Source organism: Sphaerodactylus townsendi, linkage group LG02, assembly GCF_021028975.2.
Source record: "Sphaerodactylus townsendi isolate TG3544 linkage group LG02, MPM_Stown_v2.3, whole genome shotgun sequence".
In the NCBI taxonomy this organism is placed as follows: Eukaryota; Metazoa; Chordata; class Lepidosauria; order Squamata; family Sphaerodactylidae; genus Sphaerodactylus; species Sphaerodactylus townsendi.
The window spans coordinates 174815670-174876617 of NC_059426.1; the positions used below are offsets into that span (position 1 = coordinate 174815670).

The window sequence follows — 60948 nt, forward strand, 5'->3', positions numbered from 1 at the left end:
GGGGGGGGGTGGGGGGGGGGGGGGGTGGGGGGGGGGGGGGGTGGGGGGGGGGGGGGGTGGGGGGGGGGGGGGGTGGGGGGGGGGGGGGGTGGGGGGGGGGGGGGGTGGGGGGGGGGGGGGGTGGGGGGGGGGGGGGGTGGGGGGGGGGGGGGGTGGGGGGGGGGGGGGGTGGGGGGGGGGGGGGGTGGGGGGGGGGGGGGGTGGGGGGGGGGGGGGGTGGGGGGGGGGGGGGGTGGGGGGGGGGGGGGGTGGGGGGGGGGGGGGGTGGGGGGGGGGGGGGGTGGGGGGGGGGGGGGGTGGGGGGGGGGGGGGGTGGGGGGGGGGGGGGGTGGGGGGGGGGGGGGGTGGGGGGGGGGGGGGGTGGGGGGGGGGGGGGGTGGGGGGGGGGGGGGGTGGGGGGGGGGGGGGGTGGGGGGGGGGGGGGGTGGGGGGGGGGGGGGGTGGGGGGGGGGGGGGGTGGGGGGGGGGGGGGGTGGGGGGGGGGGGGGGTGGGGGGGGGGGGGGGTGGGGGGGGGGGGGGGTGGGGGGGGGGGGGGGTGGGGGGGGGGGGGGGTGGGGGGGGGGGGGGGTGGGGGGGGGGGGGGGTGGGGGGGGGGGGGGGTGGGGGGGGGGGGGGGTGGGGGGGGGGGGGGGTGGGGGGGGGGGGGGGTGGGGGGGGGGGGGGGTGGGGGGGGGGGGGGGTGGGGGGGGGGGGGGGTGGGGGGGGGGGGGGGTGGGGGGGGGGGGGGGTGGGGGGGGGGGGGGGTGGGGGGGGGGGGGGGTGGGGGGGGGGGGGGGTGGGGGGGGGGGGGGGTGGGGGGGGGGGGGGGTGGGGGGGGGGGGGGGTGGGGGGGGGGGGGGGTGGGGGGGGGGGGGGGTGGGGGGGGGGGGGGGTGGGGGGGGGGGGGGGTGGGGGGGGGGGGGGGTGGGGGGGGGGGGGGGTGGGGGGGGGGGGGGGTGGGGGGGGGGGGGGGTGGGGGGGGGGGGGGGTGGGGGGGGGGGGGGGTGGGGGGGGGGGGGGGTGGGGGGGGGGGGGGGTGGGGGGGGGGGGGGGTGGGGGGGGGGGGGGGTGGGGGGGGGGGGGGGTGGGGGGGGGGGGGGGTGGGGGGGGGGGGGGGTGGGGGGGGGGGGGGGTGGGGGGGGGGGGGGGTGGGGGGGGGGGGGGGTGGGGGGGGGGGGGGGTGGGGGGGGGGGGGGGTGGGGGGGGGGGGGGGTGGGGGGGGGGGGGGGTGGGGGGGGGGGGGGGTGGGGGGGGGGGGGGGTGGGGGGGGGGGGGGGTGGGGGGGGGGGGGGGTGGGGGGGGGGGGGGGTGGGGGGGGGGGGGGGTGGGGGGGGGGGGGGGTGGGGGGGGGGGGGGGTGGGGGGGGGGGGGGGTGGGGGGGGGGGGGGGTGGGGGGGGGGGGGGGTGGGGGGGGGGGGGGGTGGGGGGGGGGGGGGGTGGGGGGGGGGGGGGGTGGGGGGGGGGGGGGGTGGGGGGGGGGGGGGGTGGGGGGGGGGGGGGGTGGGGGGGGGGGGGGGTGGGGGGGGGGGGGGGTGGGGGGGGGGGGGGGTGGGGGGGGGGGGGGGTGGGGGGGGGGGGGGGTGGGGGGGGGGGGGGGTGGGGGGGGGGGGGGGTGGGGGGGGGGGGGGGTGGGGGGGGGGGGGGGTGGGGGGGGGGGGGGGTGGGGGGGGGGGGGGGTGGGGGGGGGGGGGGGTGGGGGGGGGGGGGGGTGGGGGGGGGGGGGGGTGGGGGGGGGGGGGGGTGGGGGGGGGGGGGGGTGGGGGGGGGGGGGGGTGGGGGGGGGGGGGGGTGGGGGGGGGGGGGGGTGGGGGGGGGGGGGGGTGGGGGGGGGGGGGGGTGGGGGGGGGGGGGGGTGGGGGGGGGGGGGGGTGGGGGGGGGGGGGGGTGGGGGGGGGGGGGGGTGGGGGGGGGGGGGGGTGGGGGGGGGGGGGGGTGGGGGGGGGGGGGGGTGGGGGGGGGGGGGGGTGGGGGGGGGGGGGGGTGGGGGGGGGGGGGGGTGGGGGGGGGGGGGGGTGGGGGGGGGGGGGGGTGGGGGGGGGGGGGGGTGGGGGGGGGGGGGGGTGGGGGGGGGGGGGGGTGGGGGGGGGGGGGGGTGGGGGGGGGGGGGGGTGGGGGGGGGGGGGGGTGGGGGGGGGGGGGGGTGGGGGGGGGGGGGGGTGGGGGGGGGGGGGGGTGGGGGGGGGGGGGGGTGGGGGGGGGGGGGGGTGGGGGGGGGGGGGGGTGGGGGGGGGGGGGGGTGGGGGGGGGGGGGGGTGGGGGGGGGGGGGGGTGGGGGGGGGGGGGGGTGGGGGGGGGGGGGGGTGGGGGGGGGGGGGGGTGGGGGGGGGGGGGGGTGGGGGGGGGGGGGGGTGGGGGGGGGGGGGGGTGGGGGGGGGGGGGGGTGGGGGGGGGGGGGGGTGGGGGGGGGGGGGGGTGGGGGGGGGGGGGGGTGGGGGGGGGGGGGGGTGGGGGGGGGGGGGGGTGGGGGGGGGGGGGGGTGGGGGGGGGGGGGGGTGGGGGGGGGGGGGGGTGGGGGGGGGGGGGGGTGGGGGGGGGGGGGGGTGGGGGGGGGGGGGGGTGGGGGGGGGGGGGGGTGGGGGGGGGGGGGGGTGGGGGGGGGGGGGGGTGGGGGGGGGGGGGGGTGGGGGGGGGGGGGGGTGGGGGGGGGGGGGGGTGGGGGGGGGGGGGGGTGGGGGGGGGGGGGGGTGGGGGGGGGGGGGGGTGGGGGGGGGGGGGGGTGGGGGGGGGGGGGGGTGGGGGGGGGGGGGGGTGGGGGGGGGGGGGGGTGGGGGGGGGGGGGGGTGGGGGGGGGGGGGGGTGGGGGGGGGGGGGGGTGGGGGGGGGGGGGGGTGGGGGGGGGGGGGGGTGGGGGGGGGGGGGGGTGGGGGGGGGGGGGGGTGGGGGGGGGGGGGGGTGGGGGGGGGGGGGGGTGGGGGGGGGGGGGGGTGGGGGGGGGGGGGGGTGGGGGGGGGGGGGGGTGGGGGGGGGGGGGGGTGGGGGGGGGGGGGGGTGGGGGGGGGGGGGGGTGGGGGGGGGGGGGGGTGGGGGGGGGGGGGGGTGGGGGGGGGGGGGGGTGGGGGGGGGGGGGGGTGGGGGGGGGGGGGGGTGGGGGGGGGGGGGGGTGGGGGGGGGGGGGGGTGGGGGGGGGGGGGGGTGGGGGGGGGGGGGGGTGGGGGGGGGGGGGGGTGGGGGGGGGGGGGGGTGGGGGGGGGGGGGGGTGGGGGGGGGGGGGGGTGGGGGGGGGGGGGGGTGGGGGGGGGGGGGGGTGGGGGGGGGGGGGGGTGGGGGGGGGGGGGGGTGGGGGGGGGGGGGGGTGGGGGGGGGGGGGGGTGGGGGGGGGGGGGGGTGGGGGGGGGGGGGGGTGGGGGGGGGGGGGGGTGGGGGGGGGGGGGGGTGGGGGGGGGGGGGGGTGGGGGGGGGGGGGGGTGGGGGGGGGGGGGGGTGGGGGGGGGGGGGGGTGGGGGGGGGGGGGGGTGGGGGGGGGGGGGGGTGGGGGGGGGGGGGGGTGGGGGGGGGGGGGGGTGGGGGGGGGGGGGGGTGGGGGGGGGGGGGGGTGGGGGGGGGGGGGGGTGGGGGGGGGGGGGGGTGGGGGGGGGGGGGGGTGGGGGGGGGGGGGGGTGGGGGGGGGGGGGGGTGGGGGGGGGGGGGGGTGGGGGGGGGGGGGGGTGGGGGGGGGGGGGGGTGGGGGGGGGGGGGGGTGGGGGGGGGGGGGGGTGGGGGGGGGGGGGGGTGGGGGGGGGGGGGGGTGGGGGGGGGGGGGGGTGGGGGGGGGGGGGGGTGGGGGGGGGGGGGGGTGGGGGGGGGGGGGGGTGGGGGGGGGGGGGGGTGGGGGGGGGGGGGGGTGGGGGGGGGGGGGGGTGGGGGGGGGGGGGGGTGGGGGGGGGGGGGGGTGGGGGGGGGGGGGGGTGGGGGGGGGGGGGGGTGGGGGGGGGGGGGGGTGGGGGGGGGGGGGGGTGGGGGGGGGGGGGGGTGGGGGGGGGGGGGGGTGGGGGGGGGGGGGGGTGGGGGGGGGGGGGGGTGGGGGGGGGGGGGGGTGGGGGGGGGGGGGGGTGGGGGGGGGGGGGGGTGGGGGGGGGGGGGGGTGGGGGGGGGGGGGGGTGGGGGGGGGGGGGGGTGGGGGGGGGGGGGGGTGGGGGGGGGGGGGGGTGGGGGGGGGGGGGGGTGGGGGGGGGGGGGGGTGGGGGGGGGGGGGGGTGGGGGGGGGGGGGGGTGGGGGGGGGGGGGGGTGGGGGGGGGGGGGGGTGGGGGGGGGGGGGGGTGGGGGGGGGGGGGGGTGGGGGGGGGGGGGGGTGGGGGGGGGGGGGGGTGGGGGGGGGGGGGGGTGGGGGGGGGGGGGGGTGGGGGGGGGGGGGGGTGGGGGGGGGGGGGGGTGGGGGGGGGGGGGGGTGGGGGGGGGGGGGGGTGGGGGGGGGGGGGGGTGGGGGGGGGGGGGGGTGGGGGGGGGGGGGGGTGGGGGGGGGGGGGGGTGGGGGGGGGGGGGGGTGGGGGGGGGGGGGGGTGGGGGGGGGGGGGGGTGGGGGGGGGGGGGGGTGGGGGGGGGGGGGGGTGGGGGGGGGGGGGGGTGGGGGGGGGGGGGGGTGGGGGGGGGGGGGGGTGGGGGGGGGGGGGGGTGGGGGGGGGGGGGGGTGGGGGGGGGGGGGGGTGGGGGGGGGGGGGGGTGGGGGGGGGGGGGGGTGGGGGGGGGGGGGGGTGGGGGGGGGGGGGGGTGGGGGGGGGGGGGGGTGGGGGGGGGGGGGGGTGGGGGGGGGGGGGGGTGGGGGGGGGGGGGGGTGGGGGGGGGGGGGGGTGGGGGGGGGGGGGGGTGGGGGGGGGGGGGGGTGGGGGGGGGGGGGGGTGGGGGGGGGGGGGGGTGGGGGGGGGGGGGGGTGGGGGGGGGGGGGGGTGGGGGGGGGGGGGGGTGGGGGGGGGGGGGGGTGGGGGGGGGGGGGGGTGGGGGGGGGGGGGGGTGGGGGGGGGGGGGGGTGGGGGGGGGGGGGGGTGGGGGGGGGGGGGGGTGGGGGGGGGGGGGGGTGGGGGGGGGGGGGGGTGGGGGGGGGGGGGGGTGGGGGGGGGGGGGGGTGGGGGGGGGGGGGGGTGGGGGGGGGGGGGGGTGGGGGGGGGGGGGGGTGGGGGGGGGGGGGGGTGGGGGGGGGGGGGGGTGGGGGGGGGGGGGGGTGGGGGGGGGGGGGGGTGGGGGGGGGGGGGGGTGGGGGGGGGGGGGGGTGGGGGGGGGGGGGGGTGGGGGGGGGGGGGGGTGGGGGGGGGGGGGGGTGGGGGGGGGGGGGGGTGGGGGGGGGGGGGGGTGGGGGGGGGGGGGGGTGGGGGGGGGGGGGGGTGGGGGGGGGGGGGGGTGGGGGGGGGGGGGGGTGGGGGGGGGGGGGGGTGGGGGGGGGGGGGGGTGGGGGGGGGGGGGGGTGGGGGGGGGGGGGGGTGGGGGGGGGGGGGGGTGGGGGGGGGGGGGGGTGGGGGGGGGGGGGGGTGGGGGGGGGGGGGGGTGGGGGGGGGGGGGGGTGGGGGGGGGGGGGGGTGGGGGGGGGGGGGGGTGGGGGGGGGGGGGGGTGGGGGGGGGGGGGGGTGGGGGGGGGGGGGGGTGGGGGGGGGGGGGGGTGGGGGGGGGGGGGGGTGGGGGGGGGGGGGGGTGGGGGGGGGGGGGGGTGGGGGGGGGGGGGGGTGGGGGGGGGGGGGGGTGGGGGGGGGGGGGGGTGGGGGGGGGGGGGGGTGGGGGGGGGGGGGGGTGGGGGGGGGGGGGGGTGGGGGGGGGGGGGGGTGGGGGGGGGGGGGGGTGGGGGGGGGGGGGGGTGGGGGGGGGGGGGGGTGGGGGGGGGGGGGGGTGGGGGGGGGGGGGGGTGGGGGGGGGGGGGGGTGGGGGGGGGGGGGGGTGGGGGGGGGGGGGGGTGGGGGGGGGGGGGGGTGGGGGGGGGGGGGGGTGGGGGGGGGGGGGGGTGGGGGGGGGGGGGGGTGGGGGGGGGGGGGGGTGGGGGGGGGGGGGGGTGGGGGGGGGGGGGGGTGGGGGGGGGGGGGGGTGGGGGGGGGGGGGGGTGGGGGGGGGGGGGGGTGGGGGGGGGGGGGGGTGGGGGGGGGGGGGGGTGGGGGGGGGGGGGGGTGGGGGGGGGGGGGGGTGGGGGGGGGGGGGGGTGGGGGGGGGGGGGGGTGGGGGGGGGGGGGGGTGGGGGGGGGGGGGGGTGGGGGGGGGGGGGGGTGGGGGGGGGGGGGGGTGGGGGGGGGGGGGGGTGGGGGGGGGGGGGGGTGGGGGGGGGGGGGGGTGGGGGGGGGGGGGGGTGGGGGGGGGGGGGGGTGGGGGGGGGGGGGGGTGGGGGGGGGGGGGGGTGGGGGGGGGGGGGGGTGGGGGGGGGGGGGGGTGGGGGGGGGGGGGGGTGGGGGGGGGGGGGGGTGGGGGGGGGGGGGGGTGGGGGGGGGGGGGGGTGGGGGGGGGGGGGGGTGGGGGGGGGGGGGGGTGGGGGGGGGGGGGGGTGGGGGGGGGGGGGGGTGGGGGGGGGGGGGGGTGGGGGGGGGGGGGGGTGGGGGGGGGGGGGGGTGGGGGGGGGGGGGGGTGGGGGGGGGGGGGGGTGGGGGGGGGGGGGGGTGGGGGGGGGGGGGGGTGGGGGGGGGGGGGGGTGGGGGGGGGGGGGGGTGGGGGGGGGGGGGGGTGGGGGGGGGGGGGGGTGGGGGGGGGGGGGGGTGGGGGGGGGGGGGGGTGGGGGGGGGGGGGGGTGGGGGGGGGGGGGGGTGGGGGGGGGGGGGGGTGGGGGGGGGGGGGGGTGGGGGGGGGGGGGGGTGGGGGGGGGGGGGGGTGGGGGGGGGGGGGGGTGGGGGGGGGGGGGGGTGGGGGGGGGGGGGGGTGGGGGGGGGGGGGGGTGGGGGGGGGGGGGGGTGGGGGGGGGGGGGGGTGGGGGGGGGGGGGGGTGGGGGGGGGGGGGGGTGGGGGGGGGGGGGGGTGGGGGGGGGGGGGGGTGGGGGGGGGGGGGGGTGGGGGGGGGGGGGGGTGGGGGGGGGGGGGGGTGGGGGGGGGGGGGGGTGGGGGGGGGGGGGGGTGGGGGGGGGGGGGGGTGGGGGGGGGGGGGGGTGGGGGGGGGGGGGGGTGGGGGGGGGGGGGGGTGGGGGGGGGGGGGGGTGGGGGGGGGGGGGGGTGGGGGGGGGGGGGGGTGGGGGGGGGGGGGGGTGGGGGGGGGGGGGGGTGGGGGGGGGGGGGGGTGGGGGGGGGGGGGGGTGGGGGGGGGGGGGGGTGGGGGGGGGGGGGGGTGGGGGGGGGGGGGGGTGGGGGGGGGGGGGGGTGGGGGGGGGGGGGGGTGGGGGGGGGGGGGGGTGGGGGGGGGGGGGGGTGGGGGGGGGGGGGGGTGGGGGGGGGGGGGGGTGGGGGGGGGGGGGGGTGGGGGGGGGGGGGGGTGGGGGGGGGGGGGGGTGGGGGGGGGGGGGGGTGGGGGGGGGGGGGGGTGGGGGGGGGGGGGGGTGGGGGGGGGGGGGGGTGGGGGGGGGGGGGGGTGGGGGGGGGGGGGGGTGGGGGGGGGGGGGGGTGGGGGGGGGGGGGGGTGGGGGGGGGGGGGGGTGGGGGGGGGGGGGGGTGGGGGGGGGGGGGGGTGGGGGGGGGGGGGGGTGGGGGGGGGGGGGGGTGGGGGGGGGGGGGGGTGGGGGGGGGGGGGGGTGGGGGGGGGGGGGGGTGGGGGGGGGGGGGGGTGGGGGGGGGGGGGGGTGGGGGGGGGGGGGGGTGGGGGGGGGGGGGGGTGGGGGGGGGGGGGGGTGGGGGGGGGGGGGGGTGGGGGGGGGGGGGGGTGGGGGGGGGGGGGGGTGGGGGGGGGGGGGGGTGGGGGGGGGGGGGGGTGGGGGGGGGGGGGGGTGGGGGGGGGGGGGGGTGGGGGGGGGGGGGGGTGGGGGGGGGGGGGGGTGGGGGGGGGGGGGGGTGGGGGGGGGGGGGGGTGGGGGGGGGGGGGGGTGGGGGGGGGGGGGGGTGGGGGGGGGGGGGGGTGGGGGGGGGGGGGGGTGGGGGGGGGGGGGGGTGGGGGGGGGGGGGGGTGGGGGGGGGGGGGGGTGGGGGGGGGGGGGGGTGGGGGGGGGGGGGGGTGGGGGGGGGGGGGGGTGGGGGGGGGGGGGGGTGGGGGGGGGGGGGGGTGGGGGGGGGGGGGGGTGGGGGGGGGGGGGGGTGGGGGGGGGGGGGGGTGGGGGGGGGGGGGGGTGGGGGGGGGGGGGGGTGGGGGGGGGGGGGGGTGGGGGGGGGGGGGGGTGGGGGGGGGGGGGGGTGGGGGGGGGGGGGGGTGGGGGGGGGGGGGGGTGGGGGGGGGGGGGGGTGGGGGGGGGGGGGGGTGGGGGGGGGGGGGGGTGGGGGGGGGGGGGGGTGGGGGGGGGGGGGGGTGGGGGGGGGGGGGGGTGGGGGGGGGGGGGGGTGGGGGGGGGGGGGGGTGGGGGGGGGGGGGGGTGGGGGGGGGGGGGGGTGGGGGGGGGGGGGGGTGGGGGGGGGGGGGGGTGGGGGGGGGGGGGGGTGGGGGGGGGGGGGGGTGGGGGGGGGGGGGGGTGGGGGGGGGGGGGGGTGGGGGGGGGGGGGGGTGGGGGGGGGGGGGGGTGGGGGGGGGGGGGGGTGGGGGGGGGGGGGGGTGGGGGGGGGGGGGGGTGGGGGGGGGGGGGGGTGGGGGGGGGGGGGGGTGGGGGGGGGGGGGGGTGGGGGGGGGGGGGGGTGGGGGGGGGGGGGGGTGGGGGGGGGGGGGGGTGGGGGGGGGGGGGGGTGGGGGGGGGGGGGGGTGGGGGGGGGGGGGGGTGGGGGGGGGGGGGGGTGGGGGGGGGGGGGGGTGGGGGGGGGGGGGGGTGGGGGGGGGGGGGGGTGGGGGGGGGGGGGGGTGGGGGGGGGGGGGGGTGGGGGGGGGGGGGGGTGGGGGGGGGGGGGGGTGGGGGGGGGGGGGGGTGGGGGGGGGGGGGGGTGGGGGGGGGGGGGGGTGGGGGGGGGGGGGGGTGGGGGGGGGGGGGGGTGGGGGGGGGGGGGGGTGGGGGGGGGGGGGGGTGGGGGGGGGGGGGGGTGGGGGGGGGGGGGGGTGGGGGGGGGGGGGGGTGGGGGGGGGGGGGGGTGGGGGGGGGGGGGGGTGGGGGGGGGGGGGGGTGGGGGGGGGGGGGGGTGGGGGGGGGGGGGGGTGGGGGGGGGGGGGGGTGGGGGGGGGGGGGGGTGGGGGGGGGGGGGGGTGGGGGGGGGGGGGGGTGGGGGGGAGTCCATAACATCTGGAGTGCCAAAGGTTCGCCACCATGGGCCTAAGGCCTACTTCTAAGTGAACACACTGCTACACACACAAAAATATGAGAGGTGGCTTCATAATATACAATATAGGCTAACACTAGGGAAGTGAGGGCCCTGTGAGCCTGCAAGACAGCCCTGTTCACCCAGGTGTTTCCATCTGGCCAGGCGGGTTGATTGTACGAATCCCCACATTGTCTTGGGCTCTCGAGGGTACGGTGGGAGGGGGGGGAGTCCACCACCATCTGTTTCATTATGACTACTGAGTCTGTATTATGAATGGTTGTTCTGTTTTGTTGATTGCTGGTTGTACGCCACCCTGAGCCCTTCGGGGGAGGGCGGGTTACAAATCTAAATAAATAAATTCCGGTTTCAAGCACAAGCATAAACCTCGGTTGCCCAGTTCAGAGGCCGTGGGTTACGGAAGCTTGTGCCCTGCCTGTGCAAAGCTGAACCGTGGTGTGGTGTTACGGGTGAGCCAAGCTGCTCACACCTAATACTGGTGGGGGATGTTCAGATTAGCTCATCTTGTTTGTGTGAAACCACAGCCTGTTCTGGATTCGGATTCTGCCACTTGGATTGATACCCATCCCAAATTTGTTTGTTTGTTTTAAAATATATTTTTATTGATATTTTGGAATTATTACAGATTTATATTGCGGGCATTGTTATGTTATGTATTAATTGCTGCATTTTAATTTATATTATTTAGAGATTAACTTATATTTGATTTTATGTTTATCTGTGTTTGAATGTCATGTTGTTCACCGCCCAGAGCCCTTCGGGGGTTGGGCGGTATATAAGTTGGAAAAATAAATAAATAAATAAATAAATATTGTACATCTTATATTTCATCCTCCATATCCTTTCCCCCGTCTTTTTTCCCCTTCCCCCTCTTCTTCTCTTCTCTTAGATGTGCAGCAGCAGGTCCATTCTTTTCAATCTTCTTGTCCATTTTTCTTCTGTGATTCCAATTTTGTTTAACCAGTCTTGGAATTCCATCCAGATCCACTTCATATCTTTTTGTTTTTCTTGCCGTATTTGGTTTCTTGACATTATGTCAAAAATTTCTAATTGTATTTGCTCCCATATATATTCCAACCATTTCTGCATTGTCCAGTCATCCCAAATTTGTGGGCCTCAAACTGTTCCTTGTATTTCAGGCGCTGTTCCTGAAGACATCATCGAAGACATAAAAGGTGTGAAAACTTCTTTTCTCGTCTGAGCTTGGCCGCAATAGTTCTGGGCCGTACTTGTGATACTGTTCAAGGTTATGCTTCGTTGTTGTTGTTTTCTCAATTTTTTTACCTGAACTGCATCCTTAGCTGTTCTGTGATGCGGAGTGACGTTTTTGCTCTCAGTGTGAAAAACCGGTCTCAGCCCTTGCACGTGGCCCTACGTCAGAGGAAGCCAGTGACTGTTTTCAAACTTTTGTCCCAGAAGAAGAGTTTGGATTTATATCCCCCCTTTCTCTCCTGCAGGAGACTCAAAGGGGCTGACAATCTTCCTTGCCCTTCCCCCCCTCACAACAAACACCCTGTGAGGTAGGTGAGGCTGAGAGAGCTCCGAGAAGCTGTGACTAGCCCAAGGTCACCCAGCTGGCGTGTGTGGGAGTGCACAGGCTAATCTGAATTCCCAGATAAGCCTCCACAGCTCAGGCGGCAGAGGAATCAAGCCCGGTCCCTCCAGATTAGATACACGAGCTCTTAACCTCCTACGCCACTGCTGCTATACTGCCTATACTGTGATCATGGATTTGTGCCTGGGGTGTTAGGAACTTTACGAAAATAGATATGTATATATTTTAGTAAGCCAGCCATGGCACACAGCAGGTCAACAGGGGGACAGTGTTTGTAAAGCAGTTTGCCGGTCCAGAGATCTCTGCATGTGCTGGAGGATCCACTTTAATGGCAAGATATAGAACAGTTTTGATCAGGGTTCTCCAACAGGGCGCCCCTGGGCGCCATGGCACCTGCTGGTACTTGCTCTGGTGGCTGCTGAACTGTTCAGAATGTGGTTGGGACCACTGGGCACAAGTTAAAAGGGTAAAGTTTCCCCTTCAGTCGTGTCCGACCCTGGGGTACCACTGCGAGCAGTGATTTCATGGGCAAGCCGTTTTTGTGGGGTAGTTTGCCATTGCTTTCCCCGGCTATTCTTTACCCCCTAGCTATGTGCTTTGTACTCATTTACCGACCAAGGAATGGATGGATGGCTGAGTTGACCATGAGCCAGCTGCCAGGATATCTGACCCACAGGGGGCTCGAACTCCTGACCGTGTTGAGTGGCAGTTCAAGCACTTAACCGCTACGCCACGTGGCTCCTGGGGCACTAGTACTGGTGGGCATTCGTCCATTCTGCTTAGATGCATTTGGCTTGAGGATTTTTTGAAGTTACACTTTTGGGCTAGATGCCTTGTTGCCTTCTGTCTATAATTGTGGCTGAAGAAGACTAAGGTCAAAAATGCTGAACTTACCTGGCTTAGCACTACTGGTTGATGTTTGCCGCTTATCTCCCAACGCGAAATCCACCTGAACATCTGGCAGTTGGAGTGCTTCCAACTTTTGATATTTGTTCATGCTTTATGAACAAATAGCAGCAGTGGCGCAGTGGTTAAGAGCAGGTGCATTCTAATCTGGAGGAACCGGGTTTGATTCCCTGCTCTGCCACTTGAGCTGTGGAGGCTTATCTGGGGAATTCAGCCTGTGCACTCCCACAAACGCCAGCTGGGTGACCTTGGGCTAGTCACAGCTTCTCGGAGCTCTCTCAGCCCCACCCACCTCACAGGGTGTTTGTTGTGGGGGGGGGGAAGGGCAAGGAGATTGTCAGCCCCTTTGAGTCTCCTGCAGGAGAGAAAGGGGGGATATAAATCCAACTCTTCTTCTTCTCCTTCTGCAGCAGCCATTTGGGGGTGACTCTCTCCACCCCCTCTCAAAAATCTGAGGATGCCTGCAGACTCAAGAAGGTTTGGTATCCCTGGTTTAGATCCTCAAGGGAAATGTGAATATGTATATGAATCAGCTTGGAACAAATAGGGATCTCCAGCACCCGAAGCTAAACAACTGCACAGAACTAGAGAGCTGGGGAAACTTCGGGTGCCGAAGGGGTGGACGGATGAATGATGACCGATAACCGAAATCTTTTCTCTCTGTCTTGCGAAGTTCGCACCTGCTTTGTAAGCGACCTCCAGCGGGGGCTGAAAATCCAGGCGGCCAAGTTCAACATGGACGGCAACGCTGAGGTAGGCGAGGGCTCTCCAGCATCTCCGGTTTCTTTTTCAATGTTGGGAAGGACTTCATCCCTCCGTTCTGCAGGGTCCGATCTTTTTGCCTTCTGACCGGGTCTTGTTTCGTCTTAGCGTCCAACTCCGCCGCCGGATGTCGACTACCCGCTGGACGGAGAGAAGATCTTGCACGTGAACGGAGCCATCAGGTGAGAAAAATTAACGTCGCTTTTCCCTTTGTTTCAAAGGGGCCCTCAAGAATCTTGGAACAATGTATTGCCGAAGAATAACATGTTAAAGAAGAAGAAGAGTTTGGATTTATATCCCCCCTTTCTCTCCTGCAGGAGACTCAAAGGGGCTTACAATCTCCTCGCCCTTCCCCCCTCACAACAAACACCCTGTGAGGTGGGTGGGGCTGAGAGAGCTCCGAGAAGCTGTGACTAGCCCAAGGTCACCCAGCTGGCGTGTGTGGGAGTGCACAGGCTAATCTGAATTCCCCAGATCAGCCTCCACAGCTCAGGCAGCAGAGCTGGGAATCAAACCCGGTTCCTCCAGATTAGATACACGAGCTCTTAACCTCCTACGCCACTGCGTAGACACTGGCCTTTTTCGTCTCGGGCTTTTACACCACTACTCTTTTTTGCTGTTGCTCAATGTAGTTTGTTATTAGGAGTGTGGGCTACTAGGAGCAGTTAGCTCTCTTTGTGTTTTGTTTGTTAGTTAGTTTCCCCTTGTATATGGTTAGGGAATGTAGTTAGTTTCCTCCTTCTGTATTGTTAGGAGTGTAGGTTAGATGGGTGTAGCCAACTCTTCTCTGTAGTAAATAGGCAGTATTATTAGGTTGTCTTTCTTGCACCAGTTATAGTTTAATGTGGAGTAGTCTTAGTTTTATTTGTTAAGGTTTTAGTTTCACTGTTAAAGCTATGGAGTTAGTGTATTGATACACTGGAGACGTATGGTTTTGAATGTATTGATATATTGCTACTTGATATTGTTTCTGTATTCACATTTTGATATATTGATTGACTGTTAATATTGTTATGTATTGTTGTTAATATATTGATTTGCTGTTAATGTATTTGATATAGTTTGGATCTAGTTCAGGGGTCTGCAACCTGCGGTTCTCCAGATGTTCATGGACTACAAATCCCATCAGCCCCTGCCAGCATGGCCCTGATCTAGTTTGATGTATATTGTTATGTATTAACATAATGCTACTGTTATTGTTATTAGCACATTATTAGGTTTGTCGTGTTTAAGTCGCCATCTGTAATTTGATTCTATTTTTAGTTTTTATGTATTTTATTAGTAATATTGTCATAATGTATCTTGTTTAACTATGTCATTAACCACCCTGAGCCCTTCGGGTATAGGGCAGGGTATAAATTGAAACTGGAATGAAAAGAAAATGAAATACATTGTGGCATGAACCTTCGCTTCCCAAAGTCCTCTTCGTCAAACAATGAGCTTTCCAATCAGAACGCTGCCCTGTTTTCTCCGTGTGGGTTTCCTCAGCCCTCCTTTTGTTCTTTGCCAACAGAGATTCTGTGGTCGAAATACTCTTCGAACAGGACAACGAAGAGCAGTCGGTGGCCACTTTGATATTGGACGCGCTCCTACAGGTAAGGTGTTCTGGACACGTGAGCTTCTTGCTCATTGGGCTGGAGAGACTCGTTCGTTAATTCATACGTATATTTTTCATAATTCTTTAAAATTAAATAGATCGTTTCATTGCTGCGTCTTGAAAAATGAAGATTACAATTACAGTCAGTCAGTAGCTTACGATGAAGCAATAATTAATCAGTTTATCAATAATTTATCAATAACTTATCAAAACTCGAAATATAGCATCATGAGCCATCAAAGCAATTCAAATTAGCATAAGCATAAGCATTTATTGTCGTTGTGCACGCACAACGAAATTTACAGCAGCATTCCTCGATGCACACAATTTCAGACTCATACCCCATCCTCACTTTCCCCTTCCTCCGCCCATCCCTACACAGCCCCAAACACATCAACACGAAGCCGCGGAGTTCAGCATCGCCCCAGCTCTAGAGTAGAAGCTGTCTCTAAGCCTCTTTGTCCTAGTTTTGATAGACCTGTATCGTCTGCCAGATGGTAACAGTTCAAAAAGAGAGTGTGCTGAATGAGACGGGTCTCTCAGAATATTTTGGGTTTTCTTTAGGCTTTGGGAATTCTAGAATTCTTCCAAGGAGGGGAGAGGGCAGCCGATCATCCTCTGTGCAGTAGTGATCACCCTTTGGAGCGCCTTCCTATCTGCCACTGTGCAACTGGAGAACCATACACAGATGCAGTAGGTGAAGACACTCTCTGTAGCACAGCGGTAAAAGGACACCAGGAGTTTTCCATTCAGTTATTGTTTCCTTAAAAGTCTCAGATAGTACAGTCTTTGCTGGGCCTTCTTAACCACCGCGGCAGTCTGTACACCCCAGGTCAAATTCATTTGCCACATACATAGACCTTCCCACCAAACCATCAACATGGTCAGTTTAGCCATGTTAAAAATATTCTCTCGTTTTGTCTTCCCGGTTTTCTGGATCAGGAAATCTCTCCTTTTTCCAAGTGAACGCAAAGTGTCCCATTTTCTCCAAGGGAACTGATCTCTGCGATCTGGAGATCGGCTGTAATTCCAGGAAATTCCCAGGTCCCCCCAGGTCCGGCATTCCTACGTCAAGTGACACGGTTTCCCTTCCCCGCTCCACACACGCACAGAGACACACACACATGTTCACTCAGTCTGTGGCAGACGTGCGTTCCAGTCTGGTCTCATTCGGCTTTCCTCCTTTTCTCTTTCCTCCAGTGCCCGATAGACACCAGGAAGCAGCTAGCGGAGAACCTGGTGGTGATCGGGGGCACGGCCATGCTGCCAGGGTTCCTGCACCGGTTGATGGCGGAGATCAGGCACCTGGTGGAGAAGCCCAAGTACAAGGAGACGCTGGCCACCAAAGCCTTCCGCGTGCACAGCCCGCCCGCCAAGCCCAACTGCGTGGCCTGGTTGGGAGGTAAGTCTGGAGTGGGTGTGTAACCTCTATCTGTGGGTTCTGTGGGGCAGAACTTGGAATGAGTTTGCAACAACAAATTTAAAAACAAACATAATGGTTTACTTTCTTAACATACAACATCAAACATCAACATTTAACATCACACGTCAAGGTCCTGTTCAGGTTGCATTTTCAAGCCCTTATATTTACAGTCTACTGACACTGCCAAGTCCAATTCTTCTTTGCAAGTGGGTTGGCTCCTGAAGACTCCAAGGGCTTGATGAACAGGATTCAACACGATGAAGGTTTCCAGGAGAACTCTCACCCATTACAACCACAAAAAGAAACCCTGAAACAATAAACTCCAACATTTACAACATAGCAAAAACAAACAACTACCTTCCCAGTAGTTCCCAACAATATTGCAGTTACCTTAACAAGGTGTTAAGGGCTTATACAAATCAAGGTCCGAGTCTGGTAGCCTTGTCTCCTCCAACTACATGAGGTCTGCTGCAGCCTCTTGCTGCTTTGAGTCTCCACCCCTTTCTGGGTCAACCCATTCGGAGCATTGGGGGGGGGATGACTCAGGGCTCCAGATGCTGTGCTCAGCCCCCCCCCCCCTCCAGTCATTTCTCCCATTGGAAATGTTCATCATCAGTCAGCGTGGTGTGGTAGTTAAGAGCAGGTGGATTCTAATCTGGAGAACCGGGTTTGATTCTCCACTCCTCCACCTGAGTGGGTTTCCGCACTCCTATACTCCTGCTGGTTGTGACCTTCGGCTAGTCCCCTCCGAACACTCTCAGCCCCACCTGCCTCACTCACAAGGTGTCTGTTGCGGGGAGAGGAAGGGAAAGGAGCTTGTGAGCCACTTTGAAGGAGAGTTTGTATTCTTTCTCTCCTGTAAGGACACTCAAATTCTCTCCAGTAAGGACACTCAAATTCCTTTTCTCTTCCTCTCCACACAACAGACACCTTGGAGGTAGGTGAGGCTGAGAGAGTTCTGAGAACTATGACTAGCCCAAGGTCAGCCAGCAGGCTTCATGTGTAGGAGTGGGAAAACAAATCCAGTTCACCAGCTAAGACTCCGCCACTCAGGTGGAGAAGTTGGGAATCAAACCTGGTTCTCCAGTTTCTACCTGCTCTTAACCTCTACAGCATGCTGAGCCTCCTTATGTTTGCGAAACATTCTTATAATAATAACATTTTTATTCCTTTTTTATATTCCTACACCTTTCTTGTGTTCCCAATTTTTCCAGCAGATTCTTTTAAATATATATTTATATTTAAATCTGTTCGATCTTTCTTATCGTCTGTCTTATCTTTCTTATCATCTGTGTCTGCAATAAAGACTGAGTGAGTGATATTAAATTGATTAAAGCATTTGATTAAAGCAGTCCGAAATTGCGATTTTATAATCTTGGGTCTTATGCATTTTGAGTTTCATACGAAAGACAGGCGGCGAATAAGTGTCTTAACTATTTAAGTACGTTTCAAGGGTAGAAGCATTTGAGAATCCGAGGGTGGAAGCATTTGAGAATCAGAGCTCCATTGGTCAGATACAAGGAAGAAGGAGCAAAAGAAGAAGAAGAAGAGTTTGGATTTATATCCCCCCTCTCTCTCCTGCAGGAGACTCAAAGGGGCTGACAATCTCCTTGCCCTTGCTCCCTCACAACAAACACCCTGTGAGGCATGTGGGGCTGAGAGAGCTCAGAAGAACTGTGACTAGCCCAAGGTCACCCAGCTGGCGTGTGTGGGAGTGTCCAGGCTAATCTGAATTCCCCAGATAAGCCTCCACAGCTCAGGCGGCAGAGCTGGGAATCAAACCCGGTTCCTCCAGATTAGATACACAAGCTCTTAACCTCCTATCAGATTCTTGAAAGCTTCTACCTTGGAAATCTTGGTGGTCTGTAAGGTGCTGATAGACCCCAGTCTTGCTCTTTTGCACAGCCACCCACCTGAAACCATCTTTTAGTTAACTTCCCCCGGCCCTGCTCTTTTCTCACCCTCTGGCCTCACCAGAGCTTTGTCCACGTCACACATACAAAACTCACATTCAGCAGGATTCCAGAACCGGAAGCAATAACCTATTTTTGGCTCTTGTGTGTGTCCAGGAGCAATCTTCGGAGCCCTCCAGGATATCCTCGGGAGCCGTTCAGTGTCGAAGGAGTACTACAGCCAGATGGGCCGCGTCCCCGACTGGTGTTGCCTCAACAACCCTCCCTTGGAAATGATCTTCGACGTCGGCAAGACCCCGCCTCCGTTGATGAAGAGAGCCTTTTCCACTGAGAAATAGGGGATCCGGTTGATACGGGACCCCCGCTCACTCGATGTTTCCCCATCCAGTTTTCTTTCCCGCTTCCCGGTGGCTGCGACGGAGCGGCAAGCGGAGAGTCCACCAAACTGCCGCCATACCTGGAGGTCGCCCCTTCTGTCCGGCAGAACCAGCCCCATTTATTTATAGATACAGGTTGCAAGATCTGTAAAGGTTGCCTGCCCCCTTCCCCACCCCCTCTTGTGCCCTTGACCCTTATGTATTATTTAAAGTCCTTCAGATACGGGGTAAGGGAGAACTCTTTTGGAACCTGAAACTGCACGCATCACTTCCTCTGCCGGATTCAACGCTGTGTTTATTTTGCATTAGTAGTAGCTGGAATATTAAAAGAAATCAGCAGGGTTATCCCGCTCTAACACTGCCTCTTATCTGTGTGTATGTGTGTGTGTTTATGTTTTCTGGAAATCTGTGGAAAGGCTTCGGTGCCTGCAGCTCATGCCGTGGAGGTGGAGCATTTCTTGTTGCTTGGGGGGGAATGCGCGTGGAGGGAGGGAGGTGTGTTGTGTAGATTAGAATCATATTTGGGAGAGGCCCCACAGACCATCTTGTCCAACTCTCTGCTCCATGCATGATCAGCCCAGAGCGGCATTTCCAACTCTGGTCTTCCAGATGTTCATGGGCAACAATTCCCATCAGCCCCTGCAAGTCTTTGGAATTTTAGTAAAGAGGCACCGTCTTTTTTTGCTTGCTCAGAGAAACCAAACCGCAAGTACATAACAGTGCCACATACCCTGTTTCCCCGAATATAAGACATCCCCAAAAAATAAGACATAGTAGAGGTTTTGCTGAAGTGCAAAATATAAGGCATCCCCCGAAAGTAAGACGTAACAAAGTTTTTGTTTGGAAGCATGCCCGACGAACAGAACACATAAAAATAAGACATCCCCTGAAAATAAGACATAGCGCATCTTTGGGAGCAAAAATTAATATAAGACACTGTCTTATATTCGGGGAAACACGGTATCTATGAGCCATTTGACACAAGGGCATTGGCAAAGAAAGGCCTTAGAATTATATCCCGACACCCTGCCCTGCATCTCTTCTTGCTTTGTAACACCTAGCGTGATTAAGAACTCTGCTGAGTCTGGAAGCTTACACATAATTTTGGGTCATTTCGTTTGGTCCTCGTAAAGGGTATCACATGGATTGTGCTTTATGTTTGCATTCTGATCTGGGACCAGCATGGCTGCATACTAGCATCATAACTAGTCTGGTTTTCTAGTTCAGGACCGGTCCCTCCAAGAACTCATTTGTTTCCTTCGACCGCCTCAAGAACACCTGGATCAAGGACCCCCAATTGGGTGGCTGCAAACGCCATGATGTTCCCACCAAGAATTTTAGAAAATGAGTTGGACTTGGAGATTTTCTTTCAGGATGAGCCTGACATCCATGGCTGTAGCTTAGGAGGCGGCAGGTGGCTGAACACTGTCACTGTGCTGTCCTTGAGATGCTCAACTCCCAAACATCTTTCTTTCCGTTGAGTTCTTCTCACATTCCATGGAAAACAGGGAGGGGGTTTTATGGGGGGGGACGGGACTCTGAGGAGATAAATGTAACTGTACTTCCATAGCCCGGCAGAACTGACTTTGCAAAAAACTTCTGATCAAGAATCTAGAGCAGGGGTAGGGAACCTGCGGCTCGAGAGCCGTGTGCGGCTCTTCTGCCCTTGCACTGTGGCTCCACAAGCCGAGCCGCCGGCCCCATCCTTGCCACGGGCCTCTGCAAAGGCAGCAGGGACAGCCGCCACTAACTGCCCAAAGTGAGCCCGGCTGGGCCGTGCCGCTGGCTTCCCCTCTCGCCCACACCCCCTGTTGGAGAGCGGGCGAGGCGCTTTCGGATATGGGGCGGCGGGCGCTGCCGAAAGCCGAATCGGCTTCATCCTTGCCCACCCTGCAGGCAGCAGGGCGGGCGCATCCATTCGCTTCCCAGAATGAGCGGAGTAAAAGGTAAAAAAAACCCTATATATATAGTGTTATCTTTATTTTAAATGTCAAAAATTATTTGCGGCTCCAAGTGTTTTCTTTTCCTGTGGAAAACGGGTCCAAATGGCTCTTTGAGTGTTAAAGGTTCCCTACCCCTGATCTAGAGTCTGATTATTGACTTCAGTCCAAGACTGAAGTCTTTTCCCACAACAGACACCTTGTGAGGCAGGTGGGGTTGAGGGAGGTCTGAGAAAACTGTGACTAGCCCAAGGTCACCCAGCAGGAGTGTAGGAGTGCGGAAACACAACTGGTTCACCTGATAAGCCTCAGCCACTCAGGTGGAGGAGTGGGGAATCAAACCCGGTTCTCCGGATTAGAATCCACCTGCTCTCAACCACTCCGCACACAGTTTATCTTTGCAACAGCTCGGGCAGGGGTCTGCAACCTGCGGCTCCGGAGCCGCACGTGGCTCTTTCGTCCTTGTACTGCGGCTCCCTCCTCCAGCCTCCGCCAAGGAGCCCACCGGCCATGGAGGCAGAGAAGCTCTCCCTCAAGGCTACGTTACCAAGCAGAGAAGACAGGCAGCAGCGGCCCCCACCCTACAATGGCAGGGGCCAATTCCTCCCGCCTGAACCCCGGTGGCAACGGCAATGGCGGCCGCTCTGCTCCGAGCTGTTCGCTCCCCCTCCCCCCAAAATCCGAACGGTGACTGACAGCTCAAGCCCCGCCTCCTATCCGCCTTCCTTGCCCTCCACTGGTCCCTAACGCACAAGGGCCCGCATGCTTTTTAGCCTCTCTGTCAGAAACACTGACGTAATTCTCGCGCCAATTCTATGGAAACCGACACACGGGGATGTGGGGCTTTCTGGGTAGCAAAGGCGTTCATTCACCTTTTTGCCGCTGTCTGGAAAGGGACTTTTTAAACTGGAAGTACAAGTACTGGAATGCACAGAGGAGATAGCAAGGAGAATTAGAAAATAGGAGCGGGGGAATAGAGGGAAAACATAAGAACATAAGAACTAGCCTGCTGGATCAGACCAGAGTCCATCTAGTCCAGCAATCTGCTACTCACAGTGGCCCACCAGGTGACTTTGGGAGCTCACATGCAAGATGTGAAAGCAATGGCCTTCTGCTGCTGCTGCTCCTGAGCACCTGGTCTGCTAAGGCATTTGCAATCTCAGATCAAGGAGGATCAAGATTGGTAGCCAGAGATCGACTTCTCCTCCATCAATCTGTCCAGGCCCCTTTTAAAGCTATCCAGGTGAGTGGCCATCACCCCCTCCTGTGGCAGCATATTCCAAACACCAACCACACGTGGCGTGAAGAAGTGTTTCCTTTTATTAGTCCTAATTCTTCCCCCCAGGATCAGACCAGAGTCTATCTAGTCCAGCTCTCTGCTACTTGCAGTGGCCCACTAGGTGCCTTTGGGAGCTCACATGCAGGAGGTGAAAGCAAGGGCCTTCTGCTGCTGTTGCTCCCGAGCACCTGGTCTGCTAAGGCATTTGCAACCTCAGATCAAAGAGGATCAAGACTGGTAGCCATAGATCGACTTCTCCTCCATCAATCTGCCCAAGCCCCTTTTAAAGCTATCCAGGTTAAGGACCATCACCCACCTCCCTGGTGGGCAGCATTATTCCCAAAACACCCAACCTTACCACATTGGCGTGGAAGAAGTGTTTCCTTTTATTGTAGTCCTAATTCTTCCCCCCCCCAGGATCAGACCAGAGTCTATCTAGTCCAGCTCTCTGCTACTTGCAGTGGCCCACTAGGTGCCTTTGGGAGCTCACATGCAGGAGGTGAAAGCAAGGGCCTTCTGCTGCTGTTGCTCCCGAGCACCTGGTCTGCTAAGGCATTTGCAACCTCAGATCAAAGAGGATCAAGACTGGTAGCCATAGATCGACTTCTCCTCCATCAATCTGCCCAAGCCCCTTTTAAAGCTATCCAGGTTAGCGGCCATCACCACCTCCTGTGGCAGCATATTCCAAACACCAACCACACGTTGCGTGAAGAAGTGTTTCCTTTTATTAGTCCTAATTCTTCCCCCCAGGATCAGACCAGAGTCTATCTAGTCCAGCACTCTGCTACTCGCAGTGGCCCACCGGGTGCCTTTGGGAGCTCACGTGCAGGAGGTGAAAGGAACGGCCTTCTGCTGCTGCTGCTGCTGCTCATAAGAACATAAGAACTAGCCTGCTGGATCAGACCAGAGTCCATCTAGTCCAGCTCTCTGCTACTTGCAGTGGCCCACCAGGTGCCTTTGGGAGCTCACGTGCAGGATGTGAAAGCAATGGCCTTCTGCTGCTGCTGCTGCTCCCGAGCACCTGGTCTGCTAAGGCATTTGCAACCTCAGATCAAAGAGGATCAAGATTGGTAGCCATAGATCGACTTCTCCTCCATCAATCTGTCCAAGCCCCTTTTAAAGCTATCCAGGTGAGTGGCCATCACCCCCTCCTGTGGCAGCATATTCCAAACACCAACCACACGTTGCGTGAAGAAGTGTTTCCTTTTATTAGTCCTAATTCTTCCCCCCAGGATCAGACCAGAGTCTATCTAGTCCAACACTCTGCTACTCGCAGTGGCCCACCGGGTGCCTTTGGGAGCTCACGTGCAGGAGGTGAAAGCAATGGCCTTCTGCTGCTGCTGCTGCTGCTCATAGAACATAGAGAAACTAGCCTGCTGGATCAGACCAGAGTTCATCCTAGACCAGCTTCTGCTACTTGCAGTGTGCCCACTAGTGCTCTTTTGGGAGCTCACATTTGCAGGAGAGGTGAAAGCAAGGGCCTTCTGCTGCTGCTGCTCCTGAGCACCTGGTCTGCCAAGCAGCATGGGTGCAACCCCTCAGATCAAAGAGGATCAAGACTAGTAGCCATAGATCGACTTCTCCTCCATCCAATCTGCCCAAGTTTCTCCCTTTTAAAGCCTATCCAGGTTAAGCGGCCACCTTCACTGCCTCCTGTGGCAGCATATTCCAAACACCAACCACACTGCTATGCGTGAAGAAGTGTTTCCCTTTTATTAGAGTCCTAATTCTTCCCCCCAGGATCCAGACCAGAGTCTATCTAGTCTCCAGCACTCACGCTACTCGCAGTGGCCTCCACGGGTGCCTTTAGGAGCTCACGATGCAGGAGGTGAAAGCAATGGCTCTTCTGCTGCTGCTGCTGCTCCTGAGCACCTGGACTGTTAAGGTATTTGCAACTCCTCAGATCAAGGAGGATCCAAGATTGGTAGCCATAGATCGACTTCCCCTCCATAAATCTGTCCAAGCCCCTTTTAAAGCTATCCAGGTTAGTGGCCATCACCCCCTCCTGTGGCAGTGCCATATCTCCAAACACCAACCACACGTTGCGTTGAGTTAGAAGTGTTTCCTTGTATTAGTCCTAATTCTTCCCCCAGGTGATCAGCACTGCAGCCCGTCTATCTAGTCCAACACTCCTGCTACTCTCGCAGTGGCTCCACCAGAGGTGCCCTTTGGGAGCTCACGTGCAGGAGGCAGGAAAGCAATGGCCTTCTTGCTGCTGCTGCTGCTCCCGGGAGTACCTGGTCTGCTAAGGCATTTGCAAAACCTCAGATCAAAGAGGACCTAAGATTGGCAGCCAGAGATCTAATTCTCCTCCATCAATCTGTCCAAGTCTCCTTTAAAGCTATCATCCAGGTGAGCGGCCATCACCCCTCTCCTGTGGCAGCATATTCCCAAACACCAACTACACGCTATGCGTGAAGTTAGTGTTTTTCCTTTTATTAGTCCTACTTCTTGCCCCCCCAGGATCAGCACTTAGAGTCTATCTAGTCCAAAGCACTCCCCTTGCTACTCGCAGTGGCCCACCGGGTGCCTTTTTTTGGAGCTCACGTGCAGGAGGTGAAAGGAACGGCCTTCTGCTGCTGCTGCTGCTCCCCGAAAGGCACCTGGTCTGCTAAGGCATTTGCAACCTCAGATCAAAGAGGATCAAGACTGGTAGCCATAGATCGACTTCTCCTCCATCAATCTGCCCAAGCCCCTTTTAAAGCTATCCAGGTTAGCGGCCATCACCACCTCCTGTGGCAGCATATTCCAAACACCAACCACACGTTGCGTGAAGAAGTGTTTCCTTTTATTAGTCCTAATTCTTCCCCCCAGGATCAGACCAGAGTCTATCTAGTCCAGCACTCTGCTACTCGCAGTGGCCCACCGGGTGCCTTTGGGAGCTCACGTGCAGGAGGTGAAAGCAAGGGCCTTCTGCTGCTGCTGCTGCTCCTGAGCACCTGGTCTGCTAAGGCATTTGCAATCTCAGATCAAGGAGGATCAAGATTGGTAGCCATAGACCGACTTCTCCTCCATAAATCTGTCCAAGCCCTTTTTAAAGCTATCCAGGTGAGTTGCCATCACCACCTCCTGTGGCAGCATATTCCAAACACCAACCACTCGTTGCTTGAATAAGTGTTTCCCTTTATTAGTCCTAATTCTTCCCCCCAGGATCAGACCAGAGTCTATCTCAGTCTCAGCACTCTTGCTACTCGCAGTGGCCCACCGGGTGCCTTTGGGAGCTCACGTGCAGGAGGTGAAAGCAATGGCCTTCTGCTGCTGCTGCTGCTCCTGAGCACCTGGACTGTTAAGGCATTTGCAACCTCAGATCAAAGAGGATCAAGATTGGTAGCCATAGATCGACTTCTCCTCCATCAATCTGTCCAAGCCCCTTTTAAAGCTATCCAGGTGAGTGGCCATCATCACCCCTCCTGTGGCAGCATATTCCAAACACCAACCTACCGCGTTAGCGTGAAGAAGTGTTTCCTTTTATTAGTCCTAATTCGCTTCCCCCCAGGACTCAGCGTAGAGTCTATCTAGTCCAACACTCTGCTGCTTCGTCAGTGGGCCCAAACGGGGAATTGCCTTTGGGAGCTCACGATGCAGGAGGTGAAAGCAATGGCCTTCTGCTGCTGCTGCTGCTCTGAGCACTGCCTGGTGCTGCTGTTAAGGCATTTGCAATCTCAGATCAAAGAGGATCAAGATTGGTAGCCATAGATCGACTTCTCCTCCATCAATCTGTCCAAGCCCCCCCTTTGTAAAGCTTCTTATCCAGGTGAGTGGCCATCACCCCTCCTCTGTGGCAGCATATTCCAAACCACTCAGCCTACACGCTATAGCGTGAAGAAGTGTTTCCTTTTATTAGTCCTAATTCTTCCCCCCAGGATCAGCATCCAGAGCTCTATCTGGGTCCAGCTCTCTGCTACTCGCAGTGGCCCACCGGGTGCCTTTGGGAGCTCACGTGCAGGAGGTGAAAGCAATGGCCTTCTGCTGCTGCTGCTGCTCCCGAGCACCTGGTCTGCTAAGGCATTTGCAATCTCAGATCAAGGAGGACTCAAGATTGGTAGCCATCAGCAGGACCGACTTCTCCTCCATCAATCTGTCCAAGCCCCTTTTAAGAAGCTATCCACAGGGTGAGTGGCCATCACCTCCTGTGGCAGTGCTATTATTCCAAACACTGGAACCACCACGTTAGCGTGAAGAAGTGTTTCCTTTTATTAGTCCTAATTCTTCCCTGGTGGGATCAGACCAGAGTCTATCTGGGTCTCCAGCTCTCTGCTACTCGCCAGTGGCCCACCGGGTGCCTTTGGGAGCTCTCACGTGCAGGAGGTGAAAGCAATGGCCTTCTGGGCGGGGCTGCTGCTGCTCCCGAGCACCTGCACTGGTCTGCTAAGGCATTTGCAATCTCAGATCAAGGAGGATCAAGATTGGTAGCCATAGACCGACTTTCTCCTCCATCCAATCTGTCCAAGCCCCTTTTAAAGCTATCCAGGTTAGTGGCCCATCACCCCTCCTGTGGCAGCATATTCTTAAACACCAACCACACGCTAAGTTAGCGTGAAGAAGTGTTTCCTTTTTATTAGTCCTACTTCTTCCCCAGGATCCAGACCAGAGTCCCATCCTAGTCCAGCACTCTGCTACTGCGCAGTGGCCTGTAGCCGGGTGCCTTTGGGAGCTCACGTGCAGGAGGGTGAAAGCAAAGAAGAAGGGACGCTTCTGCTGCTGCTGCTGCTCCTGAGCACCTTGGGTCTGCTAAGGCATTTGCAATCTCTCAGATCAAGGAGGATCATGATTGGTGCAAGCTTCATAGGACCGACTTCTCCTCCATCAATCTATCCAACCTGCCCCTTTTAAAGCTATCCAGGTTAGTGGTAAAATCCGCCCCCCTCCTGTGGCAGCATATTCCAAAGCACCAAATCCACACGTAATGCGTGGAAGAAGTGTTTTCCTTTTTATTAGTCCTAATTCTTCCCCCAAGGATCAGACCAAGGAGTCTATCCTTAGTCCAGCTCTCTGCTACTCGCAGTGTGCTCCACCGGGTGCCTTTGGGAGCTCACGTGCAGGAGGTGAAAGCAATGGCCTTCTGCGGCTGCTGCTGCTCCTGAGCACCTGGTCTGCTAAGGCATTTGCAATCTCAGATCAAGGAGGATCAAGATTGGTAGCCATAGACCGACTTCTCCTCCATCAATCTGTCCAAGCCCTTTTTAAAGCTATCCAGGTGAGTGGCCATCACCCCCTCCTGTGGCAGCATATTCCAAACACCAAACTTCACACGTTGCGTGAAGAAGTGTTTCCTTTTATTAGTCCTAATTCTTCCCCCCAGGATCAGACCAGAGTCCATCTAGTCCAGCACTCTGCTACTCGCAGTGGCCCACCGGGTGCCTTTGGGAGCTCACGTGTGGGAGGGTGAAAGCAAGGGCCTTCTGCTGCTGCTGCTGCTCCTGAGCAGAGGCGCACCTCCCATTGGGCAAAGTGGGCCTTCCCTGGGCGCCACCTTGTGGTGGGCTTAACAAAATTGCAGGTTTTGTGAGGATTTTGTATTTTCGAGTGCTTTTCCGTTTTTTGGCCCGTGGCAGGGGGTGGAGATTCTTTAGGCTAGCAGCACCAAAATTTCAGGATTTGCAGGAGACTCTCCTGATGATATCACCCAGGTTTCCAGTGAGGTTTGGTTGCCTTAGGGAGTCCAAAGTTATATGGGACTCCTCAAAGGGAAAGTGCCCCCATCCTCCATTGTTGTTTCCAATGGGAGCTAATAGGAGATGGGGCTACACCTTTCGAGGGTCCATAACTTTGGACCCCCTGAACCAGACTTCACCTCAAATCTGAGTCGGTGGTATGGCATCAGTAGGGTCTTCACGAAGATACTCTTGGCCAAATTCTGGTGCCGCTATCTTAACTAATTGCACCCCTGACAACAGGCACCCTCTAAATTTCCCCAGATTCTCTTTTTAAATTCTCTCCCTTCCCACCAATGCTTGTTTTCTTTTCTTTCTTTTATTCTCTCAGTTGCCTAATGGAAGGGTGGTTGTTGTTGTTGTTGTTGTTGTTATTAAATCTACCACCCTTATGCCGGCATGGGATTTAAAGGGAGAATCTTGAGGTCCCCAGTTTAAACACCATTTTAAAATTATGCTGTTTGTAGGGTGGATTCCAGCATCACTTGTTTAAACTAGGGAGCCCCAGATTCTCCTTTTAAATCCACCTTACAGAAGGAGGAATCTATAGGCCCCCAGTTTAAATAACATTGAAAGTGATGCTGTTTCCCCCAATTGGGGGGACTGGATACAACACCATAAAATGTTTTCATAGCAGTAATAAAACATTTTGAAAGCATTTTGAAAATGTTTTCCAAATATTATTTCAGCTGTGTGGCATGGCCCATTGCTGTATGTTCCAGATCTGTGAGTTGGGAGATGGGTTCTATGGAATGTGATGGTTGCACTTTGAAGCGACCTTGAAGTGGAAAAAATCATTGTTTGGTCATGGTGGGGGAGGGTGGCCACCCATGGGGGTGGGGCATCAAACTCAGGTTTTGCCCAGGGCTCAAGTTCGCCTAGGTACGCCCCTGCTCCTGAGCACCTGGTCTTGACTTCCCAGACACGAAAGAAAGACTCAGAGACGCAAATGGATACAGGTAAACGGTTTCGCTTTATTTTATGATGCTAACAGAGGCAGCCCTAATACACCAGCATGTTCTCACTTGGGCTTAACTACACAGGAAGTGGTTTCCCAGTCTGCCCCGGCTCCTGCGGACCCCACGGACCCAGGGCAGACCCGGAAAGGGTGTCCCGTGGTGTGTAAACTTAAGTCCTGAGAGTCGCTTCCAAGAAGAGGCTTAGTGCAGAGAGAAGGCGAAAAACCTGCGTCCACCGGGGCCAATCTGGGCACGCAGGGAAAAAATTCCTTCTCGGCTCCAATTCAGGCAACCAGCTCCAAGCCCTGCACTGCCAGAGTAAAGCCTGAGGTGGAGTGGGGCTGCTCTCCTTGAAGTCTGCACTTACCTCCTCTTCCTCTTGCTTCCAAGAAAGGCAGAGGCAGAGGAAGAGGAGAAAAGAAAGCCCATGCGTCCACACCGGGCGAACCTGGAGCAACACAAGGGAGAGAGCCAGTGTGATGTGAAGGTGGTTACGAGCAAGGTGGACTCAGAGGTGGGATCCAGCAGGAGTTCCCTGCAGGCCAGTTCCCTGGAGAGTGGGGTTACTAATTATTTTAAGCGTGTGACAAGAGGGGGGGTTATGAATTGGGTCTGCTTTTCCGTTAGAAATCCCATTGAAGGTCCGCCAAAATCGAGAAAAGTCCTGTTGTTTCCTATGTGTGGCTGGTTAGCGAAGGTAGAAAAACAGGATAATTCTCCCTGTTGGGCTGTTTTAAAAACAGGTTTTAGTAATTATGGTAAAGTTTCCTTGTTTAAGGAAAGTCTCCCTTCTTTTTGATTTCCTAGAAACAAGAATTAAGTATTTGAAAGTATTAAGTATTTGAGCAGGCAGTCAATTAGAGGAGAAGTCGTTGTTTCTGTGGACGATAGGACTTTGCTATAATGAGAGTTTTAAAATTATGGACAGAAAAGATACCTCAGCTGGAAATTAGGAACTTTCTTTTTTACAGTAAGAGTTTTTTTTACAGTAACAAGAGGAAATTTATTAATGCCCCGCGCCCCCTGGAAATGCCCGGCCACGCTTCCCCGTCGTTGCTCCAGCCCAGCCCCATTGGCCTTCACGCCACTGTTTGAATCCCACCCCCATGGGAACCTGTGCTACTAAAATTTTTCTGATCCCACCACTGGGTGGACTCTCTCTACATCTGGAAGGAACACGAGGTTGGATTCCCCGCTCTTTACCCAGAGTGATGGATTTCTTCTCTGGAGAACCAATTGGACTCACCCCCCCACTCGTGCATCTGGGGTCCTTGAAGTCTGCTTTCTTTGAAGTCTGCTCCGACCAGTGGGCCTATGTCTTTTCTCTGGATGGGGGAGGGGAAGATCCGGAATGGCTGAGAGAGGTGGGGACAGGAAAATTAGGGGAAAGTAAAAAGAAAGGGGAGACATGTGGGGAAGAGTGAGGGCAGGGGCGTTTGCCCTCCTGAGGGGAAGTCGCATCAGCCCCCTCGAAGAAGAGGGGCAGATTATGGGATGCCTCCCTACCCTCCGGTGCTTGGTGGTCAGGAGGCGAGATCTGGTGGCCTCTTGCCAAGAGCAAGGTAGTTTATATAGGCCCTGGGAGGGACAAAAGCAGCGGACCCATTGTGAGAGTCCAGGTCGAGGGGCGGGAGGAGCTTCATTGTGAGAGCTGGGCAAAGAGGGGAGGGGCAACCCTCTGGCCTCATTTGCATAGGCCAGCCCCCCCTTCCCTGACCTCACCATGGGGGGCAATTCCCTCTTGGCCCTCATTTGCACTGGCCAGGCCAATGCCCCCTCCCTGAACCTCACCATGGGGGGGCAAACCCCTTCCTGGCCTCATTTGCATAGGCCAGCCCCCTCCCTGACCTCACCATGGGGGGCAACCCTCTGGCCTCATTTTGGCATAGGCCAGCCCCCTCCCTGACCTCACCATGGGGGGCAAACCCTCTGGCCTCATTTGCATAGGCCAGCCCCCTCCCTGACCTCACCATGGGGGGCAAACCCTCTGGCCTCATTTGCAGATAGGCCAGCCCCTCCCTGCCTGTTGAGTGACCATATATGGTCAAAAAGGGGCGAAGAGAAACCTTGGGAGGGGTGGAGAGAAAGGAAGGGAGGTGATTGGTCCCCCCTGCCCGGAACGTCATCCCATGCTGATCCCAAATTGCGTCCCATCCCATTGCAGTGGGACTGAAGCGCCAACTGAGGTGTTCAGAGTGGACTCCAGCCTCATAAGCTTCAGAACACTCTCCCCCCCCCAAAAGGTGATTGTGCCCCCCTCTCATCATTAGGGGAGGCTTTTGGCAGAGACCCAAAGAAAAGGGAAAATATTGTTAAAAAGAAAAAAGGATTTGAGCAGTTTTGGGAGGGATTTCAAACACTCGCATCCCAAAAGTCCAGCACCATCAGATGAGCTGGCTTTTTGCAAGGGTTTCAGTGGTCAGTTAGAATGTCCATCAGCTGTTCGAGATCTTACTCTCATCTGTGAAGCTCACTCAGACTCGCTTGAGAAACACAGCAGGCTTATTAAGAGAGCAAGTCCCACTAATCAACTGAGTAAAAAGCAGGCACAGAATCAGGGTGTAAGTAATTGTAAAGCGAGTTGCTTTCTCTCAGCCTCCCCCTCAACCTGCGCGTCTCGAACAGCGGGGTAAGACTGCAGGTTTCCCTTCCATGTTTGATGTCCAAGATACCTCTATAAGGCAGAGTCAAAGCAAAGTTCAGTGAGTCTACATGGTGCCTTTGTAGCATAGCTATGTAAGCATCATCAGGATTGTCAAAGGCTTTCACGGCCGAATTCAGCTGGTTGTTGTGTGGAGTTTTCCGGGCTTATTGTGACCGTGGTCCTAAAGTAGAGCTCTTGTTCCTAACGTTTAAATACTTAACATCTGTGGCTGGCATCTTCAGAGGTGTATCACAGAGGGAAGTCTTTTAAGTCTGGGCACAGTGTGCAAAAGACTTCCCTCTGTGATACATCTCTGAAGATGCCAGTCACAGATACCGGCGAAACGTTAGGAACAAGATCTACCAGACCACGGCCACACAGCCTGGAATACCCACCACAACCATTATAGGATTGCTGTTCTCTGAGACAGAGTATGATAATTCTCATCATCATTAAGGACTGTATTCTAGTGCGGAAGCACACAATTTTCTCAACTCTATGGTCAGTTGAGGTGCAGCGGTTGAGAAAATTGTATGCTTCCGCACTAGAATACAGTCCTTAATGATGATGAGAATTATAATTCATTGATGAGAATTTTAATTATATGAGAATTATAATTCATTTCAGTGTGCTGCCTGTGCATTATTGAACTCTCAACAGAATGGCATCCTGACAACGCCCCAGCCATGGCCCCACACAGGCGCATGCCTGGGGCATCGTGCCCCCCTGTCCCATCGGTGCTACGCCACTGCTTCCACGGACAAACCTCTGCTTAGAACTGCACGGTGCATCTGTTACCTTCAGAAAGACAGGAACAGGCTTCTTTGATATGTGCCAAACAATGCAAAAATAAAACTGAAGATCTGTGAAGACACTTTGGTGACAGCAAAACCAACTCTGGTCAGAGATTATATATGACCAAAGATGACCACAGTGGTTTGTTATTAACATAAGAACATAAGAACTAGCCTGCTGGATCAGACCAGTCCAGCACTCTGCTACTCGCAGTGGCCCACCAGGTGCCTTTGGGAGCTCACAGGCAGGATGTGAAAGCAATGGCCTTTGCTGCTGCTGCTGCTCCCGAGCACCTGGTCTGCTAAGGCATTTGCAATCTCAGATCAAGGAGGATCAAGATCGGTAGCCATAAATCGACTTCTCCTCCATAAATCTGTCCAAGCCCCTTTTAAAGCTATCCAGGTTAGTGGCCATCACCACCTCCTGTGGCAGCAGATTCCAAACACCAATCACACGTTGCGTGAAGAAGTGTTTGCTTTTATTAGTCCTAATTCTTCCCCCCAGCATTTTCAATGAATGCCCCCTGGTTCTAGTATTGTGAGAAAGAGAGAAAAATTTCTCTCTGTCAACATTTTCTACCTCATGCATAATTTTATAGACTTCAATCATATCCCCCCTCAGATGTCTCCTCTCCAAACTAAAGAGTCCCAAACGCTGCAGCCTCTCCTCATAAGGAAGGTGCTCCAATCCTTCAATCATCCTTGTTGCCCTTCTCTGCACTTTTTCTATCTCTTCAATATCCTTTTTGAGGTGTGGCGACCAGAACTGAACACAGTACTCCAAGTGCGGTCGCACCACGGCTTTATATAAGGGTGTGACAATCCTTGCAGTTTTATTATCAACTCCTTTCCTAATGATCCCCAGCATAGAGTTTGCCTTTTTCACAGCTGCCATGCATTGAGTTGACATTCCCATGGAACTATCAACTAAGACGCCCAAATCCCTTTCCTGGTCTGTGACTGATAGCACTGACCCCTGTAGCGTGTATGTGAAGTTTGGATTTTTTGCCCCTATGTGCATCACTTTGCATTTTGCTACATTGAACTGCATTTGCCATTTCTTAGCCCACTCACCTAATTTATCAAGGTCCGCTTGGAGCTCTTCGCAATCCTTTGCGGTTCTCACCACCCTACATAATTTGGTATCATCTGCAAACTTGGCCACCATGCCAAAGCAAACCAAGTAGAGCTTATAGGAGGCATAGGAGGAGCCCGCGTCTGCGCCAAAAAGCCATGGTGGCGCATTTTCCCCCAACAGGCGAAGGTGGAGATTGAGGCGGAAGGGGGGGGGGGCTTTATGCCTGATAAGGGTTGGTCTGACCCCGGCCAAGAAGACTGGTGGAGCAGGCTTGGTCACGGCCAATTGCAAGGGACGGCGGAAGTGACAGCAGGTATGTAGTTGCCGCTACTGAGCCATCTGTTATAAAAGGGGTCCGTTTTGCACCGCCTGTTTCACGGGTCTGTAGCACTTCATGGATTTTATAAGCAACACACTATAATTGTTTATACAAAGTGTAAAGGAAATACACACACACACACACACACAGAGTCAGAGGTGGGATCCAGCAGGTTCTCACAGGTTCCCGAGAGTAGGTTACTAATTATTTGTGGGTGCCGAGAGGGGGTTACTAATGGGTGATTTTTCCACTTGATTTTTGCCTTAGTTACGCCCCTCCTCTCCGCAGTAGCACGCAGAACTTGAAGCAGTCTAGCGGGAGGTGCACCGGCGTGCATGGCAGCCTGCACCTGCGTGCATTCGTTTCCCGCCCAAGGACCGGCGCAGCAGCTGCGTCCTTGCCACAGCCCCACCCAGGAATGCCCCGCCCCTGGAATGCCCAGCCACGCCCCCGTCGTGCCCCGCCCAGCCCCATTGGCACTACGCCACAGTTTGAATCCCACCACCATGGGAACCTGTTACTAAAATTTTTGGATCCCACCACTGTTACAGTGTTATCTTCCTTTTAAATGTCAAAAAGTATTTGCGGCCCCAAGTGTTTTCTTTTCTGTGGAAAACGGGTCCAAATGGCTCTTTGGGTGTTAAAGGTTGCCGGCCCCTGAGCTAGGGAGAAACCTGGAGGCAAAAAAATGCCATTTCCCATTAACGGAAGCTTTACACATTTTCTTAACCAGCTGGTTTTATTAATTTCCAAGCCTTGAAAGTGTATCAGCTGCCCATTTCCACACACGAAGTGTTTTTTAAAGGAACAGGACGTTATTTCCCACTCCCCATTTTTGCCTGCTCTAGCAATCATATGAGGCAGGTTCTTCTGGTACAGGATCGGGAATTGGCCAAAGATCACCTAGCAAACCACATGGAGAAAAGGGATTTTAACACAGGCCTCCCTAATTCTATTCTGATGTCCTAATCACTGCACGGCATTGCCTTTCCACCCTAGGAGCAGCAGTGGCGTAGGAGGTTAAGAGCTCGTGTATCTAATCTGGAGGAACCGGGTTTGATTCCCAGCTCTGCCGCCTGAGCTGTGGAGACTTATCTGGGGAATTCAGATTAGCCTGGGCACTCCCCCACATGCCAGCTGGGTGACCTTGGGCTAGTCACAGCTTCTCGGAGCTCTCTCAGCCCCACCCACCTCACAGGGTGTTTGTTGTGAGGGGGGAAGGGCAAGGAGATTGTCAGCCCCTTTGAGTCTCCTGCAGGAGAGAAAGGGGGGATATAAATCCAAACTCTTCTTCTTCTTCTTCTTCTTTCTGCCTGGGACTGCCTGCCGTCAAAGCTCAGCTCCGAAAGGACAGAGGCGTTTGGTTTGCATCTCTCAAGACCTAATGGGGAAAAGGGTAGATCCAGTGGTGGGATCCAAAAATTTTAATAACAGGTTCCGATGGTGGTGGGATTCAAACAGTGGCGCCGGCGCACACACGCACCTCCAGTCCCTATCGGGCAGGGAGGTTGCTTTAGTAACCCCTTCTCGGCACTCAGAAAAAATTAGTAACCTTTTCTAGAGAAGTGGTGAGAACTGGTTGGATCCCACCTCTGGGTAGGTCCCACCTGTTGTGGATTGGGATCTTCAGAGCGAGGAAATCGCAGATCTGCACAAAGGGAAATTTTGGGAAACAGAAGAGTTTGGATTTATATCCCTCCTTTCTCTCCTGCTTCCCTTCCTCTCCCCACAACAGACACCTTGTGAGGTAGGTGGGCCTGAGAGAGTTCTGAGAGAATTGTGACTGGCCCAAGGTCACCCAGCAGGCTTCATGTGGAGGAGCAGGGACACAAACTCAGTTCACCTCCTGCTCAGATGGAGGAGAGGGGAATCAGACATAGTTCTCCAGATTATAGAGTCCACCTGAATCCATGAATGCCACATGTAGATTTCCCTTGGATAATCTTATCGGATTTGTTTCCCCACTCCTACTCATGAAGTCTGCTGGGTGATCTTGGGCTAGTCTTAGTTCCCTTAGAACTCTCTCAGCCTTAAGGTGTCTGTTGTGGGGAGAGGAAGGGAAAGGAGTTTGAAAGCCTCTTTGAGTCTCCTTGCAGGACAGAAAGGGAGGGGTAGAAGTCCAAATTCTTTTTCTATAGCGCTGGAGTTTGCCTTCTCACTCTCAGAAAGCTAGAGCAACATCAGGGAACCACCAAGTGACTCTAATTATGAGAAAGAAATGAAAGAAAAAAAACAAGAAAGAAAACAAGAAAACAAGAAAGAAAACAAGAAAACAAGAAAGAAAGAAAACAAGAAAGAAAGAAAACAAGAAAACAAGAAAGAAAACAAGAAAGAAAACAAGAAAGAAAACAAGAAAGAAAGAAAGAAAGAAAGAAAGAAAGAAAGAAAGAAAGAAAGAAAGAAAGAAAGAAAGAAAGAAAGAAAGAAAGAAAGAAGTAGGTAGGCTGGTACTGATTCTATGTTCTCAGATTCAGAAGGGCCTTCCTTCGAGTCAAACACATCCCTTGACCCAATTGTCTTCAGCTGGGAGAGATTCTGGTTCTTTCTTCAAGAGCAATTCCAACACCCCCCCTTCCATAATAAGCTCTAACCACTTGATTACCTGATTTGCCAAACCGGCGGTGGCCTTTGCAGGCTCCTTCATTCTGGCCTGCAGTAGCTATGGATGGGGATCTTTTCCTGGAAAACTACTTTGACCAATACACCAGCCAGGTAGAGTAAGGATACTGAATTGGGGCTAGCAGGACTTTTTTGGCCCCTTCCGCAAGTGCAGAATAAGGCACTTTCAATCCGCTTTCACAACTGTTTGCAAGTGGATTTTGCTATTCCACACAGCTGTAAAGTGCACTGAAAGTGGATTGAAAGTGCATTATTCTGCATGTGCGGAAGGGGCCTTTTTGAGTTCTTCCTTCCCTGCAGAGGTGGGATCCAGCAGGTTCTCACCAGTTCCCGAGAGTGGGTTACTAATTATTTGTGTGTGCCGAGAGGGGGTTACTCATTGGGTCCGCTTTTCCACCTCCATGCCCTCGCCTCCCCGAGAGGCATCCTGCCTTTGAACGTGGAGGTTCCATATAGCCATTGCGACTAATAATGACACTCCCTGAATTGGGTTAATCCCTTTCAGGTACTGCAATTCATGGATTCTCAGCCTTTCGTACCTTTTCTCTCACCAGTCTCTATCAAAGAACCTGTGTGTTTCACCACTGCTGTGTTCAGATTTGTGAGTTGGGGCATTTTCTATAATGTGATGATGATTTACAAATGACCTGGGGCAAAAAAAATTGGGGGGTTGGGGTGGGGTGGCTGCCCATGAGGGGGGCATCCAACTCAGGTTTTGCCCAGGGGTCAGGTTTGCCTGGGTACGCCTCTGCCCCCTTTGCTGAGGGGTGGGGGCTGGCGAGGGAACTTGTTACTAAAATTTTTGGATCCCACCATTGCTTCCCTGCCTTTAGCATTCCTAGGAAGCTCCTTAAAATCCCATCTACTATGTTTTATCCGAACCTGAATTGCCATTTACAGTAAGTGAATACTACAGGGTTGTTTATCAGCCTAAATTGTACAGGACAGACAGTATTGCGAGTGGTTAGAGAGATTGGCTAGAATCCCCCCCTTACACTACTGGGGTGATCCTGGGCAGTCACTTTCAGAGGGATCTACCTTGCAGGGCTGGTGTGAAGATAAAACAGAGGATGGGATGTATGCAAATATGAAGGTGTCAAAGAAACAGTATGATGAAAATATGGTAAATATTTATATACACTTGCTTTGCTGCATTCTGGATGCTCTAACATTTTCTATGATGCTTTCTTACAATAGTAATGAAGACTTTTTTGGAACAGCTTTTAACATCCAGATTTCACTAAGGAGAGCTTAGGGTTTATAGGTGCATTTTATTGTAGGCTTGATTTCTTAATGGTATGTTGTTGTTGTTGTTGTTGTTGTTTTAATAATGTTTTATTGTATCAATTGAATATTCCATTTTATATTAATACACTTCTTCATTCGTTTTCAAATAATACATTTTCCCCTTTTTCCCCTCCCCCCTGTATTTTCTTCCTAGTTTTATCAAACAAACAGCAGTAAGTTCATTCTTTGTAATCTCTTCTCCCATATCTCCTCATTGACTCCAGCTTCTTTCATCCAGTCAGCCTATATAGTCCATATCTTAAAATTTTCGCTGTTTAGCTTGCCACAGTTTATTTTTTGTTATTATATCGAAAATGTCCAGCATCACTTGTTCCCAGATGTATTCCAACCATTTCTGGATTGTCCATTTTTTCTTTTCTTTCCAGCCTAAAGCTATTGTTGCATCTGCTGCTTTGATCATTATTTTATACATATAGCTATATTTTTTATCTACCCTTCTATCCTCCATTACACCCATGAACATTAAATCATTATTTATCCCAATATTAATCTTCACCAGTTTCTCGATATATAACATTACGGTTGTCCAAAAATTTTTCACTTCTATACATTCCGTCCACATATGGCTATAATAGGCCTCCTGGTCTCCGCAGTGCCAGCGTTTAGTACTGATTCCTTTAATCATATATGCTAGTTGTTTTGGTGTTCTTAATGGTATGTTGTGATTTTATTGTATTGGGTTTTACGGTTAGTAGTTTCATTATTGTATATGTCATTGTATTATTTGTGGTGAGCCGCTTTCAATACGACTATAGGGAGGTGGGCTACAAATACTTTTAAGGAATAAAAAATAAATAGCTAGATTTGAGTCCAGGACGACCGCAGAGATTGTCAGCGTTTAGGTTTCCAAGAGTCAAAGCTCACCACACCAGATGCAAGTCAGGAAGGAAATATTTGTCCAAGAGCAACCTTGATCCACCGTGCAAAACAACTGTTCTGTATAATACCTTCTACCAGAGGTGGGATCCAGCAGGTTCTCACAGGTTCCCGAGAGTAGGTTACTAATGATTTGTGTGTGCCGAGAGGGGGTTACTAATGGGTGATTTTGCCACGTGATTTTTGCCTTAGTTACGCCCCTCCTCTCAGCAGTAGCGCGCAGAACTTGAAGCAGTCTAGCAGGAGGTGCACCGGCGTGCGTGGCAGCCTAGGCCTGCGTGCATTCGTTTCCCGCCCAAGGACCGGCACAGCGGCTGCGTCCTTGCCACAGCCCCGCCCAGCAAGGCTCCGCCCCCGGAATGCCCAGCCACGCCCACATCATGCCCCGCCCAACCCCACTGGTGCTACGCCACTGTTTGAATCCCACCACCGTAGGAACCTGTTACTAAAAATTTTTGATCCCACCACTGCCTTCTACTAATAGATGCTGTCTCTTGATTTCATTTTACATTCGCCTTGTGGAAAGTCTGAACTGTCACAGTATCAAATCCATTTGTTTTCATTTCCCATCATTTCCCAGCTATATAATGTTTCTTCGGAAAAGCCACTTCGGAGATTTTTTAAAAAACATGGTCTAGGTTGAAACTGATCCCATATTTTCAGAATGGCACACCTAATAAAATGGTTGGTTTTTTAAAAAAAATTGGCAAGAGGATAGTATCAGCGGGGATATCATTTTATAGAGCTGTCATTTCATTCCGAAGTATTGATCTCTGTCGCCCTGGGATCATTTACAAATCCAGATCTCCAGAACGCTCTGGAGATCATTATTGCTCCTTTGGTGTCTTTCTCCGGAAGGGTTGTGTTTAGGGCAGAAAATTCTTCTGGACATTGACAAAGACAACAGGGGCATTTCATTTCAGATTAGGAAAAGGGCAGAGGTGGGATCCAGCAGGTTCTCACCAGTTCCCGAGAGTGGGTTACTAATTATTTATGTGTGCCGAGAGGGGGTTACTAACTGGGTCTGCTTTTCCGTCAGAAATTCCATTCGGTCCAAAAATCATAAAGTCCTGCTGTTTCCTATGGGGCTGGTTAGCGAAGGTAGAAAACGGGATAATTCTCCCTGTTGGGCTGTTTTAAAAACATGTTTTAGAAATATGGTAAAGTTCCTTGTTTAAGGAAAGAATCCTTCTTTTGATTTCTAGAAACAAAATTAAGTATTTGAAAGTATTAAGTATTTGACAGGCAGTCAATCAGAGGAGAAGTAGTTGTTGTTTCTGTTGGCAGAAGACGATAGGACTTGCTATAATGAGTTTAAATTATGGACAGAAAGATACCAGCTGGAAATTAGGAACTTTTTTTTTACAGTAAGAGTTTTTTACAGTAACAGAGAAATTATGAATGCCCCGCCCCCGGAATGCCTGGCCACGCCCCCGGAATGCCCCACCCAGCCCCATTGGCGCTACGCCACTGTTTGAATCCCACCACCATGGGAACCTGATACTAAAATTTTTGGATCCCACCACTGGAAAAGGGACAGTCCTTTGCACCACATGGTTGTAATCCGAATCGGGTTCCTATCCACCAACTGGGAATCAAGTTCAAAGTACAGAACTCCCAGTAAACAGAACTTGGAGTGGGCTTGTAAACAATGTATGGTGCAGTTAGACGTGCAGTTTTCTAGGAATGGCGGCCGGAGAAAGCCAGTGTGTGGCATAGTGGTTAAGAGTAAGTGGACTCCAATCTGGAGAATTGACTTTAATACCCCACTCCTCCATTCGAGCAGTGAACCTTTATCTGGTGAACCGGATTTGTCTCCCCACTCTTACATTCCTCCTGGATGACCTCGGAAAGCAGTGGCGTAGGAGGTTAAGACCTCGTGGATCTAATCTGGAGGAACCGGGTTTGATTCCCAGCTCTGCCGCCTGAGCTGTGGAGGCTTATCTGGGGAATTCAGATTAGCCTGTACACTCCCACACACGCCAGCTGGGTGACCTTGGGCTAGTCACAGCTTCTCGGAGCTCTCTCAGCCCCACCTACCTCACAGAGTGTTTGTTGTGAGGGGGGAAGGGCAAGGAGATTGTCAGCCCCTTTGAGTCTCCTGCAGGAGAGAAAGGGGGGGTATAAATCCAAACTCTTCTTCTTCTTCTTCTTCAGGCTTGTTACAGTTCATTCAGAACTCTCTCAGCCCAATCTATCTTACAAAGTGTCTGTTGTGGGGAGAGGAAGGGAAACGAATTTGTAAGCCCCTCTGAGTTTCCTTCCAGGAGAGAAACAGGGGCAGAACAACTCTTCTTCAGAAGAAGAATGGACAGAATTGCTTCCCACTTTCGGAGGGTGAAAGATTGCACAGCCTCAAACATCTGTGTGACTTGAGCCAACACTCCATCATCAACCCATCTCTCTCTCTTCTCTGTTTTCAAGGACGATCTTGCCTCCAACAGCCTGCCAACATACGCTCCCTTGAGTCCCTTTGCAAACGATCCGCCCCTTTCCTCGCTTCCAGATGTACCATTTAGTGACCGACCAGAGCCAACCAAAGACTTCTCTGCTAGTTTCTCTTCGGTGGACCTCAGCTTCCTCCCAGATGACCTCCCAGATGATAACAAGCATGACGACCGTGACGTGCCGAAAGAGGACGTTGAGTCTCAGTTGTCAACGCAAGACCTTGGCACGGTCTTGGAAGAGGGCAGTCAGACCCAGCAGAGAGAGGAAAATGCAGACCACGCGTTGCCAGACGTGTCTGGGGTCTGTCCCCCCTTGACACCAATGACTCCAATGACTCCCACGTCGGAAAGTTCGGGCATCGTTCCACAGTTGCAGTAAGTAACTCAGAAACCCATGCTGACTTTTTGTGATCACAGTATTCCTTTCTAAGTGCTGGCAGACCATCTGTCTCATGATCTGTACCAGGGAAGATTGTGGAGCAGATTATTAAATAGACGGTCTGCCAGCATTTAGAAGGGAATACCATGATCACAAAAAGTCAGCATGGGTTTCTGAAAAGCAAGTCAAGCCAGACTAATCTTATCTCTTTTTTTGATAGAGTGACAAGCTTGGTAGACGAAGGGAATGCGGTGGACGGAGCATTCCTTGATTTTAGTGAAGCTTTTGACAAGGTGCCCCATAATATTCTTGCAAGTAGTCTAGTGCAGCCATTCTCAACCAGGATTCCGTGGTACCCTGGGGTGCCGTGAGCATGTCCCAGGGGTACCGCGGCAACACTACCGCCCCCCCTCCTTTTTGTGGTGTCTCCCACCGGCGCCAGCAAGGACATGGAGCTGGCCCTTGGGGCAGGGCCTGCTACAAGGTCAGCAGCCACCCCCACCCCCAGTGCTTCCCTTCACCCTCGGAGGGGAAGGTGGGGTGTGTGGCAAGCAGGGGCAATGGGAGGGGAAGGTGGAGGGTGGCGGCAGGGGTACCGTGAGATATGAAGAGTGAGGTCAAGGGTACCCTGACCTCGAAAAGGTTGGGAAACACTGCTCTAGTGAAATGTGGACTAGACAATGCTACTATTAGATGGATTTGTAACTGGTTGACTGACCAAACTCAAAGGGTATTAATGGTTCATCTTCATCCTGGAGAGAAGAGAAGAGTGAGTTTTGGATTTATATCCTCCCTTTCTCTCCTGCAGGAGACTCAAAGGGGCTTACAATCTCCTTGCCCTTCCCCCCTCACAACAAACACCCTGTGAGGTAGGTGAGGCTGAGAGAAGAAGAAGAAGAAGAAGAAGAAGAAGAAGAAGAAGAAGAAGAAGAAGAAGAAGAAGAAGAAGAAGAAGAAGAAGAAGAAGAAGAAGAAGAAGAAGAAGAAGAAGAAGAAGAAGAAGAAGAAGAAGAAGAGTTTGAATTTATATCCCCCCTTTCTCTCCTGCAGGAGACTGAAAAGGCCATAATCTCCTCTGCCCCTCTCACAACAGACACCCCAGAGGTGGGTGGAGCTGAGAGAGCTCCGAGAAGCTGTGACTAGCCCAAGGTCACCCAGCTGGCGTGTGTGGGAGTGCCCAGGCTAATCTGAATTCCCCAGATCAGCCTCCACAGCTCAGGCGGCAGAGCGGGGAATCAAACCCGGTTCCTCCAGATTAGATACATGAGCTCTTAACCTCCTACGCCACTGCTGCTCCTAGTGCCGTGGTGGCGAACCTTTGGCACTCCAGATGTTATGGACTACAATTCCCATCAGCCACTTCCAGCATGGCCAATTGGGTATGCTGGAAGGGGCTGATGGGAATTGTGGTCCATAACATCTGGAGTGCCAAAGGTTCTCCATCACTGTCCTAGTGACTAGTGGGGTGCCACAGGGTTCTGTCCTGGGCCCAGTGCTATTCAGTGTTTTTATCAATGACTTGGATGATGGAATAGAGGGCATGCCAATCAAATTTGCAGATGATACCAAAATAGGAGGGGTAGCTGATACCCAAGAGAATAGGGTCAGAATTCAAAATGACCTGAACAGATTAGAGAGCTGGGCCAAAACAAACAAAATGAATTTCAACAGAGATAAATGTAAGATAAGAACATAAGATACTACACTTTGGCAGAAAAAATGAAATGCACAGATACGGGATGGTAAGGTGACCAGATGGTCACCTTTGTGAACCGGGACGGGCGGGTAGGCGGCCTTGCGCACGCGCGCATGTGCACGCGGCCGCAGGAGCGCACTGCCTTCTGGGGTACTGCCATTTCCCACCCTGTCACAGGGCGGGAAACGGCAGCGCCCCAGAAGGCAGTGCGCCTTCAAACAATTTGTCCCGCGTTCTGCGGCCGCGCGCGGGCAGGAGGCTGCCGCACTGCCTTGCGCCCCAGAAGGCAGTGCGGCAGCCTTCCAAAAATCGGGACAATTGAAATAACCCGCGGGACGCGGGACAAATTGTTTGAAGGCGGGACGTCTGGTCAGCCTAGGGATGGGTGACACCTGGATTGACAACACTACATGTGAAAGGGGTCTGGAGCCTTAGTAGACCACAAATTGAAGAAGAGTCAGCAGCGTGATACAGTGGCGAAGAAAGCTAATGCACTTTTGGGCTGTATCCATAGGAGTACAGTGTCTAGATTGAGGGACGTAATTGTACCTCTCTATTCTGCATTGGTTAAACCTCACCTGGAATATTGTGTACAGTTCTGGGCACTTCAAGAAGGATATTGACAAGCTGGAACGGGTCCAGAGGAGGGCAACCAAAATGGTCAAAGGTCTGGAATCCAGGCCCTAGGAAGAGAGACTTAGGGAGCTAGATATGTTTAGTTTAGTTTGGTGAAGAGAAGGTTAGGAGGTGCCATGATAGCCCTGTTTAGATATTGGAAGGGATGTCATGTTGGTGAGGGAGCAAGCTTGTTTTCTGCTGCTCCAGAGACCAGGACCAGGAGTCATGGGTTCAAGGTGAAGGAAAAGAGACATCAGGAGAAACTTCCTGACTGTCAGGGCTGTTTGACAGTGGAATGCACGACCTTGGAGGGTGGTGGAATCTTCCTCTTTGGTGGTTTTTAAAGAGAGGCTGGATTTACATATGTCAGGAGTGCTTTGATTGTGAATTCCTACATTGCAGGGGGTTCGACTTGATGGCCCCTTGGGGTCTCTTCCAACTCGATGATTCTATGACCCTGCAGTTTAGCTACACCCCAACCTTATTTCCGAATCCAAAAGCCTCTCCAAAGCATAACCAAAATATTCCCCCTCTCCCACCCCCAGTTCATTTATGCCCCCACCCCCCGCACCATTTTCCCAATCTGTGTGAAAATTTAGATGAAGCAAATAGCTTCCCAAGTAGGCTTATTAGATGCCTGTTAACTGCAGACAAACTCATGATAAATTCTTGCTGATCAGTGGTCAGTGGGCAGAAGCTGACTGGTATAACGGAGTGGGGGTGGCCATCTGTGTCGCTGCGTAATAATGAAAGCCATCTTTATTGCTTTCCCAGGAATATAGTGGCAACGGTGAACTTGGCTTGCAAGCTGGATCTCAAAAATATCGCCCTTCATGCCAGAAATGCAGAATACAACCCAAAGGTAAGAACTGAAGAAGTCTCTAGTCAGCTGTCGTTCCTCTGAGCAGGGATGTTATTTAAGCTGCAATCTTAAGCATTCTTACTAGGGAGTAACTCCTGTTTAGCTTAATAGTAATACAGTTATTCAGTGGTGGGATCCAAAAATTTTAGTGACAGGTTCCCATGGTGGTGGGATTCAAACTGTGGCGTAGCGCCAATGGGCGGGGCATGACGGGGGCGTGGCCGGGCATTCCGGGGCGGGGCATTCCTGGGCGGGGCTGTGGCAAGGACGCAGCCGCTGTGCCGGTCCTTGGGCGGGAAACGAACGCACGCAGGCGCAGGCTGCCACGCATGTCGGTGCACCTCCTGCTAGACTGCTTCAAGTTCTGCGCGCTACTGCTGAGAGGAGGGGCGTCACTAAGGCCAAAATCACGTGGCAAAATCACCCATTAGTAACCCCCTCTCGGCACACACAAATCATGAGTCACCTACTCTCGGGAACCTGTGAGAACCTGCTGGATCCCACCTCTGCAGTTATTCCTTCCACATTGTGACTTTATTCATCGTGGTTTTGAGATATCGCGGGTCGGCATAAGAAATCAAATGGGAACTTGGGGGGAATTTTACGGAAGCTGCAGACAACGCACGAAGGCCATCAGGTGACACAGAAAAAGTTTAGAAATTCGGAAATGCACAAGTTATATGTACAGTATTGTATAATATCAACATCTTTTATCTTTTAATACCACATACACAAATTTCTTTTTCAAAGTTGAAATGAAGGAAAAAGGGGGAAAAATCCTGACTTAATCTCTAGTACAAAGGGAGGGCCAAAAAATTTGTGTTCGGGGCTGTGTAGGGATGGGTGGAGGAAGGGGAAAGTGAGGATGGGGTATGAGTCTGGAATTGTGTGCATCGAGGAATGCTGCTGTAAATTTCGTTGTGCGTGCACAACGACAATAAAATGCTCATGCTTATAACAGCAAGCACAGAAATAGTAATAATACCAGCACCGTTGCTGCTGGTGGTGTTTTAGAGAGTCGGGCAAGAAAACAGCGACTATTTCTCATCAAAAGCTGTGGCCAGGGTGAGATTTAATGTTACTTCTTGCCCAAAACAAAGAAACAAAAACATCCTATTGATACAAGCCTGGTCAGTTGCATCTTTGGGAGAAGGGACCATTTCGTACAGTGGAAGGGAACAGACCCAAGGTGCGCCCTTCCAAAAATCACTTGGTGGATGCCATGAAAGGTCTTGGGGAGGACCACGAAGCCCACGGGGGTCACATTGGCAATCACTGATTTATACAGTTCCGTTTACGGAGACTCCGCTTCCATGCTGTGAAGAGTCTGCTGCTACAGCCCATTGGAAGTTCTCTCAGGCAAATGTAATCCCCATGCTCAGAATTGGTTGACCCAGAAAGGGGTGGAGCAGGAGAAGGCTGCAGAGCTCATGTAGTTGGAGGAGACCAGGCTACCAGACTCGGACCTTGGTTGTATAAGCCCTGAACACCTTGTTAAGGGGTTTTTTATGTTTGTAATGGGTGAGAGTTCTCCTGGAAACCTTCCTCATGTTGAATCCTGTTCACCAAGCCCTTGGAGTCTTCAGGAGCCAACCCACTTGCAAAGAAGAATTGGACTTGGAAATATCAGAAGACTGTAAATATAAGGACTTGAAAATGCAACCTGAACAGGACCTTGAAGTGTGATGTTAAATATTGATGTTATATGTTATATGTTAAAGTAAACCATTTTTTAAAAAAAAATTGTGGTTGCAAACTCATTCCAAGTTCTGCCCCACAGAACCCACAAGCTGAGGTTACACAAACACCAAACGCTTCAGGATTTTTAGGGAAAAAAACCACACCCCGTTCACATTTTTGCATACTGGCTAAATGTAGTTGGCCCGCAAAGCCGTAATCTGCATTTTCTTGCATTTTAAGAGGTTTGCGGCGGTGATCATGAGAATCAGAGAACCGAGGACGACAGCCTTGATCTTTAGTTCCGGCAAAATGGTCTGCACGGGGGCAAAAAGGTAAGGCGGTTTTGTTTATATTGCGGACCTCGCAAAAAAAATAACACGGTCAGCTCCTCCTCTTTCAAAGGCTTGTGGACTGGGGTGGATTATGCACTGGTGCTCTGCCCCGCAGCAAGGGTACAGTTCCTACGGAGCAGAGATTTCTGTACTGATGCCATCCAAGTTGCAGCACTGAAGATCCTGGAAGCCCCGCAGTTAGCATAGTGGGGAAACCCTGATTTTTCCCCTCTCACTTTGAAGAAGAAGAAGAGTTTGGATTTATACCCCCCTTTCTCTCCTGTAAGGAGACTCAAAAGGGGCTTACAATATCCTTTCTGTATTGCCGAAGGCTTTCACGGCTGGAATCACTGGGGTGCTGTGTGGTTTCCAGGCTTAATGGCCGTGTTCTAGCCGCATTCTCTCCTGACGTTTCACCTGCATTTGTGGCTGGCATCTTCAGAGGATCCTCTAAAGGTGCCAGTCACTCTGAAGTTCCTCTGAAGATGCCAGCCACAGATGCAGGCGAAACGTCAGGAGAGAATGCTGCTAGAACACGGCCATTAAGCCCGGAAACCACACAGCACCCCAATATCCTTTGTCTTCCCCTCCCCCCCACAACAAACACCCTGTGAGGCGGGTGGGGCTGAGAGAGCTCCAAAGAACTGTGACTAGCCCAAGGTCACCCAGCTGGCATGTGTTGGAGTGCACACGCTAACCTGGTTCACCAGATTCCTTCAGTACAGTGAGCTTCAGTACAGTGAGCCCTGACTTTTGCCTGGTAACACTGGCGATACTGTATGTTACTCTTAAGCTGCTGGGTGTGACACTGGATGAAAGCCAGGAGGCTGGATATTGCCGGTGCAGGCAGCTGCGACTGTTTTCAGGCCTGATTGTGCATCGAGGAACTGTTGGGACACGAACATTTGTAAACTTTAGTGCTCGGTTTGGCTGTGGCGCGCCGGCAGTGAGAGAGCTGAGTGCACCACGACCTTGGGGGCCATCTCAGGGTACAGAGTATTTTGTTTGGGATCTTAGAGGAGTGGCTGGTAGCAGGAGCCCTCCCGCTATTGCCCTATATTGCTGGCCCTTCAGGACTTTTTCCAACTTGGATGATTACATGCAAGCAGTGGGCTTGGGTGGTGTGAGGCCCACGCCTGCTGTCCGAGCCTGTGAAACAACTGCACTTTATGTCCGCTGTTCATGCAATAACTGCACTACTACTTTAATAAGAACTGGGGAGAGGAGAGTGCTGCTGGTGGGCCAGAGGACTGGCCGATTGCGAGGCGAGCGACAAGGACTGCCCCTCGGATCGACGGGGCTATTAGGAATAAAAACTCGAGCGCAGCAGCATCATTCTGCCTGGATTCGAGGAGCCGGTGGTGAGAGAGCCGTGTAAACCGTATTCCAGGGGACGAACTCCGGCTTCGGAGCGACGTGAGCAAGATCTAAGTGGGGTGCCCAGTGGCAGAGGGCTCCTGCGCGTTGCCCCGTTTGCCTGGGATTGTGCTGCCAGCACCTTTAGACTTTCTGCTGCCTCGGCAAGCTGCGGATTACCGGCTGGCCCTGGTGGTGGGGGCCGTGTGCCTGTCGCCCATAAAAGAGCTGCTCGTGCTAATTATTTGCAGACTCATAGATCTGGTGGCAGCACCACTGTCTGCTGATTACCACTCTCTTTTGCCCCATGTGTAAATGCCAGTTGATCAGTGAGTTTCATCTAGCTGATAACTGCTGTTGCCTATGATAGTCAGTCTAATGATTGTATTTATCATTGTTAGGATTAGTGGGGATTAGTTTATCTATAAAACTGGTTAGGCACAGTTGTTGCTGTGGCCTTCCAGCCTGTATGTGATGCAGTGTTAGGTTAAGGTAGCTAGATCAGTATTAGTACCTAGCAGTAGGGTGGGCCTGCTTAGCGTGGTAGTGGTTAGTGAGGCTATAGGTTGGGGGAGGGCGGCTGAGCAATGGGGGCACCTACCTTGGGGCAGGGGATCCCGGTGCTGACGGGACGGGGTAGATATAGCGGCAGGCGGTGGCCGAATGATAGAAGACGGACGAGATATGGTCATGCTCGTTCACTTTCTGACCTCCGACCTATCCCAAGAGACGACGGTGGCGGGGTTCAGGATTACTCTGCTTCGTCGCTGGTGTTGATCAATGCCAGGTCCATCAACAATAAAACCGCTGTGCTCCGAGACTATCTCGAAGCCCAGCAGGTGGACCTGGCTTGTATCACCGAAACCTGGGTGCGTGAGGGTGAAACCGTCGCCTTAGGCGAAGTCACGCCACCCGGGTTCGCGTGCCTCCACCAGCCGCGAACACAGGGGAGGTGTGGCGATGTTCATCCGTGATTCCATTCCCTTCAGGGCGACCCCCATCCCGGAGATCGCCGGCATGGAATGTGTCGGCCTAGAGTGGTTGGCCGCGGAGAGGATGGCGATCCTCCTGGTGTACCGGTCGCCTAGCGCACCAGGGGACTGCCTGCTGCGGCTGCTGGAAGTGGTGGCGGACTGGGCATTGCGGTTCCCCAGACTTATTGTTCTGGGGGACTTTAATGTCCATGCTGACGCCGCCTCATGTACAGTGGCCGCGGACCTGGTATCATCCATGGCGGCACTGGGCCTCTCCTTGGTAAGTTCTGGCCCCACTCACGAGGCTGGCCATATGCTGGATTTAGTCTTCGGTTTGGGGGTTGATATGGTCATGTCCTCTACGGATAGAGTGCCATGGTCTGACCATTACGCCCTGAAGGTTCGGATGGCCCTGCCACGCCAAACCCGTCTAGGCGAGGGGCTGATTTACGCCCGCCCGCGGAGACTTATGGATCCAACTGGTTTCCTGAATGCTCTGCGGGATCCTGAACCCGCCGGCACACTCGATGAACAGGTGGAGGACTGGAACTCCCGGCTCCCCGATGCCATCAAGACTGTTGCTCCCCGGCATCCTCTTCGCCCCCGTGTTCGGCAGGCTCCCTGGTATACCGGGGAGCTGCGCCATATGAAAAGGGTGCTTAGACGACTAGAGCGAGTGTGGCGGAAATCTCGCGACGGCGCTGCGCGAACATCTTATAGGACGTTTATGAAGGCCTATGAGATGGCAAGGAGGCGAAGAGGGCTTTCTTCTCCTCCTCTCTTGCGTCTGCTAGCTCCCGCCCGGCACAATTATTTCGTATAATTCGGTCCTTGACCTCCCTATCGGAAGGATCTACTAACCATCAATTGGCTATTAGCTGTGAGGCATTCATGAGCTTCTTTGCAGATAAAGTCACGTCGCTTCGCCGGGACCTTCCCGCCACGTTATCTACAATTAGTGAACTGGAGGCTCCCTTGCCGTCTTCGGGCCCAAGTTTGGCCCAGTTCTCCCTGCTTTCCGAAGCCGCTGTTGACAGGGCCTTGGCTGCTGTTAGACCTACTACCTGTCCTCTGGATCCGTGCCCCTCCTGGCTTATAAAAGCTTGCCGGGCGGAGCTACGACCCCATCTGTTGAACATCATCAATTATGTCCCTTGAGCAAGGGGTCTTTCCGGATGGGTTGAAGGAGGCAGTGGTCCGCCCACTCTTAAAAAGACCATCATTAGATCCGGGGGATCTGGCCAATTACCGCCCCGTCTCGAACCTTTCGTTTCTGGGGAAGGTAATTGAGAGAGTGGTGGTGGAGCAGCTTCAGGGTTTCCTGGATGACACATCAGCCTTCGATCCCTTCCAGTCCGGCTTCCGTGCTGGGCATGGGACGGAGACCGCTCTTGTCGCCATCACGGATACGCTCCGTATGCAACTTGACCGAGGCGGATCGGCGCTGCTGGTTTTGTTAGACCTTACCGCAGCGTTTGATATGGTCGATCACGACCTTTTGACCCACCGCCTGGCCGCTTCCGGGTGGGGGCACTGTCCTTCAATGGATTGCCTCGTTTCTCCGGGACCGGAATCAGCAAGTGTGGTGCGGGGATGAAGCCTCCCGGAGGTGCCCTCTTCAGTGCGGAGTACCCCAGGGAGCGCTGCTATCCCCGCTGTTATTTCGCATCTATATGCGACCACTTGCTCAGTTGGTGCGGAGCTTTGGGCTGATCTGTCATCAATATGCTGATGACACTCAGCTCATTCTGTTGATGGAGGGGGGAGCGGTTGCCGCCCCTGCGGCTCTCCAGCATTGTTTGGAGGCGGTAGCTGGTTGGTTGCAGCAGAGCAGGCTGCGACTGAATCCATCGAAGACGGAGATCCTCTGGCTAGACCGCAGGGGTGAGGTCGGGGATTTCCAGCCGCCGGTGTGGGAGGGGGTCTCATTGGCGCCGACCCCCTCCGTTCGCAGTCTGGGGGTCCGCCTGGATTTGTCTCTCTCAATGGAGACCCAGGTGGCCCATACAACCCGGACTGCATTTTTCCATCTTCGCCAGGCCCGGCGGTTGGCTCCCTTCCTCTCCCAGGCGGATCTGGCCACTGTGATCCATGCAACGGTCACCTCCAGGCTGGACTATTGTAACTTCGCTTTAATGCGCCCGGCCTTCCCTAGCGTTTGATTCGGAAGTTAAAACTGGTCCAACATGCGGCAGCACGCCTGCTCACAGGTGGCGCCTTCAGAGAACACATCCAGCCTGTGTTGCGGCAGCTGCATTGGCTTCCGGTTGAATTCCGAATCATCTTCAAGGTGTGGGTTTTGACCTTCAAGGCTTTGCGCGGCCTGGGACCCTCGTACCTTCGGGACCGCATCACCTCATATGTCCCAATTCGGCCCCTGCGTTCTGCAGAGGCCAACCTACTGGTGATCCCCGGCCCCTCTATGATGCGGCTGGCCTCCACGCGGGCCAGGACGTTTACGGCACTGGCCCCGGCCTGGTGGAACACCCTTCCTCCAGCTGTCCGGGCCCTGCGGGACCTGGGTGAGTTCCGCAGGGCCTGCAAGACTGTGTTGTTCCACCGGGCCTTTGGAATGTCCAGCTGCTGAACAGTGCCCCCTCACTGCTCTGTGCCTCGGACAGTTACATCAGTTACTTCCCCTCATGGGGGGAAGTTACTTCCCCTCATGGGGGAAGGTTTTAAATTGGGGTTGGACACCTCTTGTTGTTATTATGTATTATGGTTATTCGCTGTTTTTATGAGTTTTAAGCTATTTTATGGGATGGAGCTTATGTATTTATATTTGTATGACCGCTCCTGTTGATGTTCAAATAATGTTGTTCACCGCCCGGAGCCCTTCGGGGATCGGGCGGTATATAAATTTAAGAAATAAATAAATAAAATAAATAAAATAAGCCTCCACAGCTCAAGGCGCAGAGTGGGGAATCAAACCCAGTTCTCCAGATTAGAGTGCTCCTGCTCTTAACCACTACACCACGCTAGGTCTTTGGGGTTTCCGCTCCTTCCAGGTCACTCCCCCGTCAAAAGCTAAAAGCAAACGTTCTCTTTTTTGTTTTTTTAAGCCCTTTAAACGTGATGTTGATACTCCTTATATTAATATTGTGCAGCCGCTTTCCTTGTTTCTGTATTTTTAGGGAAATACAGAGGTGGGATCCAGCAGGTTCTCACAGGTTCCCGAGAGTAGGTTGCTAATTATTTGTGTGTGCCGAGAGGGGGTTACTAATGGGTGATTTTGCCACGTGATTTTTGCCTTAGTTATGCCCCTCCTCTCAGCAGTAGCACGCAGAACTTGAAGCAGTCTAGCAGGAGGGGCTCCGGCGTGCGTGGCAGCCTGCGCCTGCATGCATTCGTTTCCCGCCCAAGGACCGGCGCAGCAGCTGCGTCCTTGCCACAGCCCCGCCCAGCAATGCCCCGCCCCTGAAATCGCCAGCCACGCCCCCGTCGTGCGCCACCCAGCCCCATTGGCGCTACGCCACAGTTTGAATCCCACCACCATGGGAACCTGTCACTAAAATTTTTGGATCCCACCACTGGGGAAATGGCGTCCATGGATCCCTGAAAGGAGTGCGGGAAGGGGGATCCAGAGTCAGCATTTCCCTAAAAATACAGAAGCAAGGAAAGCGACTGCACAATATCGAGATAAGGAATATCGATATCACGTTTAAAGGGTTTAAACACACACACACACACACCCCAAAGGCAATCTTTGCTCTTGGCTTTTGACGGGGGAGTGACGTTGAAGTGGGGGCAGGAAAGCAAGCGTGGAAGCCACTTGATTGGTAGTGGGGCACCTCCTCACGTTTAAACAAGGAAACGCGAGGAGACCCCACTGTGAAGGCACGGTGGGGCAAGGAGCATCGTGGCAATTGCTGCGTGCATAACGGTCCTGGGACAGTTCAGCATTTTGAGAATGTTCATTTCCACATCCCGCTCCCCCCCCCCTTTTTTCTTTAAAGCAAGCTTTTAAGCTTTTATGGTTGTGGAGATAACCTTGACGGTGCTATCAGCATTGCCTGCTGATCTCGGAAGCCGAGCAGAGAACTGTGTCGCTTGCAGACTTAATGCTGTTCTTGCCGTTGCTACTGTCCATTTATAAGCCAGATAATGTCCTCTCCAGTCTGTTGTGCTCTGACATATCTTCTTGCTGGTGTTTTCCTGTCTTTTCTCAGACCTGATTTGTGGCAATTCCTTTACCCTTCAAGATACATTTGCAGCGGTATCTTGTATAGTAGGGACTGGTGACCGATGCGGGCTGGTAAATTGACTGTTCCTCTACATTTCAGTCCTTCTCTGTGTTTTTGCTTCTCAGCTTTACTGCCTAGTGGCAATTTCTGAATCTCCCTCTTTCATTATTTCTTGTTGCAATTGGAAGGGGCTTCAGTCACTGCTTTCCACTTTGTAACCGAAACTGTCATGCCCAGTGGTGGGATCCAAACATTTTAGTAACAGGTTCCCATGGTGGTGGGATTCAAACTGTGGCGTAGCGCCAATGGGGCTGGGCGGGGCACAACGGGGGCATGGCCGGGCATTCCGGGGGCGGGGCATTCCTGGGCGGGGCTGTGGCAATGACGCAACCGCTGCGCCGGTCCTTGGGCGGGAAACGAATGCACGCAGGCGCAGGCTGCCACGCACGCCGGTGCACCTCCTGCTAGACTGCTTCAAGTTCTGCGCGCTACTGCTGAGAGGAGGGGCGTAACTAAGGCAAAAATCACGTGGCAAAATCACCCATTAGTAACCCCCTCTCGGCACACACAAATAATTAGTCACCTACTCTCGGGAACCTGTGAGAACCTGCTGGATCCCACCTCTGGTCATGCCCCTAGAGACACCCTAGCTGTGTTCTTTATTTAAGCCTCAGTTATATCCTTAGATGGGATGGGCTTAATTGTTTTTGTACAGTATTCTGTGGGAGGGAACCTTAGTTAGACCCTGTCCCTCTATAGGCAAAGAGGACTATAGTATCTCTTATTAGTTATCAGTCCCTTGTTTCAGTATGTTTTAGTTCAGGTGTTCGTGGAAGACTGGAGATAGCAATATCCCAGATGTCTAAGATGTTGCATATGTAGAATACAGAGTAAGCAAGTTTCAACAGGATTGCAGGGAAAACAGAGTCCAGTTAGAGCACAGGTGTCAAACTCGCGGCCCTCCAGATGTTATGGACTACAGCTCCCATCATCCCCTGCCAGCATGATGCTGGCAGAGGATGATGGGAACTGTAGTCCATAACATCTGGAGGACCACAAGTTTGACACCTGTGAGTTAGAGGCCCCCGTGAAGAACTCATAAGCAGCAAGAAGAGAAGCAGATTTTCTTGGAAGCAAGCAAGGAAGAGTTGGTGTCTGCAAGCTCTTCAATACTCTCCAATTGTTTCCAGCATTGCAAGTATTCTTTATTAGTTAGACTACATGGGAGGAGTCAGAGTCCTAAACTTTCAATCCTAATAAACCATTTTTGAACTGATGAAGGCTTTCACGGCTGGATTCAACTTGTTGTTGCGAGTTTTCCAGGCTGTGTGGCCGTGGTCTGGTAGATCTTGTTCCTAATGTTTCGCCTGCATCTATATCTGGCATCTTCAGAGGTGTATCGCAGAGAGAAGCCTGTTATACACATACACTGGACACAGTGAATAACAGACTTCTCTCTGTGATAACACCTCTGAAGATGCCAGCCACAGATGCAGGCAAAACGTTAGGAACAAGATCTACCAGACCACAGCCACACAGCCCGGAAAACTCGCATCAACCATTTTTGAACTGTTATTCATTAGTCTATGGGTCTCACATTCTGTTCTGGCTGAGTGCAAGGCACCTGATATTAGATTGCTCGGGGAACAGAACAGAAACACTTGCTCCCATTGCCCCCATCATTGTAGGGTAATTGTGTGGCAAACAACATGTAAACGCAGCGGATGAATGGTAGTCACCAAAAAGATGGAAACAATTCAAATTGCAGGCACAGAGATGGTAGTCCGAAACAAGCAAAAACAGGCACAAAGATGGTAGTAGCAAAAAACATCTCAGTGCGCAAGCGTTTTGCTTATGTTTTACATACAAGCTGCATTTACATGTTGTTTGCCACACAATTACGGATTGGCATTCCTCGATATTATGGAATCTGGTTTGGTTTATTATGAACAACTAATTTGAACTCTTGTCCAATTTGATGACTCATGGACAATTAACACTATGTGTGACAGAATTTATTGCATATGTAATTTCATATTGACATTGTATATCACAATTTATGTTCTTTGCACTGTATAATAGAAGCACATCAACACGTTTTTTTGATGTATAATTTGTTTATTTGAATAGATTGTCTTCCTTGTCAGCGGAACTGTTCTCCATAGTGTTGGCCGGGCTGTTCTTTCCTGCGTGGCAGAAATTACCCAAGAGCCCCTCCAGTAGGTGTTGAGACCCCCTGGAGAGGGCTGGAACACAGCCTGCAGGTCAAAGCAGGCCTGTTCCACCACAGGGACTTACAAGTAAACATATAGTAGGATGTTAGCCACAAGACACTGCTAGATCCTAAAGAGACCCCAAGAGTGCCGTGCAGAAGCATAACTTTTATTTCTGTTAGTCACTGTTTGTGTAACCCCCATGCTCAGAATGGGTTGACCCAGAAAGGGGTGGAGACTCAAAGCAGCAAGAGGCTGCAGCAGACCTCATGTAGTTGGAGGAGACAAGGCTACCAGACTCGGACCTTGGTTGTATAAGCCCTTAACACCTTGTTAAGGGTTTCTTTTTGTGTTTGTAATGGGTGAGAGTTCTCCTGGAAACCTTCCTCATGTTGAATCCTGTTCACCAAGCCCTTGGAGTCTTCAGGAGCCAACCCACTTGCAAAGAAGAATTGGACTTGGCAGTATCAGTAGACTGTAAATATAAGGACTTGAAAATGCAACCTGAACAGGACCTTGAAGTGTGATGTTAAATGTTGATGTTTGATGTTATATGTTAAGAAAGTAAACCATTTTGTGATTAAATTTAGTTCTTTGCAACTCCTTCCAAGTACTGCCCCACAGAACCCACAGAAAGAGGTTACATTTGCAGAAGAAGAATGACCAAGCTGCACAGTCCTCATACGAAGCACCCCTCATAGGATTTCCTTTGATTAGAAATCCCCACCAAGAGAAGGAGTAGAATAGATTGTTCCAATTAAAGGGATCCCCATTTCCTCAGTTTCTATAAAATGTATTCCCTTTGCCTTTTGGCCGAACGTCATCACTCACAGCTTTGCTGAATTTCTTTCTTTCTCTGTTTTTGTTGTTGTTGGGTGGTCCCTGCAGCGAAGAGCAGTCCCGGCTGGCCGCCCGGAAGTACGCCCGGGTGGTGCAGAAACTCGGGTTCCCCGCAAAATTCCTGGACTTCAAAATTCAGAACATGGTGGGCAGTTGCGACGTGAGGTTTCCCATCCGGCTGGAAGGCTTGGTTCTAACTCACCAGCAATTCAGTAGGTAGGTCTGGGGGTGAACTGGGGGTGGGAGAGGGGGAATATTTTGGTTATGCTTTGGAGAGGCTTTTGGATTCGAAAATAAGGTTGGGGTGTAGCTGAACTGCAGGGTCATAGAATCATCGAGTTGGAAGAGACCCCAAGGGCCATCAAGTCCAACCCCCTGCAATGCAGGAACACACAATCAAAGCACTCCTGACAGACGGCCATCCAGCCTCTCTTTAAAAACCACCAAAGAGGAAGATTCCACCACCCTCCGAGGTCGTGTATTCCATTGTCGAACATCCCTGACAGGAAGTTTTTCCCTCCGAGGTCATGCATTCCACTGTTGAACAGCCCTGGCGGTCAGGAAGTTCTTCCTAATGTTTAGGTGGAATCTCTTTTCCTGCATCTTGAACCCATGACTCCTGGTCCTAGTCTCTGGAGCAGCAGAAAACAAGCTCGCTCCCTCACCAGCATGACATCCCTTCAAATATCTAAACAGGGCTATTATGTCACCTCTTAACTTTCTCTGTTCAAGAGATTTTGCAGCTCCAGGTAAGGTACACCTGTGGCTGCCTCCCATACTTGGGGGAACCAAGCTGAACCTTTGTGAGTGACCTTGGGGCCAATCAGAGATAGCAAGGATTCAAGAGGTAGTGCCTGTTACGTCCTATGCCAACTATCACCAATGGCCCCTGCAGCCCATCCTTATTGTGTACCCCACAAGGCAGTTGCTTGGCTTCTGAACAGCCCTGCTGAATTGAGTCTGCTTGTGTTTGAGCCTAAGTAGAAAGTGTAGGCTGACCAGACGTCCCGCTTTTGGCGGGACAGTCCCGCCTTCACACAATTTGTCCAGCGTCCCGTGGGTTATTTCCATTGTCCCGATTTTTGGGAGGCTGCCGCACTGTCTTCTGGGGCGCAAAGCAGTGCGGCAGCCTCCCGTGCACGTGGCCGCAGGAGCACGGCCTTCTGGGGCTTTGCCGTTTCCCGCCCTGTCACAGCGCCCCAGAAGGCAGTGCGCTCCTGCGGCTGCGCACGCGGCCACCTACCCCCATCCCGGTTCACAAAGGTGACCATCTGGTCACCTTAAGAAAGTGGCATCTGCTGTGAGCAAACAGAAACTCTGTGATTTAAACTGGATGGGGGGGGGGGGCATCTCCTAAAAAGCTGAGGTCCTATTTCACTGATGCGGAAGAGACAGAGACAATCTGATTACTTCCTGGTGGTCTGGTTGTCATAAGAAGAAGAGTTTGGATTTATACCCTGCTTTTCTCAACTGGAAGGAGTCTCTAGGCAGCTTACAAACTCCTTTTCCCTTCCTCTCCCCACAACAGACACCTGGTGAGGCTGGTGGGGGTGAGAGAGTTCTGAGAGAACTGGGACTGGCCCAAGGTCACCCAGCAGGCTTCACGTGCAGAATAAACCTGGTTCTCCAGATGAAAGATCATTGCTCATGTGGAGGAGTGGGGAATCAAACCCAGTTTTCCAGATCAGTGTCCACCGCTCTTAGCCACTACGCCATACTGGCAGGAAAGTGCAGTCAGGTTGCAGTTAACTTTTGGCACCTTCGTATGGGTTTCAGGACAAGAGATGAAAAGAGGTGTTTTGCCATTGCCTGCCTCTGCGTGGTGACTCTGGACCTTGTTGGGGATCTCCAGTGGTGGGATCCAAAAATTTTAGTAACAGGTTCCCATGGTGGTGGGATTCAAACTGTGGCGTAGCGCCAGTGGGGCTGGGCGGGGCACGACAGGGGCATGGCCGTGCATTCCGGGGCGGGGCTGTGGCAAGGACGCAGCTGCTGCGCCGGTCCTTGGGCGGGAAACGAATGCACGCAGGCGCAGGCTGCCATGCACGCCGGTGCACCTCCTGCTAGACTGCTTCGAGTTCTGCGCGCCACTGCTGAGAGGAGGGGCGTAACTAAGGCAAAAATCACGTGGCAAAATCACCCATTAGTAACCCCCTCTCGGCACACACAAATAATTAATAACCTACTCTTGGGAACCTGTGAGAACCTGCTGGATCCCACCTCTGGGGGTCTCCCATCTAAGTACTACCAGAGCCAACCCAAGATCTGATGAGATCGGGTTAACCTGGGCCCTCCCAAATCAGGGCCTTATGTCATCACAATGAACAGATTCATTTATTCTGAAGCCAAGTCTTTTTCAATCCAGCTACGAACCAGAATTGTTTCCTGGCCTTATATACAGAATGGTCAAGCCAAGGATTGTACTGCTTATCTTTGTCTCCGGAAAAGTTGTATTAACCGGTAAGTGATATCCGCAAGCTGTAAGAGTGACCTCAGAAACAAATATGGCGGGCCCCGTCTGTGTGAAGCCCTCTCACTTTCAAACCCTGAATGGACGTCTTTGTTCTCATTGGACTTGCTACATTTGGAAAGGGGCCAGCGTGACCTCATGTGTCATCCCAAATGACAGGTGTTGTCACGGGCGCCATTTCCCCACAGTGCACCTCTGTAGGGGGTTCACTTGTGAGAAAATATCCACTCTGGAAGTTGGACATTATAGCGTTACACACCCCACTGAGTCCCTGCCCTCCCCAAATCCCACCCTCCTCAGGTGCCAACCAGTGGTGGGATCCAAAAATTTTAGTAACAGGTTCCCATGGTGGTGGGATTCAAACAGTGGCGTAGCGCCAATGGGGCTGGGCGGGGCATGACGGGGCCGTGGCCGGGCACGACGGGGGCGGGGCATTAATAATTTCTCTGTTGCTGTAAAAAAAACTCTTACTCTACAAAAAAAAGTTCCTAATTTCCAGCTGGTATCTTTCTGTCCATAATTTAAACGCATTATAGCAAGTCCTATCATCTACTGCCAACAGAAACAACCACTTCTCCTCTACTTGACTGCCTGTCAAATACTTAGTACTTTCAAATACTTAATTTTGTTTCTAGAAATCAAAAGAAGGAGACTTTCCTTAAACAAGGAACTTTACCATATTTCTAAAACATGTTTTCAAAACAGCCCAACAGGGAGAATTATCCCGTTTTCTACCTTCGCTAACCAGCCACATAGGAAACAACAGGACTTTATGATTTTTGGACCTAATGGAATTTCTAACGGAAAAGCAGACCCAATTAGTAACCCCCTCTCGGCACACACAAATAATTAGTAACCCACTCTGGGGCACTGGTGAGAACCTGCTGGATCCCACCTCTGGTGCCAACCCCAAAATATCCAGGAATTTCCCAATCCGGAGCTGGCAATCCTGTTTAGGGGTGAGATTGTTATTGAAGCTAATTTTGAAACTTTTTCCCCACTAGGTGCCAAAGACCGGTCAGAGATATATGAAGCCTTCGAAAATATCTATCCTATTCTGAAAGGTTTCAAGAAAGTCTCTTAACCTCTGAAGAACCGATAAGGTTCGTGTGTGTTTTATAACGTCTCAAGCACTCGTTTAGATTTTGTAATGTTACCCTGCGGTTTAAAGAATATTTTTTTGTTAGTCAACAATTCTAGTGTGTGAAATAAATACAAATAACAAACCACAGCTTAGGGTTGTTTTGCGACTAGGATCCAGCCATGTTGCTGTCTAACCCAGTGACGAAGGGAGGTGGAACTGCGCCCGGGGCATGCGCTGCCCTCCCACCCGACACGTGACAGCAATGGCGGCGCTCCAGATATCCCCATTGCCTCTATGTGTCTGGTCTAACTGAAGGGCAACAGGTATATTTGGTATATATAATCCTGTCAAGCAAAGTAACGGGCAGAAATGTGGATTGTGCGGCACGTCAAATTAGAATAGTTATCTGTCGAAAGACCAGCCTTTTTACCTCAGAAGTTCATTAAAACATAAGCAGAACTTTACTTAACCTGAGAGAGATATTTACATTATATATACAGTATCACAAATAATAGTTACGTGCACGGCTCATGGTTTGTTATAGTTTGGTTGGATTACAATACCTTTTAGTCAGAGCACATTTATATATCATTTGGTTTACAGCAGTATACAGAACATCTTTCTTTCAGTTAGAGGCAATCTCAGAGAGTGTGTGTGAGGGAACAGAACACTACCAACGGATTTTAACTGTCACCTTTAGAATGTTCGTGCAGCTTCCCAGAATTCCATGCTGCTTCTGCTGCCGCTGCTGCATGCAAGCAAGGCTGGAAATTCCAACACTAACCACGTATCAGTTTCCACATATCAGCTGATGGGAAGACTCAACTTTATGCTTTGAAATGCTTGCTGCTTTAACCTCTCAGAGAGAGAGGGGGGAGAGTGATTTATTGATTGATTGATTGATTGATTGATTGATTTACTGTTAACAATCAGTAAAACAACTATTCACAAAAAGCCAAATTCCACATTATTTACAAATGAAGATATTAGAAAGTTAAAATATAAAAGTAAAACTTATTTTAACATTTCTCTATAGGAATTAAGAGTCTCCGGTCAACCTGCTCTCCTGTATTTGTTTGCAAAAACACAAAACTGGGCTACATCACTGGAAACCTTTTTGTCCTTATCCAACAGCAAATGGTTCAATTGCCATTTATTGTCTTTTTCAGCCCATTCGGTCAAAATAGGCCCCAGGATCTCTTCTCTAAGCTTATCATATGGAGGGCACTTAAGCAACTTGTGTTCAAGCAAATCCACTAATTCCAGGAAGTGACAACAGAGTCTCTGTTCATAGTGGGTTTTCTTGGAGCTACCAAGTGGTGGGATCCAAAAATTTTAGTAACAGGTTCCCATGGTGGTGCGATTCAAACTGTGGCGTAGTGCCAATGGGGCTGGGCGGGGCATGATGTGGGCGTGGCTGGGCATTCCAGGGGCGGGGCTGTGGCAAGGACGCAGCTGCTGCGCCGGTCCTTGGGCGGGAAACGAATGCACGCAGGCGCAGGCTGCCACGCACGCCGGTGCACCTCCTGCTAGACTGCTTCAAGTTCTGCGTGCTACTGCTGAGAGGAGGGGCGTAACTAAGGCAAAAATCACGTGGCAAAATCATCAATTAGTAACCCCCTCTCAGCACACACAAATAATTAGTAACCTACTCTTGGAAACCTGTGAGAACCTGCAGGATCCCACCTCTGGATCTACCTTCTAAGACAGCAGATGGCAGGGTGTTGCTTTGAGCCAATGAAAATACCCGCCTTTGATTTTTATTCTCTAGGAAAAAATAGATAGGAGCTGGTTTCATCTGGAATCTAAGGGTAACCTCTCAGTGTTCAATTGAGGTTTTCCAATCTATGTCCCTCCCCAGAAGTGGGGAGGTTTTCTTACTGGGACATGTTTATCGCAGATGCAAACCAAACCCTGCTTTTGCATTGCTGGTTTGAATACAATGGGAGCTGGAAGCGTGGGCTCTATCTGATGCGTGTGTACTTGGGAATTTTCCCTACCAGGAATGTCATCCTCCAGGTGGCACCTGGGGAGCCCCTGGAATTACATCTCATCTGCAGACTGCAGAAATCAGATCCCCTGGAGATAGTGGGTGCTTTGGAGGGCGGTTTCTGTGGCATTGTACAGTCGATGCGATTCTGGGCTGTATATGCCTCTGGGTGAGGGTCCTAGGCAGACATGGGCCAGACCCCACAGCTCCTGCAATTCGTACAGGGGCCTTGACAACATTTCAGCCAGATTTTAAACGATATGCAGCAAAGGGGCAGGCACACCGTTGTTATGGAAGTTTTTACCCATTGAAAACTCCAGACCAAGTTGGCTAATAGCAAGTTAGGTTTATTAACATGTCTGCAGACATGGAGAGAGCAATACCGTGGTATCAACTCTCTGACGATTGTATCGCAGTACAGCTCATTTTAAGGCATTTCTGAACAGACCCTCCTGACCACTTCTGGCCAATCCTGGCCGGCTGTCCACGCAGGCTCACAATCTTGACTTGTTGCAAATCAGCACATTCCCAATATATATTTTTAAAAGAATACATTCAGCGTTAAAAGCATACATTCAGCATCATCTGACTTGGTTACGTATGGGGCTACTTATAGTTTCTGTCCAGTAAGCATAATCAGCAAAAAGCCT

At 55.6% G+C, this 60948-nt stretch overlaps 2 protein-coding genes across 2 annotated transcripts; both read left to right on the top strand.

Moving 5' to 3' along the window:
* Positions 1–10224: 10224 nt before the first annotated feature.
* Positions 10225–18071, top strand: ACTR10 (actin related protein 10; the record flags this gene model as incomplete). The annotated part of the gene is made up of 6 exons (XM_048487069.1): positions 10225–10345; positions 12305–12384; positions 12502–12575; positions 13907–13988; positions 15191–15392; positions 17483–18071. Coding segments are annotated over 6 exons (741 nt in total), but the record flags the coding sequence as incomplete, so codon positions are not given.
* Positions 18072–35031: 16960 nt separating this feature from the next.
* Positions 35032–58445, top strand: TBPL2 (TATA-box binding protein like 2). The gene is made up of 7 exons (XM_048484674.1): positions 35032–35082; positions 39598–39995; positions 43088–43175; positions 45096–45187; positions 54803–54970; positions 57120–57214; positions 58229–58445. The coding sequence occupies exons 1-7, from the start codon at positions 35032–35034 to the stop codon at positions 58306–58308; spliced, it is 972 nt and encodes a 323-aa protein (XP_048340631.1). The 3' UTR covers positions 58309–58445.
* Positions 58446–60948: the final 2503 nt, after the last annotated feature.

Excerpts from the sequence above, each read along its gene's own strand:
- TBPL2 (XM_048484674.1), top strand. The coding sequence starts at position 35,032 with ATGGATGGGGATCTTTTCCTGGAAAACTACTTTGACCAATACACCAGC. Across the intron at positions 45,188-54,802 it reads GTCTGCACGGGGGCAAAAAG|CGAAGAGCAGTCCCGGCTGG; the intron begins GTAAGGCGGTTT and ends TGGTCCCTGCAG. Across the intron at positions 57,215-58,228 it reads CGGAAAAGTTGTATTAACCG|GTGCCAAAGACCGGTCAGAG; the intron begins GTAAGTGATATC and ends TTTCCCCACTAG.